At 41.4% G+C, this 72,089-nt stretch overlaps 1 protein-coding gene and 1 pseudogene across 1 annotated transcript; both read left to right on the top strand.

Moving 5' to 3' along the window:
- Window positions 1-21,773: 21,773 nt before the first annotated feature.
- LOC126254161 (5S ribosomal RNA) lies at window positions 21,774-21,891 on the top strand (annotated as a pseudogene).
- A 1,800-nt stretch (window positions 21,892-23,691) lies between these two features.
- On the top strand, window positions 23,692-67,710 carry LOC126253103 (uncharacterized). The gene is made up of 4 exons (XM_049954209.1): window positions 23,692-23,765; window positions 34,396-34,584; window positions 46,379-46,465; window positions 67,230-67,710. Exons 2-4 carry the CDS (start codon window positions 34,525-34,527, stop codon window positions 67,431-67,433), a joined length of 351 nt encoding a protein of 116 aa, XP_049810166.1. The 5' UTR covers window positions 23,692-23,765; window positions 34,396-34,524; the 3' UTR covers window positions 67,434-67,710.
- The last annotated feature ends 4,379 nt before the right edge of the window (window positions 67,711-72,089 follow it).

Genomic DNA, 72,089 nt, shown 5'->3' with positions numbered 1-72,089 from the left:
CAGAAAAGGAAGGAGAAGAGGAAGAAGAAAAACAAAAGGTTCCTCACTAGCTATAAACTATACCAGAAAAACTATCACAATGTATGGATCACAGGACAAAACAGTGGTATTTTATTTGAATAGTTGTATTTTGTTATCAATTTTCCTGCTGTTGTTTTGTTTCTGTACCTTTCTGAAGGTTCCATGATAGTTGTTGTTATTGCGATAAATATTAGTTCTGTTTTAATGTGTTATGAGGGTTAACTCAACATTTGGTGAAACAAACATTTGCTCATTATAACGTACTTACAGTGATTTATGGGAAGAGGGCCCATAAATATTTATTATGAATGCTATTTTTGGGTTATCGCCTTGTCGGCCGCACTTCCAAATGCGCTCCGCCAATTACGCTGCGGCGTTTCCTACAGCCGCCACCGCGGCACGAGGGCGCTACCAAGAACGATTTCGCCACTGCCAACGAGATGCAGGCATACCTTCTCCAGAGCTCCAGCGGAGGATCTACTTAAGTCTGAACATTCATGCAATGAGCCCATTTCGTGTGTTTGCCAACTGAATGATGTTTACAGACTTTCATAGTGGCGAAGGCTTCTGATCCACTGAATAGTCGTTGCATTGAAGACTGCCCTATTTTAAGATCTGTAATATCTGTACATGTTTCAACATTCAGAGCTGCTGTTAGCAACTGATGCTGCAATTGTAGCAACACGCACCACTGAAAAGATAAATGAAATAAGTATTAGTGTCAGTGGTGTCTAGAAACAGCTGAAATCGCTAAAACTGAACAAAGTTCCAAGGCCCAACAGCATACCTATCAGATTAAATGTAGAATAAATTAATATTTGAATTCTCTATTGATGAACAGCATCTGTTCCTCACTCCTGTCTCCACTAACGAGCCGCACAGCGTGGAAGGAAGTTATATAATTTTTCATATTCAAAACATAGGTTAAAATATCTACTGTTATGAAAAGATTTACTTAATAGTACACACATCCTATTGGAATATACCGCGTGTTCAAAAAGTCAGTATTTATTTGAAATCGTAATAACCCACGGAATAATGTAGATAGAGAGGTAAAAATTGACGCACATCCTTGGATTGACATGGGGTTTTATTAGAACCAAACAAAAACAAAAACAAAGTATTGCTAGACGCGTGAAAGATCTCTTGCGCGCGTCGTTTGGTGATGATCGTGTGCTCAACTGCCACTTTCGTCATGCTTGGCCTCCCAGGTCCCAAGACCTCAGCCCGTGCGATTATTGGCTTTGGGGTTACCTGAAGTCGCAAGTGTATCGTGATCGACCGACATCTCTAGGGATGCCGAAAGACAACATCCGACGCCAATGCCTCACCATAACTCCGGACATGCTTTACAGTGCTGTTCACAACATTATTCCTCGACTACAGCTATTGTTGAGGAATGTTGGTGGACATATTGAGCATTTACTGTAAGGAACATCATCTTCGCTTTGTCTTACGTTGTTATGCTAATTATTGCTATTCTGATCAGATTAAGCGCCATCTGTAGCACAGTTTTTGAACGTTTCTTTTTTTTTGGTTCTAATAAAACCGCATGACATTGCAAGCATGTGTGTCAATTTGTATCTCTCTATGTACATTATTCCGTGATTTATTCAGTTTTCAAATTTATACTGACTTTTTGATCACCCGGTACTTGTTTATTCTAACCTTTTCGTGATTCAAGTATATTAAAAGTAGGTATTTTAACTGCCGTATCTTGAATAACCCTTTTGTCCTAGGAGCCTTTCTTCCATGAAATATTTCAACTTTACATAAGGCACAAGCTGATGACCTGAGCACACTGGATTATTAAACACTCGTCATATAATTACTTAGTGTTTTAAAATCACCAACTGAGCCATGCGGGCTCATATCATTATTCTGCGTAATATGCTCTTTGGCTGTTGCCCAGTAACAGCTTCATGTATGGCCCCCGAGAGTGTGTGCGCGAACACTTCCGAGCCTTTGCCAGGCCTACGGCGCTCCGAGAGAGGACTCTCTGTCTCGTAGTCAAGAAGGAAGGTTCCAGCTGGCAACAGCGGCATGGAGTCCGTTCCAAGTGGACAGGCTGAGTGGGCACCTCTATAGCAATGCGTGGCCGAGTGCCTGACGCCGGCGCGTTGCATATCTGAGCACGCTGACAGGATGCGAAGTGGACGGCTGTACATCGGGCGAAGGAACTGTCGGGTCGTGGGGCATGACCAAGGAAGAGTGGTGTACCAGTTACCACTTAGAAGAGCCCCTGTTCAACCATAAAGAACTGAACATGGTGATCACATTTCAGAGCGTTTCCTGTTGGTGTGTAGTTGTGCCACGGTGCCAACTTCTTTGACCAATGATGTCATAGGTTGCTCATAGGTATTAACATCTTTACTTTCCAGCCATAGATAATAAATCGGTTGTCTGCTGCGGATAAGCGCCATAATTGAATACACATGCTATAAATGTCGTTATTTCCCACTCGCTAGTACTATTTTTCTATTCTTCAGTTGACCTATGTAGCTCAACTGAACAATGGGATACGAATTTCAGTGCTGTTGGTTTCCTTGTCGTCGCTAGCACGACTATAACTTTGAGTCGATACTATTAGCACCAAGGCAAAAACATTATATCCAATACTGAAAGTACGAGATGCCAATTTTGTGGGTGTCTTCTTCTTGCGCCTTCGCGTAGTTCAAGTTAGGGACAATGAAACGTACTATGTCGATTTCCTCGTTTTCGTTAGCAGTATATATATATGTATATACTATCTACGTAAGAACAGACTATTAGTAGTAGCGGAGGCGAAAAAAATAACACATTGACCTATATAGTTCAACTGAAAACAGGATATTAATGCTAACGAAAAAGAAGAAATCGACGTACGTGAAATCTGTATCCCGTACTGCATTTAACCTATACATCTCGACTGAAGTTCGAGGTACAGCTCATATATAAGTGACGTGAGGTATTCTGTGCTACCGCTACTTTTATCTCTTTTTTTGCCCTTTATTTTCCACAGAAGGACTAGGACATAAACAAGTGATATCCTTAACATTAAGGTCGAAATATTATTCGCCTTCATATTTTTTCTCTCCTGTATTGTTTCTGAACACTCCTCTCAGCTGTTACATCTGTGTAATAAATGATCTCTGGCAAATTCTGACGTCATTCGTCAAAGCCGACGGTTTGTATCCCGTTCTTCAGTAGACCCGACTTTGATGTACAGTCCACTCTCCGTTAGTGCTGTTTGCCAGAACTTCACTCCCTGTTAGTCATCAGTTGGTTTCTTACTTGGTGTTTGATACAAGCGTCGGCAAACTTGGAAAGAGTTGATTATTTATTGTGTGGTGTTAAACTCCTTCCTCTCGTTAATTTGTTCTTGTTATCGTAAATTGTGCATTTATTTGTCTGAGCCCCAACATCTACGCAGAGAATAGATCTGAGTGGTTAGCGATGTGAACTTTGATCGGTGAATGCATCTAGTTTGAAGATTTTTATTATGTGAATATTGAAACTAGTCTAGTTAATGCTGTAACTCTTACTTAATTCTATTCGATTAGTCCTCCGTTATCAGCAGATTTTCTTGCAAGTTTCAGCTTTGTCGTATAATGCTTGTACCTGGTTTTTGGTTTATTATTCAAGAGATAGTAGCTATTGGCATTAGAGACAAGAACTATTGTTTTAAGTAATTCTTTTTTGTCGGGATTAAATTATTTATTAGTATTGTGAAAGGTTATTTTTAAAATATTTTTGGGCACGGAGAACGAAATGTGTATTACTGTGAAATTTTGAAGAGCCACCCGCTTTTTGAACCTGTCACTATGCGTTTGTTAAATTTACATATTTTAGAAGTACTGCTGACTGTGCTGTTTCGTCAGTGTTCTGTACAACGGCGCGTCCATTGCTGTGAACTGATTACGGGTTTGAATTCTGCCCAGATTCGGTTGATTGTAAAACGAAGCTACTTGGACAGCTGCTGGTATTTATAATCACACTGTAAACTTTTGGGCAATCATTTATTTCTTCATACTTAATGAGCACAGTGCTAGTTTATTTTAAGAAATCTTTTACCGTACAAATTCTGTTATTTGACAGCCTAGCCCTACCATTCCCCAAGCATCCTAGTCACAGGCAGTTTCACTAACAAGTGAAGCAGACACTTTAAACATCAAAGTACTTTTCTTTAAAAGGATCTCTGTGCCTCAGTGTCCAATTAATTCAAAGCTAGCAGTCGACAAAGCTCCAATGCTAAGAATTACATTATAGTCTACAACTTAATTACAGTACCAAATCAGCAGGTCAAAAGCCGACGAACAAAGTTAAAGACAGTCTGGGAAACTTCTTTCAGAAGCTAGTGCGAGAATTGTTTACATTCGCGCAGTTCTCAACAGACCTTACCACAAGATTTAGACAGGTATAATGAACAATTACGTTTTAGCGCTCGAAAAAAGAAAAGAAACGACATTACCACACATTCTACATCATCTTAAAACGACTGCGTATCACATCAGTTTTCCAGTAATTTGGCTGACTACACTGCCCTATGGCCCAGTGCCACATATTTAAACCGAGTACAAACTAATATATAGGGAACCACACCTGAGGAGCTCACTCGTAACCGGTTTTGTTAAATAAAATCTACCAGTGTGACAACCTTTACCCTCAAAAGACATCATAATAAAAAAACTTCGACCAGCTCCACCAGTTCAAAACAAAGTGAAGTTTGCGACATAATCCCACACAGGCGTGCGATATTTACAGACTAAATTTAATCGCAGCAGCACATAATCGTCATTTTCCTCTTTGTACTGTTAAATTAAAGGTGCACATAAATTTTACATTTTGTACCATGACAAGTGGCACCTGATTAAAAACAATAAACACAAAAATAATTCTTGTCGACGCGTAAACGAAGAGGTAGCCAATTTCGCACGAGCGTGATCAAGATTTACCCATGCCAGTTCTCTCACTTTGGTGCTATTAAACTCAGTCAAAATGTAATTCAGCAGAAGCAAGCTCACCATTAACTTCGGTTACATGAGGATGATGACTGTCGCAACGACCTAACATTAGGTAGACCTAGGTGACTTACTTTCACGCAAGATCAGAAACTGGATGTAACGCGTGTAACTGTTCCAGACCAGCAGTGTAAACTCCTCGAAAGAATCTAAGAAGTTATATGTGGCTACTAGTCGCATAGCCAGCTCCAGACTGAAAAAGCTGCCGCCTTTCTAGTTGGCAACTGTCACTGTGTGTACTTTCCGCTATCAGGAGATTCCGCATCCAGTGTACTTCCAAAGCCTGTTTCTCACTCAGCGCTTGTGTGTCACCTTAAAACCGGTGCGTGGGAACTCGCTCCCTCTCGCGACGTGCTGAAGAAACTTCAGGCACCCCAGGTCAAGGTGTTAGCGCTAGCTTACAGTATATCGACACAAGATGTATCACTCTCCCCCCTTACATGGGAAACATCCGTGGGCAGCTGAATTTCTTTAATTCATAAAACAAACAGCTTGCGCTTCGTCAGAACCTGATTTCAGCTGACTCAAAAGTAAGCTGCTTTTCTTATGCCTTTTCAGGTTTTGCAGCAAGAGCAGTCTGACTCGGGACAAACACTTAATAGCTTTAGACAGCACGAATAATCGAGGCAATATTTTCCCCTTGGTCCCCTGTGTCCCTTTAATTTGGCCCTGGAAATTAAAATAAAAAACCCTCACTTCACTGAAGGGGCTCGTCTCCCTAGACTGTACCTACGAGCCTCCCTCCAATGTACAAGAAAGATGTTATTTTTTCACCGCCTCCCACTCGGCCCTGATTTCTTCAGGATCAATACTTTCAAATCATTCACTGATCACAAATTACTCAAAAGCATATTAAGGGAGAATGCTATTGGCAAGCGTTAACTTACGTGCCTAATGGCAGGCTGTATTAAAGGCAAGACTACGCCAGTTCACGGAACCATCCCAACGTTTCTGCGAATAAGAGTAGTAAATTGTTTAGATAAATTTCAAATTTCTGTTAATAAGTTTCGCAAAAGACAGCAGAGAGTAATACGTGGTAGTCGAAATGAGAAATTCCATTATTAAAACTTTTTTTTTAATTCACGTGGTGTCAGAACCTGATTTCAGCTGACTCAAAAGTAAGCTGCTTTTCTTATGCCTTTTCAGGTTTTGCAGCAAGAGCAGTCTGACTCGGGACAAACACTTAATAGCTTTAGACAGCACGAATAATCGAGGCAATATTTTCCCCTTGGTCCCCTGTGTCCCTTTAATTTGGCCCTGGAAATTAAAATAAAAAACCCTCACTTCACTGAAGGGGCTCGTCGCATACGATGGTCTTAGGAGAGTCTAGACTGGCAAATATAACAGTTAACCGTTGAATGCTAGCAACTATCGTCATTTCTTAACCAGGCACCAACCTCACAAACCTCAAAACCGCGGCAACCCCCACTAAAATGAAGTTTTTATCAATTTTGGTATGGAAGAGGGGAGTCCTAAATAATCAGTAAAAGATTATTAATAGATATGTTCGCCAGTGGACTGAAAAAAACTCATTTTTGTGTTAGTGTTAGGCTTAGCGTTCTTACATTCTTCGCAGTGACCTAATTTTTTAATATCTAAATACATGTTTTTCAGGCCAGGTGTTATTTAATCTTCACCTGGGTTTTCTAATGTCCCGCACAATGGACGATGAAAATAACTAAAAACAGCCTGAATTGCGCAATTCTTCTGGTCTTACTGGGCCTAATAGGCAACCGACTCATTGTCTGTTATCAGCTTTTAATCTAAATTTATTATGCTCCAGGTAAAGGACGGCCGTTGTGGCCGAACGTTTCTAGGTGCTTCAGTCTGGAACCGCGCGACCGCTACGGTCGCAGGTTCGAATCCTGCCTCAGGCATGGATATGTGTGATGTCCTTAGGTTAGTTAGGTTTAAGTAGTTCTAAGTTCTAGGGGACTGATGACCTCAGATGTTAAGTCCCATAGTGCTCAGAGCCATTTGAACCAGGTAAAACTTTAGACGTTTCTAGGCCGAAGCTTCCAGCTCATGAACAGAATAATCGGTAGCTGACAAGGCTCTTAACATACGTGAAAGGCCTCCGCACTTCATCATTTTCCTGAAACAATATAGTGGTAACATCAGAACTCGAATCATCTGTCTCTACAACAAACGGTAAGTTGGAATTTGGAATACCCAGTGCAGAGCTCATGTAGCGACCCATCACCTTGCTAGCACTCGGAAATTAGCCTACTTAATCGATCGACTGCTAATGGATAAGTAATTTGGAACACAATGCCATGTATAATCTCCAACACATCAGCTTCTTTCTATAATCTGTTAACCACAGTAACCGCAAAATTTTGTTTAGTATTTTCAATAGATAAGCTCTGAATACTTTTATTAATGACGATAGGTGAAATCGGTAGTTTACTAAATTCTTTCCACATACCTACGTCCTCATTTGGCCCCTCAACCGTATTTGAATTTTTTCAAGAGCAGTAGTAATTGCTTCGGCCTCTGCCAGCCAATAGAGAAGTGAAATTCGTTGTTGGAATAACAGAACTTTTTCTTGCAATGCGTGAATATCCCACAAAACTTGGGATCTATATTAACCAGGCGCACATCTCGGATCCTTTAGAAACGTGACCTATGAGAGTAGAGGAAAAATTTGTGGGCGAATTGGATAGGTGTAGGCTAACAACATCACATTTTCCTGCATATCAAAAAGCAATGTCCTGTAAGCAAAAATGGTGGCACTTGCCTCCTAAACTGTCTTCCTGGTGAAGTTTGACGGACGATTTAATGCAGCCCACAACCTCTGACAAAGTTTTGAAAAACAGGAATCGTAATTTCTTAAACATATTTTGAAACGCTTTTCATGGGAACTGTAGATCTTTTTTACAGAATTTCTTACATTTTTCACTGATGCCAAGTAGGTTTGTGAATCTTTCCAGTGTGCTAATGCAATTCGTTTTTTGTTCATTAGTTCGCAGTTCTTTTTTATGGTTCCGTACCTTAATCGGTAAAAACAAATGCCTTATAGCGTCACTTTGATCCCCTTCCATCTGTCTGTCTGTCCGACTTTTCAAAACCACTTTTCTTAGGATCAGATGGACGTATCAAGTTCAAATTTGTCCCCATATTAAGGTCTACTTTCCCTTGACGATCTGATGGTTATAAGTCAATACAGTCAAAAGATAGGCCAATTATGCCACATATTTTGACAGTCGCAAACTCACTCAACAAAACCTACAGACCACTACACGTTGACCTATAATCATAAAATATGTCAAGAAACAAGATTTCACACTACAAACAAAGGAAATAGATCCGAAAATTGTTAATTTACAATTGCATCACACGAAGAAATTTTGTTCCTTTTTTTACCTGTCTGTCTGTCCGTCTGTTAAGCCCTATTTTTTCTCAGGAACGGATGAATGTATCAAATTGAAATTTGTGTCACATATTAAGGTTCATGGATCCTTGACGAAGTAAAAAAAGTTAAACTTCTAAGTCATTTCAGCCAGAAGATACTGCCATTTATGTCACATACTTTGATACTCGCAGACTCACTCATTAAAATCTTATGGGTGCTTCCCCCTGACGTAGAATCATAAAAGTTGGCAAGAAGAAAGATTCAACGGTACATTAAAGGAAACAAATCAGAAAAGTTTTAATTTGTAATTACGTTAACAGAAAAAATATTTGTTTTGTCATTTGTTATCCGACTTTGAACGCGAAATTAAAACATTCTGGAAAGCCTTGGTGTCCTGGGACCGACATACTGTCAGTATCAGTGTCGATAAAACGCAAAAATCATCGAGGTCCTCGATTTCCGGAATGGATGGGCTGCCTATGTACACAGTTACGTTTGTACGGAACCCTCAGTGAGCAAGTCTTGCTCGCATCTATTCATTGATCTCATAGTTTTTCAAGTAGTTATACTACAGAATTTGTATTGCAGTCTCGGTGTGTCTGTAGAAATGTTGCCGATAGCAGCTCTGCTGGTTACCATACTTCTTGTGATAAATTGTAGGAGGCTGAGTCTGGTTATATGAAATGACAAGGGGCTTGAGTGTAGCTGTATAATAGATATGCCTTGAACGTTTAAATTAAAATTTCCACTTAATATAATGGCACCCGTACGTCATTCTGTTTAGAAGGTAAGACTTTAATAATACGTGGAAGTGAGTCATAAATACCTCAAAATCACCAGCTGGAGTCCAGTGTATCTTGACTCTTACTATGAAGTTCTACAGCACAAGCTTCAAAAATCTAATCACTGCATAAACAGAGTATCTACTTTGCACTACTTCTTAGTATTAATGGGAACTCTGACCTCCACTTAACTTCTCAGAGTAGTTCATGGTCCTTCAGTAACTATTAGTTATAACGTAAAGCTGTTACTCAAAATGAGCATAGTGAAAGGAAACAAATGTGCACAACTACCTTCAACAGCTAGAGAAACGAGTGGCAGATATACTGCCGCACACCACTGCTTACCCGCCAGGCGGCCAGATTGCGCGAACGAATCTCATTCGATCCATCGGACTGCCAGGGATTTCCACGTGATCAGAGATCAGAAACCGATCACTGTGATTTGGCCACACACGTTGCTGGGTCACCCATGCAACAGATCGCCGCGATCTTTGGAGTTAATGAAGTTGCATTTTTCATGCGTTGCATTTAACAGTTAAAGAATGCCATTGTTTTATTAAAAATAATTGCATGAAATTTCCTTCCTGGTAGCAAAGCTGCTGCAGGTGTTTTGGCGGATAGCATTGATAAAAGTGATTAAAATCTCAACGAAAACTCTCCACTGTGTTGTCTTCTGCGGTGGCGCAAACAACCTTATTTCAGTTGTCGTGTATGTCGAATGTTACCCCGTATTTTTTCTTGTATTTAACAACAGAAGATGCCAAGTTCCAATTACAATCAATTTCACATTGAGGAACTCACCAGAAGCGATAAATCCATAAGTTGGAAGTTCTTTGCACGAATATTTAACCCCATACCCTCAATATCTAAATTAAGATTACCTTTCTTTATTTTCATAGCGTTTTCTTTCCTGTTGCGCCATCTGATCCAGAATTCATGGTCATTTCCAATGCTTGTGCCTTCTACACCACCTGCTTGTTCATATACTGGTTATTACATTCTCTGCTTCCATTTTATCTCAGTTTCATTCTTCTATCACTTGAGATGTGGTGCACCTTAGTTTTCGGAAGTCCAATTTTGATTTTGCGGTCCGTGAATCGCTGGTCCCTCGATTTTCATCGTATTCCCTACGCTGATAACCGTTACTACCAAGTTAGAAACTATTATTACTACGATTCCAATGAAAATTATTGTTGTTCTTCAGATTTTAGTTATCATTTCAGTGCGCATTTCAGTTTACAGTCCCTTGCCGTTACGAAATTTCTGTACCTTATTTCCTAGCACCTGCTCCAGTTTCTCTGTAAAATGTAAAATAATTGTTCATCAGGTCTGTTGGACAATGTACAAGATCCCATTGTAAATAATCTGGCACTTGCCTTTTGAGCATTATAGTCTCAATCCACACACCCAACAGACGATTTATGTGATTGTTTCCCTGGTTGTTTCAGGCCACAGTTTCTATACTTTGGTCCGTTTAAAAACCGTTTAGAGATTCATTTTGAAGCCATGTTTGCTTCGACCCTCCCCAAAACTTACATAGGAAATATCTCTGACACGTCTAGCAGAAACCCATCCCTGCAAGCAGTGAGATAATTACCTATGTGGTATTTCCCGCCATTTGCGAAACTCGTCACACTTGAAAACCCAAGCCACGATATTCCAACTATGGTAGCGGCGTGACCAACTGCTGAGGAATTTAACTCAGCGAGCAAATCTTTAATTAGCTGTTCGTTATGCGCAGCTTCATCACTGATTCCTGTCTCTGTATTCTTTTTGCTCTTTGCATCCTATCATTCGAATTTTTTTCCGATAAACCGCTGACTACCTTGTTCTTACCTCTTCGAGCATAGTTTGCTTTTACTCACAACCCCTTACAATATTATTCACCTTATCCTGTACCTCATAGATTTTCTCCCTCTAATATTTCTCTACCTGTATCGACTCAGCCGCTAACATGGCCAACTGGTTATGAAAGCTTCCCAATTTCTATATTTTAATTTGTCAATTCGCCCTACATTATTCTATCGGTTTCAGATTTTACTTTCCCCGTCTGAGCTTTACGTTCCCACTATCTGATTTTAATTCTCTAATATTAGATTTTACATCTTCATTATCAATATTAACTACAGATATTACAATTACAGCATTAAGTTCTGTGCATTCAGTATTACATTTTAATTTTCAAGCATATTAGATTTTAATTTTCCAAAATTTCCTGATGAATTTGAAATAGCTTCCAATTTAAATGCCATCTGATCTCCTGTAATATTTCTACGTTCCGATGTAAGACTATTTGGCCCGATAACATTATCTGAACCACGTAGACTCAATGATTAATCATGCCAGTCTCTATCTCTGGCGGAAAATCTACAAATGTGCATATATTTACACGTTCGGCGTGTGAACATAGCAATCATGTTGGCTGTCTACACACTGTTGCTGGCATTGATGCTGAAGTCGCCGCTGCTGCTGCTGACGTAGTGTTCTCCACTGCTGCTGGCGATTCCAAGGTCAGCGACATCAAAGTCTCAGTTGCTGTATGATGTGCGATTCTGACTAAAGGTTTGTTCGCTGCATGTCGCAGGGTCTGCGTGTAGAGCGTAACATAGAGTCGAGCAGCTAAATTTGCTGAAATAAACTGGTTCCAATAGCGAGCTGCAACTTTTAAAAAATAGAAGCTGGCCCCAACAAGTCCCTTCCTGCTGTTGGCCAGCGCACGGTCTGGGGTGGCCGCAGCCAGGCACCCTTGTGTGTCTGCAAACTACCCCCATCTGATATCTCGGCAAGGGGACGTTACCGCACACGCTCTTCAGAAACAGATTTTAGCTCGATTCCTTGTGATGTCATCATCTGTAACAATAACGGTATCCTGAAAATATTTAGCATTAGTGGTAATAAAAAAATATAAGTCGCTACGCATGAACATTTTGCACTCACGTTCTGAAAGAAGAAAATCTATACACTTAATTCAGGCTAATGCGCCCAATTTCGCCGGCCGTGGTGGCCAAGCGGCTAAAGGCGCTACAGTCTGGAACCGCGTGACCGCTACGGTCGCAGGTTCGAATCCTGCCTCGGGCATGGATGTGTGTGATGTTCTTAGGTTAGTTAGGTTTAAGTAGTTCTAAGTTCTAGGGGACTGATGACCTTAGAAGTTAAGTCCCATAGTGCTCAGAGCCATTTGAACCATTTGAATGCGCCCAATTTCGTTCCTGCATACACTGATGGGAAAAAATCGCAACACTAAGAAGGAGTTGAGTGACGTAAACCAAATTTGATATTCGTTTTCCTACCACTGAAATATGATGTCTATTCAAATTTCGTGCCAGTTGCTTGTGGCCGTAGTGGGACCCTTATGAGGACGCAAATCCGGTTTGCTTTAAATACACGGTGGAATGGTGGTTAGCGCTAGTTACCATTGAGACTGAACGTAGCGAGTTGATGTTAGTCAAGAATGCTTTTACGGCGGGGAAAGACGCCATTATCCACACCTCAATGAGTTTGAACAAGATCCTGTAATAGGGCTACGAGAAGCTGGATGTTCCTTCTGCGATATTTCAAAAGACGTGACAGAAATATGGCCACTGTATATTTTTATTTATTTATTTTTTATTTATTGATTTATTTAACCTGGCAAGATTAGGGCCATCAGGCCCTCTCTTACATCTAACCAGGCATTCTACTTATTTTACATTCATATGTTTTAGTAGGCATGTTAAACTACATCTAGTACAAAAAGTGAAATAAACAATTTGAAAGGTACACCTGGAAAAATACATACATATAGAGTTTATATTCTTAGATCACAAGTACTGTTATAATTAGACATTATTGAACAGACAGATTTGAGATAGGAGTGCTGGCAGCAGGGAGTATGAGGGAGACTCATGGTGAAGGGAGGAGAAGAATAGAGAGACATGATGAAACATAATTAAGGAAATATAAAGGAAAAGAATATTGCGTGGCTAATAGAGATAGATGAAGAGGAAGGCATCTCAGGAGCATCATAGGAGACGCTAGCTTTGCTATTTGACAGATGAGGGGATTGTCCTTGTGCATTAATTTTGTGGAGAACTTTATAAGGATGATAGTAGGAAATGCTTCAACTTCTTCTTAAAAGCAGCAGGAGATTGAATTTTGCGCAAGGTAAGGGGCAGTTTGTTCCAGAGGCGGACAGCGGCAACTGGGAAGGAGTTTGCAAAAGTTTTTGTTTTGTGAGTGGGCACAGTTAGGATACCAAATAAGAGTGACCTCGTGTTTCGATTATGATGACATGACAGGTTTTTAATCTCTGAAGCAAGGTACTGGGGTGTTTGCGCCTCGAGGAGTCGGTGGAGTAGACATAGAGTGTGGTAGTCGCGCAATTTGTCCGGCCGCAGCCACCCTAGCTGGGAGTATGAAGCACTAACATGATCGTATCGGCGAATGTTGCAGGTGTAACGCACACAGGCATTCATGGTTAGCTCTAGCCGTCTTTTGTTTTCACTGCTCATGCCTTGTTGAATCACATCACAATAGTGGAGGTTCGGTAGAACGAGTGCTTGCACGAGCTGGCGTTTCAAGTCCTGTGGAAATATGTTCCGAAACTTTTTGAGAGCATAGAGACAAGCAGACGTCTTTCGGCACACTGCGACTGTATTCTCCGCCCAGTTGAGATGCTCATCCAAAGTTACACCCAAGTTCTTCACTGTTTTCTGATATGGTATTGGAGTACCGTCGAGCAGAATAGGAGGTAGCCGTTCGCGGAAATCTGAACTTATTAATTTCTGATGGGCTATTAAGATTACTTGCGTCTTTTTTGCATTTAGTTTAAGCCCCAGGTTTTTCGCCCATGTCACTACTGAAGACAGATCATCATTCATCTGAGCGATTGCAGTGTTTACATCTTCAGGTCTGACGCTTAGGTAGAGCTGGAGGTCGTCGGCATAGAAATGATATTTACAGGAGGACAGAACCGATGAAATATCGTTGACATATAAAGAAAACAAAAGTGGTCCTAAGACTGATCCTTGTGGCACTCCCGAGGAAACATGTTTCCAGGAAGATTTTTCATTTACGCAGACAACACATTGCTGTCTGTCTTTTAAGTAGCTTTCAAACCATCTCATTGCACTTTCAGAGAAATTAAGCTGTTGCATTTTTCTGAGCATTATGTCAAAGTTAACAGTGTCAAAAGCTTTGCTGAAATCCAGTAGCGTCAATATTGTTGCCTTTCGATTGTCGATGGCATATTTCAGGTCATCAGTTACTTTAATTAGAGCAGTGTTTGTGCTGTGATGTTTACGGAAACCGGATTGAAATTTGTCATATAGGCTGAATTCATGCAAGTGTTCAGTGATTTGGTCATGAACAATATATTCAAGTGCTTTGGAAACAGCAGGCAGTATGCTAATTGGTCGGTAATCACTAGGCAGTTGCGGGTTTTCGATCTTAGGGATGGGTCGAATTAGGCTTCTTTTCCATGCAGTGGGATATATTCCGTTCACGAGGGAAAAATTAAATATGTCAGTTAAGACAGGCACTAAGATATCGGCAACATTCTTAATCATGGTTATACCGATACTGTCGTTGCCTATTGCATCAGAAGAGATTCTCATTATTGCTTTTCTTGCCGTATTTGTTGTTACATGTTTTAGATGGAAGGTATCGTTGTTAGTTATCCTGTTTAGGGATTCTTGTGGACGGTAATTATCAGCTGTGCTGGTATTCAGAGGTGCAGAGAAGAATTCATTTAATTCGTTAGCTGACACATGAAAAGTGGTTTCCGATTTTGCCTTTCCGACCCCCAAGCTACGGAGATTCTTCCATAAAGTCGTGGGCGTCAGATCGCTGCATACAAGGGAGCGTGCGTGCCTGATTTTAGCATTGCGAATGCATTGTTTCACTCTGTTCCGTAGCTTTCTATATTCTTCGAAACGCTCGGGTTTCGGATCTGCCTTGAAACGCCTGTGGGCAGCATCCCTATTAGTCATCATTTGACGTAATTCAGCTGTCAGCCATGGAGCAGGAGATTTTCTTACACGGATTGTGCGCACAGGTGCATGTTTGTCATAGAGGGCAGTGAGTTTATCACCAAGTTCATTAATTTTGCCGTCGATTGTGGGTTTTCTGATTATTTGATGCCATGAGATTTCTGAGCAATCGGCTGTTAGAGCGTCAAGGTCAATACGTTTCATGTAACGCGATTTGATCCTTGGGGGCTGCACAGAGTAGGCCAGGAATATTACATCATGTGCTGAGAGGCCAGGGGCCGATGTTTGACCAACATCTCTTACTTTGTCAGTCTGTTTCGTTGCGATTACGTCTATAAGAGTATGACTGTGCGCCGTATGGTGTGTAGGTTGTAATGGAAGAATGTTCATGCTATTGCAACTAAACAGTCTTCTTAGGTTTATTGCAGAGGGAGTGTCTCTTAGCAGGTCTATGTTCAAGTCACCCATTACGATGACATGTTCGTATTGACACTGAAGTGAATGTGATTCCGACTGGAAGGAACTCATTGAGCTTATTTTTGGCGGCTTGTACACGACGCCAGTCAAGAATTTCCGACTTTGTATATTTATTTCAATGAACATGAATTCAGCCTCTTTTTCTTCAGCAGGATTTGACGTACATAAGACTTTCGCTTTGAGATCTGTTCCTATATACTGTATATGACTGCTGGCAGCGGTGGTCACGAGAACGTACGGTCGCAAGAAGACACGGATCCCGACGGCCACGTGGTACTGCCGAGAGGGAAGACCATCGTGTTCAGCTTATGGCTCTGGCGCACCATACAGCAACTGCAGCCGATATTTGAGAAGCAGTGGCACCACAGTGACACGACGTTACAAATCTGTTACTTAAAAGACAGCCGGAACCAGACGCCCGTAAGCGTACATTCGACCGGACTCAAAATCGGTATTTGTGATTTCAGTGGTGTCAAGCGAGAGCTAAATCGAGGGCAGAGCGGAGGTCTGTTGTCTTTTCTGATGAAAGCTGGTTGTTCCTCCGTCCAGTGAAGGCCTTGTCTTGGTTATAAAGAGGACAACTGACAGCCCCCAACTAACTTGTCAGCGTGCTAGGCACACTGGACGTTCACCTGGAGCCATGGTCTGGGGTGCGACTTCGTATGACAGCAGGAGCACTCTCCTAGTTATCTCATGCACACTAATGGCAAATTTGTGCGTCGTCCTTGCATTCAACATTCTGGCGGCTACACCGGCTGTTAATGTGCCTACATTTCGCATTTGCATGACTAATCTTGCCCTTGCATTGACCTGTGATCTTGCAAAGTAAATCACCTACATAAGTTACCAACACAAATGTATTCTGCTAATATCATTACTCTATTTAAATTGGTTTTCATGTTGCGATTGTTGTTTTCTGTCAGTGTATTTTGCTTTTGATATCTGAATGACGTACTTTACATTTCAGTATACCGACTTGATGGTATATAGGTTTCAAATCTACTCCCTGCTGCTGCGTTGATAGCATCCAGATAGTAACTGAATACTTCTCACACTGTTGATGAATGATTTCCTTCACTTGGTTGACTGTAGCTGTTTTTATAGTTTTAAGGAAGTCGAAGTACAAGCTCCTATTGGGGATGGATGGGGAACGAAAACAGCCGTGTCCTTTCAGAGGAACCATCTGAACATTTGCCTTAACTGTGGAAACAACGGGAAACCTAAATCGGTGTGCCCGGACTCATTCGGTCTTACGGTTTAGCAGTGTGCGTATCATGCATTTTTGACCGAGGTGTCGCATTAAGAGATTTATCCGGGCAGCACACTGCCTTGCATAATTACAGTTTCTCAGACTCCGTGAGCACTCTTGCTATGGTAATTTACATAAGCGCGCTAGTGGGGGTGGGAGAATGTAATTTGAAACTTTGAAACGAAGCTAACGAATAAAATTATTATCTTTTGGATACTGGCTCTTTAATTCCTTTCTTTCTTTCTGTGGGCCTTTGTCCCGCTCCAACACGATATCGGCCGTGTTGTTACGGATTTGGCAGTGTTAGTTGCAGAGGGTGGCCAGATGCTCTTTCTGCCGCCACCCCGAACCTCCCAACACGTAAGTAGTGTACCTTAGTAGCATGCGTCTAGTGTAGCCATGGAATACTGCGAATGTCTTCAAATGCCTGTGAGTCGTGTAACTGGGGCGGAACGTGAGGACCAGCCTGGTATTCACCTAGTGGGATGTGGGAAACCGCCTAAAAACACATGCAGGCTGGCCGGCATACGCGCCATCGCCGTTAATCCGCCCAGCGGATTCGATCTGGGGCTGGCGCACATACCCGAGTTCAGGCAGCAGCGCATTAGGGCTCTCGGCTATCTTGGTAGGTGAACTGACTCTTTAATGATAAAGCATTATTCACTCCACTCTGTTAGTGGTCGAAGAGGTCCTGGAATTTTAGTCAAAACTTACTTTTTCATATTGCAGTGTATAGTGCACTTTCAAATGCGTGTATTAAAATTTAGGAACACAGCCTGCGACTGCCTTAGAGAAAGAAGCGGCGACACTATCTACAGCGCCCGCACATAATTTTGCATAACAGAGTTCGGGCGGAATGGCGCATTCTGTTGCTGATGTTTTCTATCGATGGAACTAGGAAGTGCTGCACTACCCACAACATTCTCCGGAATTGTGCTCTTGTGACTTTAACTTGATTTCTAAACTGTAGGAAGCATTTAACGGCATTCGCTTCAGAAATCTTACAGAGATTCGTGTGACATTAGACCGCTCCACTCGAAGTATCAACTCACTTGGCGCTGCGAAGCGTATACTACGACCTCCATATCGCTGACAACGTATTATTCGCACTGATCCCGACTACTTTGAAGGACACTAAAAGTTTGAAACATGTATCTATTTTCTATAAGTTCTAAACAAATAGTTTCCACAATTAAATTTCCAACCTTCGTGTAATAATCATCCGAATTATTTTCTAGAGTTCATCCTGAATGGAAGTGTGAAGTCGATTCGGCCCTTAACCAGCGTCAGTCTGTTGTCCCTGATTGTAACCCAGTATGTATTTCCATTCGTACCCAGTGAAACAGCCACAGTTTCTCTCATTTACATTCTGGGTGCATCCAAGCGTCTGCAATTTTCACGCTCCTGAGAACTCCTGCGTACCTCAAATGCCTGTGCCATTGTCTCAGGAACTGTTATGAAAGCTACGTAGTGCAATGACCTTCTCAATGGATGAGGTAATAAAGATTACAGAAATGCTACAAGGCTTTCTCCGAGGACCAATAAAGTGGAATATTATGGGTGAAGACGGTATAAAAGCTTGAATAGCATATCATAATTACTTAGGTTGTTTCATAATGGTTCTTGTAAACTTGAATAAGAAACTGGATAAACATGCACATTACTTGCTCTCACATGTAGTAGCCTTGCAGAAGGGCCGCGCCGTTTGAGGCGACATGTCAGGGATTGTGTGGCTTCTCACGCCAGAGGTTCGAGTGGTGCGTGTGTTGTTCTTAGCATAAGTTAGTTTAAGTAGTGTGTAAGTCTAGGGACCGATGACCTCAGCAGTTTGGTCCCTTAGGAATTCTCACACATCACATGTAGTATTAAGCTTTACGTGCAGCCGTCTCCCTACAGCAGGTAGCTACGCATGCTGAAACTGAACACCATCAAAATTTCGAAGATTTTTTAGAGCTTTTCATTATAAGGGAAGTGTGGTCTAACACGGATACTTGAAGAGTAGCTTCGTTTCGCCACCTTGCACCGCAAATATTGCGGAAATGGGGAAATGGAAAGTGTGTTGAAGTGTGGTTTTCGTAAAATGGATGGTAGTCAGGAACTCGTATTGTTAGCCAATTAACAGATTGTAATAACACTTGGAAAATATTTTTTATGAGCAAACATAAACTGCTTACATGCATCAATGTCTATTGACATCAACGAACTAAAAATTAGGTAAATTAGAATGTCAGTGGTGTTGGTTGCAGCATTCTAGTGCGAGTCGCTTACGAGATTTTGAGAAGTACTCACACCGACACTTGTACAATACCTGTGGTAGCACACACTAAAAAACAACACAAATGCATGCGCTAGTGGTGTGGACTCTGACCAGTAACGAGACAACTGACCATCCCAGGTTGTATCCAAAATGAGCACCGGCAGCGGCAGTACACACCTCCAGTCTGGTACAGAACGACTGCTGCACACGTGCTGGATCTTCGGCGGAAATGACCGAGCAGGCTGCAGTAATACGTCGTTGGATGTCATCGGATGTAGGTGGTGTGTCAATACAGAGAGGGCCTTTCAGCTTTCCTCACAAAAGAAGATCTATAGGCGTCAAATCCGGGAAACAAGTCGGACAAGGTACAGTTCCTCTGAGTCCAATCCAACGATTTGGAAACAATTCGTGAAGACATGCTGTAGTACTTCATTCACTACGGTCTGCACAGCCAACATGTTCCTTCTAGTCTACAGAAAAACGTCTTCTAGCATTCTTGGAAGATTGTTAGGAGGCTGCGATCCTCGTTCGCGTTCAGTTTTCTGTTTCTGAGAAACGGGCCTATGTACTGATGAGTCACTATCCCATCGACACGCTTATACAACGACGATTGTCAACGGATCAATAGTGCATGTTTCGGCGGTTTACTTGGCTTCATCACTAAACTAGATACATGACACATCTGTAGTACCCAGTCGTAATTCACACATACAGAAGTTAACATGTTTCCCATAATCGTTTCCACGCACCTCTTGACGGAGAGAGATGTGATAGGGATGCAACCTATGTCGATGGAGAATGCGTGGGACACTTGCCTGAGTCATGGCATTTCCTCGTGCAATTGTGTGGGTGCTAGCGAGGGGAACAACTGCAACAGCAGCAACAACATTAATTTCTCCTGTTCGGTCGTAACCTGTTTTCTTCTGGGACGTTGTCTAGTGTTAGAGTACCACTTTCACGTAACTGGTTGAAGAGACTGATAAATAATTGGCGAGATGGTGAGTATATTGGAATATCTTGTAGCATACTCCGTACAAGAACGGACTGCATTCTTCCTATACTCTCCATACACCACGAGCATGTCCGCCTTTTCTGCATTGGTAAATTCCATCGTTCAGTCATGACCTACTGCTTGGGCTGTTATTCAGTACCTGACTAGCAAGCTGCAATGCACTCAAGAAACACACAAGCACACTAATAGCAAACGTAACAATGCCTTGAATGGCACAAACAAGTGTCATTGTGGAAACTTTTCAAAATACGATACCTCGTAAACGATTCGCACTAGACTCCTGCAACAAATACCACTATGTTTAATTTGTTAGTTTCAACGTTAAAATGTACGTTTGCACAAAAATATACTTAATAAGTATCATTACAATCTGTTGATTGGCTAGTAATAAGAGCCCCTGACAATCTTCGCCCCCAAACTTGCACTGAAAACTGCTCGTTCCTGTCTTGGGTTTCTTTTCTTAGCACCGCTAGTCGTACGTTAACAGTGATACACAGAGAATGGACAGGTTAATTGATCAAGGACTGGCCGATAACCAACTTATTTGTGAGTTCTCTGAATACAGTGGTAGAGAACCTCATAATTTCGCCACTGATTGAGGGCTGTTGGACTAATGTGTTCGTGTTAAACGTTCTGTTGATGACCTATTACAACCCCCTTCACTGTTGTGAATATATTTTCACAGAAATAAAGATAGCTGCGGTAACAAATTGAATACATCATAAATACATATAAGTATTTACTTATATGTATCATTAAGTATTTAAGTATCATTTTGTAATGAGCGACTGGAAACCACGTGGTCCTTGTACCAAATTACTCAGAAAACATCCCTAAACTGAAATTTGGTACAGAGTGCAATGGGTATAAGCGCAGATTCTTCTGTTAGGGACTCATGACTGTGTACTGAACAACATTACATCATTGAAAACAAGAGTAACTCCACCATTGATCGTATAAACTTCAAACCGTTTCTTAATTACTGCATATCGATTTCAATTACAGACTGATCATCTTCAGTGCAAGATGCTCGCTGTATGACAAATCTGTCTGCAGTAAGAAAAAGTGATTTCATATTTACAGATATACGACTAGTGCTGCAGTTTCGTTTATTTGCAATACTTGTTGTGTGGTCGTATTGCACAAACTTCCGAATGGAATCCAACCTCAACATTACATCAGCATTTACGTCACTTGCAGCCTAATACCCATAGTGGTTACAAGTCGTATGTTTTTAGGTTGGTTAGTACCTGGTTGGTTAGTACCTCCACGTACGTGTGGCACAAGCAAGCCATTACTGTCCACTTTCCTTTGGGCAGCAGGCCGGATACTGAAAGTTAGGCACATGGGCGCAAAACGGATTGTCTGCACTACCAGGCATTGTTTTCTTTACGGCCTAGGCACGGCCGTGCAGAAAATATCAGCTCGTAAAGTTTGTGACATGTTTGTGGTAAGACTGTTTCACACAGAGAAAAAACTACCAACACGATGATGTATGTACATATCAAGGTACCACATATAAAAATATCTGCACTTCTGCACTTATACTTGTTAAACCGTGTATGTGGAGGTCGGTTTCACCATGTGTAGCGGGAGGAATAAAATACATGGAGCGAAAGGCTATTTACAACTTGTACAGGTACTAGAAAAGGGCAACGGCCTTGCCACAGTGGATACACCGGTTCCCATGAGATCACCGAAGGTAAGCACTGTCGGGCGTGGTCGGCACTTGGATGGGTGACCCTCCGGGCCGCCATGCGCAGTTGCCATTTTTCTGGGTGCACTCAGCCTCGTGATGCCAATTGAGGAGCTACTCGACCGAATAGTTGTGGCTTCGGTCAAGAATACCATCATTACGACCGGGAGAGCGGTGTGCTGACCACACGCCCCTCCTATCTGCATCCTCAGCTTAGGATGACACGGCAGTCGGATGGTCCCGGTAGGCCACTCGTGGCCTGAAGACGGAGTGAGTTAACAGGTACTATGTTACAAGAATCGAGGGGCGTGAAAGGGAAGCAGTGGTTGAAAAGTGAGATGGGGTTGAAGCCTTTCCCTGATGTTATTCAGTCTCTACACCGAGGAAGCAGTGAAGGGAACCGAAGAGAAATGTGGAGTGGGAATTAAAGTTCAGAGTGAATAAATAAAAACTCTAAAGTTTACCGCCGGCCGGAGTGGCCGAGCGGTTCTAGGCGCTACAGTCTGGAACCGCGTGACCGCTACGGTCGCAGGTTCGAGTCCTGTCTCGGGCATGGATGTGTGTGATATCCTTAGGTTAGTTAGGTTTAAGTAGTTCTAAGTTCTAGGGGACTGATGACCTCAGATGTTAAATCCCACAATGCTCAGAGCCATTTCAACAATTTTTTTGAAGTTTACGGGAAATAATAACTTTTATGTTTACCGATGATATTGTAATTCCATCACCGAAAGCAAAAGACTTGGAAGAGCATTTGAACGGAGTGTGTCTTGAAATAAGGATGTAACATTAGCATCAACAAAAGAAAGACAAGAATAATGGAATGTAGTCAAATTAAATCAGGTGATACTGAGAGAATTAGCATAGGAAACGAGACACTTAAAGTAGTAGAAGGGTTTTACTGTTTGGACAGAAAAATAAAATGTAGACTGACAATGGCAAGAAAAGCATTCTAACGAAGAGAATTTTGTTGACATCGAATATAGATTTAAGTGTTAGTAAATCATTTCTGAAGATATTTTTCTGGAGTGTAGCCATGTATTCATGTATTGAAGGGAAACGTGGACGATAAACAGTTTAGACAGTAAGAGAATAGCAATTTTTGATATGTGGTACTACAGAAGAATGCGGAAAATTACATGGCTCGATCACGTAACTAAGGAGGAGGCATTGAAAACAATTGGGGAGACAAGAAATTTGTGACACAACTTGACTAAAAGAAGGGATTTGTTGATAGGACGCATTCTAAGACAACAAGGGGACACGAAATTATTATTGGATGGAAGTGTGAGGGAGGGGGAGAGGGGCGAGGGGTTAAAAGTCGTAGAGGGGACGAAGAAGTGTATACAGTAGGAAGAATCAGAAGGATGTAGATAGCAGTAGTCATTCAGAGATGAAGAAGCTTACATGGGACAGAGTGGGACGGAAAGCTGCATCAAACAAGTCTTCGGATTGAAGATAACAACAGCAACTTTAGCAGGAGGAAATAAATTAACATCTGCTACAAGAAAAAATGTATACTGAGTGGTAATCAGAGAAAGGGTGGTCTTACGAGCAGCTGTTTGAACTGTATTTTACATTGAATTTTTGTGCAATCATAGCGCTACTCGTTACTGTCACTGTACTTAAATATTCAATCGGACTGTCTCATTCCCGTTCGGTGGTGACAGCTTTAGCCGTGCCTATATAAATCTGTTCCGTGTGTGAGAGGCGATATCACGTTTCATTTCGGTATAAGCGAGACCTGGGGCAAGAAGCACGGTCGTGGGTAGCGGACACTTTCTAGACAGCGAGTGCAACTGGAGGGGAGGAGTCTCGGGCCCAGGCCGCGTTATAAATGTGGCGGACGGTCGCTCGCGACCATTTGAACGCTGCCGGCTGCTACTCAAGTAGGCGCGTCTGCAAGAAGGCTCTGGGACGACGTGCCGTGCTGTGGACACGCGTGTCAAGGTAACAATCAGCAACGCTGCATTCGTCGTCCTTCATTGCTCTCTTACGATTCCCCTATTTTCTTGGACATAAACAGTGCTGTATGTCCAAGCTATTGACTGACAAGGCCGGTTGCGATTGGAATCTCAGTTTAATATTAATAACGATGGCGTGCAGAGATGGTCTTACGTCCTGGTCTTTCGTTATTACGTCTGTGAAGAGTGTCTTTAATGATACAGACTCTACACATTTCTCCTTTCTTTTCCCTAGTCTGGTCCTGAAAATCTGAGTATCAAATACGCTTTTCCTTGTGTGACTTGCATTACTTAACGTTATGTAAACAGAATCTCTTAAATTAGAAGTTGTGCACAGCATTATTATCAGTCTGTTATGTCGATACGGAGGTTACGTTTTAAGAGGATACTATACTGACGTGACTAATGTCCATGGATACCACCTCATATCGTGTCGGAAGTCTTTCTGCCTCGCATAGTGCAGCAACACGACGTGGCGTGGACTCAACAAGTCGTTAGAAGTCCCCTGGAGAAATACTGAGCCACGCTGCCTCTATAGCCGTCAATAACTGCGAAAGTGTTGGGGGCGTAGGTTTTTGTGCACGAATTGATAACTCGATCGTGTCCTATACATGTTCGATGGGTGACCGAATCATTCGCTAGAATTGTCAAGAACGTTCTTCAAACAAATTGGAAACAATTGTGGTCCTATGACATTACGCATTGCCAACCATAAGAATTCCATCCTTGTTTCGGAACATTAAATCCACGTATGGCTACAAATGGTTTCCCAGTAATCGAACACAGCCATTACCACTCAATGATTGGTTCAGTTGGACCAGAGGACCCAGTCCATTCCTGTCCATGGCTTCGTGGGGTCTTCCTTACCCTCTAACCATCAGCTGTTACCAAATGAACTCTGGACTCATCCGAACAGCCTACGGATTTCCAATCATCTACAGTCCAACTGATATGGTCATGAGCCCACGAGAGGCGCTGCAGACTATGTCGTGGTGTCAGCAAAGGCACTCGCGTCGGTCATGTGTTGCCTTAGCCCATTAGCGCCAAATTTCGCCGCACTGTCCTAACGGATTCGTCCGTCGTACGTCCCACATTGATTTCTGAAGTTATTTCGCCTAGTGTTACTTGTCTGTTAGCTCTGACAATCCTACGCAAACACCGCTGCTCTCGGCAGTTCAGCGAAAGCCCTCGAGCACTGGGTTGTCCATGGTGAGAAGTAATATCTGAAATATGATATTCTCACCACACTCTCTACACTGAGGATCTTGGAATATTGAATTCACCAACAATTTCCAGAATGGAATGTCTGATGCGTCTTGCTCCAACTGGCAATCGACATTCACAGTCTCTTAATTCCCGAAGAGTGGCCACAAACACGTAGGACACAGTTTCACATGAATCATCTGAGACAAAAGGCGGCTCCAACAACGCACCGCCCTTTCATACCTTCTGTACACTCGATAATACCGCCACCTGTATATGCGTGTGTCGCTATTCCACGATTTTTATCACCTCAGTGTACAATAGACCTTTGGCTGCGAGATGTGCAACAAGAGAGTCAATGAGTTTCTGAAAGGTACCAGCAGGGACGTGGAGCCATGGTGACTCCAGTGCTGTGGCCATTTGCGCTACGTTTCTAGATTGAGGATCCATACTGTGAACAGCCTTATAGCGATGGTCCCACAGATTCTCGTCTGGTTTTAAACCCGGGGAGTTTGGTGGTCAGAAGACTACAGTAAACTCATCGTGGTGCTCTTCGAACTATGCACCTACACTGAAAATTGTATGACATGTTACATTGTCCTAGTGATAGATGACCTCGTACCGAGGAAAAGCAAAATGTTGCAGGTGTGAAAGTGATCCCGAATGACAGATATATACTTGTGTTGATCCACTCTGCCTTCCAGAATGACGAGATCACCCAAGGAACGCCACAGAAACATTCCGCAGACCACAATGCTCCGTCCTCCGGCCTGGACTCTCCCGATGATTGTTGCAGGGTGTTTGTTTTCAGATATAGCGTAAAACGTGATTCACCTGTAAAGGTGGACGTCCAGTGGCCGTATTGCGATTCAAATTCCAGCCTTGGTCGCCGATGAACAGCAGTCGCCATGGGTGCACGAACCAGACGACTGCTGCAGAGGCCGATACCAACCAACGTTCGCGGAAAGGCCGTTGAAGAGACAGTTAGTAGCCCTTTGGTACATCTGGGTGGTCAGTTGCTTGATAGTTACACGTTTATTTGCTCGTCCACATCTCAGCAGCCGTCGTTCACCCACGCTATCTATGGTCTGTGGTGCTCCACAATTGCATCGGCGCTACGGTGGTTGGTTATTGCACGTTGACGTCGAAGAAAGGCGACGGTCACATTAATGTTCAGTAGAAGGTTACCAATTAATTTGCGGTATCACTCCACGAACGGTCAGTAGGCAATCTCCAAACGTCTTGTTCTTTCCTACAAAGTCATCTTGGTACTGATAGCTCCTTGTGAATTAGTTGTTAGTAACAAAGGAATTGCAGCATTGTTTCAGTAAACACAAGACAAATCAACAATTTGCCCTTGAATAGCACATACTCAATGATTGTACATAATTGTGTGCGTTATCCTGCTGAAAAGACGATGATATGCGGCAAAATTCAGGTTTACGAATTGAAATTGAAAATATTTATCACTGCACACCGTCTTTGTGTAATGTACAGGTTTTTCGCAGTAGTTTCTATTTTTTTGTAATACTGTACGTACGAAGCAGTTGGGCCACTTTGGCTTCGAAGAATAAGAAAAAAAAAATATAGTGAAAGCAAAAACACAGGAATGCAACAACTGGAAACATTTAGTAATTTCAACATATAAAAATAATTTTGCCAGGCCATCAGATGTAGTATTCATTATGTATTTTTTGTTACCTAGTTCCACTTCCTGAGGGCAAGGCTGGGCGGTGTGGCCAAGCGGTTCTAGGCGCTTCAGTCTGGAACCGCACGACCGCTACGGTCGCAGGTTCGAATCCTGCCTCAGGCATGGATGTGTGTAATGTCCTTAGTCAGTTAAGTTTAAGTAGTTCTAAGTTCTAGGGGACTGATGACCTCAGATTTTAAGTCCCATAGTGCTCAGAGCCATTTGAACCTGAGCGCAAGGATCTCTAGCTGCTACAATATGCCTTCCACACCATCACTGAACAGCATTATACCTAAGGACTGTCATTGGCTATCAAACGTCTCTTGCGTTATGTCCCCCCGATTTTCTTTTCTTTACTTCACTCAATGACCTTCAAAATTACGCTAGGATAACTTTATGCCCCCGCATATGTCAAAGATACTGCTTCAACTTTTTATTTTAAACATGCTGTGATTAAAAAATGCCATTGGGAAGTATGATAATCTCGTTTTGCAACACTTGGTCAATATCGTGGTTAAGCAGAAGATGAAAAGCCAAAAATGGTTTTTCTTCCACTGAGCTAAACCAAAGTTCCTCTTAATTAAAAATTTGGCTGAAAAATATACATTTTTGTGTCACCATACTGTAAAATGAATGATTCTGTAGAAGCCTTTGCTACTATAATGAATGTCTTTTTATTTTTCGCACACGCACCGTATAACAGGAGAGACCAAAATAAAATTAAAATGGTCATATGGTAGGCAGAATTTCCTTTGAATTATCCAAGGTATATTAAATCTTACCAGTAGCTACTCAGCTCCGAAGTATTCTCTGCTGTTACATATACTTTCTTAACAGCTGCCTCTTTATCTGAAGCAAGAAATTCCTTGGGAATGTCACCTGCCCTACTGCCCTATATTCCTTCCTAGTTCTCTTCAGTATCGGACGTAAGATCGACATTGACTATATGCCATAAATGTGAGCTCATCAACTAAGAAAAGTTAAACATCTAACTTCCACTTACATTTCCTATCAGTTATTTTCTCTTCATTTCGTTGTCTACGTCTACATGCACACTGTAAAACACTGAAGAGAGCCCCAGAGGATGAATAGTTGACATAGTGCCAGGCGTTACGGGTTCTTCCGTTGCAACCGTGTATGGAGCGTGGGAGGAATGACTGTTTGGATGCTTCTCTGAGTGCTGCAATGAATCTAATCTTGTCTCTACAGTCCCTACTAGAAAGAGCTGTAGGAGATTGAGAAATACCTCTTCATTCTCCACTTAATGATCGTTCCTGAAGCATATAAGTGGGCTTTCATGGGCCAAATTAATTTTAGAAGTCTGTCAGTTCAGTTCTTTCAACATTTTCGTGACGCTCTCCCATAAGCCAGATAACCTGAGACCATTCGTGCCGCCATACTTTGCCGCCCTTGTCTCTATACTGTGCGTTCAATGACCCCTGGTAATCATATCGTCAATATTCTCAACTGGCACGTACAAGTGATTTGTGAGCGGTCTCATGTGTAGACCGACTGCATTTTCCCAGTGTCCTGCCAATGTTCCGACGGCTACAACCTGCCTTACTCTATGGACTGAGCCTATGTGGCAATTTCATCCATATCAAAACAAATCGCCACGCTCAGCTGTATTTATGAGCTGCTGGTCCCGGTTGTAACTCATTGATGTTCGTCCTTGAACCTGTCTTATTAAGTTTTGTCGTAGTCGTGTTTTGTTCAGAAGGTGATTTAGGTGCGTTTTCCAGTTCAGGTGTCGGTCAAAATATACTCCAAGGTATCTGGCTGAGTTGGTCAGTGTGAGTGGCGTGATCCATAGTGTTAGTCGGATGTCGTTGTCGTCTTGTTGTCGTTTTTTTGTCAGATGTCTGTGTTTGAAAAGAACTGTCTGTGTTTTGTTGGAATTAGGCCGAATTCGCCATTTGGTCGGGAAGCTCAGTTCAAGAAGAATTGTTAAGTTTTATCAGTGTTCAGATTCTACTCAGAGAAGAGGTTTCTTTGTCTTTCTTACATCGGAGAATGGGATTTTGTGCTAAGATTTCTGCACACTTAGTGCTGTGACCCAACAGGGGACATGAAAAAAGGGGTGGGAGGGGTTTGGGCCTCGACACACTGGCAGTGCCGTAAAGAGACCCCACTGCTAGTGCGACGTGTACCACGCCCTGACCTTCCTAAGAAAAAAGAAAAAAATGGATTGATGGTAGGTTGATATACTTTTAAAAAAGGTGGTAGAGCACTTGCCCGCGAAAGACAAGGGTCCCGAGTTCGAGTCTCGGTCCGGCAAACAGTTTTAATCTGCCAGGAAGTTTCATATCAGCGCACACTCCGCCGCAGAGTGAAAATCTCATTCAGGCAAGAATGTGGTCGTGCATAAAGCACACTTTGAAAAATTATTGAAATTCATACTGGTTCAGGTATTTCTTAGACATTTTTGCTCCACCATAAGATTATGTGGTCGGCAATTAGTCTTAGCTGACGGCTTAAATCTGTTTTGTGTGAATGTTTAGTTTCTTACATATTTCTATACAGCTAACTTTTGCTCTAGTCTCATCGTGATTTCATCAATTTCTCCAGTGATTTCTTGAGAAGATTGAGGTGAGTCTTTGAAGTCAAAATGCCGGCCAGTGTGGCCGTGCGGTTCTAGGCGCTTCAGTCTGGAACCGCGTGACCGCTACGGTCGCAGGTTCGAATCCTGCCTCGGGCATGGATGTGTGTGATGTCCTTAGGTTAGTTAGGTTTAAGTAGTTCTAAGTTCTAGGGGACTGATGACCTCAGATGTTAAGTCCCATAGTGCTCAGAGCCATTTGAACCATTTTTTTTTTTTTGAAGTCAAAATTTCTAGACGGTGAAAGATTTTCTCATCTTGGAGCCTCCTGTACTGAAAGCACATGCTATTTAATAAACATCACAAATCATTTTCACCGCGTGAACTGCGTTCTTTCGTTGTTATGAACGAATTTCAAAATGCAGCGAGTTTCTTGTGTTCTATGTCCAAGATTCGAAGTAAGATTTTAGGGTTTTTATAATGCGGCCAGTGGGTAATAAAAGGTGGCCGACCGCTGTACTAGCGCAGCGTGAACGTGGAGTAACCTAATATTGGAAACAACGGCGGTGCGGAAATACCGGGTGATCAAAAAGTCAGTATAAAATTGAAAACTGAATAAATCACGGAATACTGTAGATACGGAGGTACAAATTGACACACATGCTTGGAGTGACATGGGGTTTTATTAGAACCAAAAAAACATAAACGTTCAAAAAATGTCCGACAGATGGCGCATCATCTGATCAGAATAGCAATAATTAGCATAACAAAGTAAGACAAAGTAAAGATGATGTTCTTTACAGGAAATGCTCAATATGTCCACCATCATTCCTCAACAGTAGCTGTAGTCGAGGAATAATGTTGTGAACAGTAGTGTAAAGCATGTCCGGAGTTATGGTGAGGCATTGGCGTCGGATGTTGTCTTTCAGCATCCCTAGAGATGTCGGTAGATCACGATACACTTGCGACTTCAGGTAACCCCAAAGCCAATAATCGCATGGACTGAGGTCTGGGGACCTGGGAGGCCAAGCATGACGAAAGTGGCGGCTGAGCACACGATCATCACCAAACGACGCGCGCAAGAGACCCTTCACGCGTCTAGAAATATTGGGTGTTTTTTTTTTTTGGTTGTAATAAAACCGTATGTCATTCTAAGCATGTGTGTCAATTTTTACATCTCTATCTACATTATTCCGTGGTTTATTAAGTTTTCAAATTTATACTGACTCTTTGATCACCCGGTATATTAAGGGCAATCCACTTCCGTACGACTCTTTTTTCTCACAGGAGTTGTAGCATCGCACATGTCTTGACCACTGGGTAAATTTTAAAATGAGTTGCAAGCTCCCCAGTCATGTCAGCCACAAAACACGGAAGCTGCATCGTAGGGTGTACAGGTCGAGACGTAACACGATCTTCCTCAGATACCTTCTCTCGTTGTGGAATGACGTTGTAGCTCAACATAAAAATTCTTAACGTTCTGACGTCCAAGCTGTAGATTTATTTCACTGCGACTGCTACTTCATAGTATGTTCTGGTTTTTCCTGAAATGTATCTACGGGTACGGTCAAAATCATCCATGCAACAGACACGAAGAGCACAATATGTTTTTCAGGAACTACACTCCTCAGAAGATTTTTAGGAACATGACTTTGGGCGTCTGCCATTTTCCATTGAGCAATAGTTAAGGTCTGGATATGTTATCTTTTCCTTTCACAAATTAAGAACACTGCAAACCATCATTACATCCCCGATTGCTTAAAAAAAAAAAAACAAAAAAACAAAAAAAAAAACAAAAAAAACCTCAAATGTCCCACATTTGTCGAATAAAAGTGGAAATAATCATTCATTCCTTCATCTTGGGTACTTTTCATTGGACTTAGAGAGCTTCAATAACGTTTACACCCTCCGTGAGCGTTTATCACAGCCTGACATCTATGTGGCGTGCTCCGTACACGTCTATGAAGGTCCGCCTTCTGTATCCATTCCAATTCTTCAGCGAGAACCCATGAGAGTTCTTGGACAATTTGTGATGGAGCAGGAGGACCACGGAAATGTCTTTCAAGCATGTCCCACTTATGAACGATGGTGTTGATCTCGGGACTCACTACCGGCCATTGCATCACTCCAACTTCCAGGCGTCGCAAGACATCCCTGCTGACGCGCGCCACATTGGTTCTGGCTTTAGAAGGAATCCAAGGCCACAATCGTATGCAGCAGCCGCCACATGATCCTACAGGATGCGTTCGATGTACTGCCTGATGGTAATAGGGCCATAGGCACCAACAAGATCCGTATGCCCGTCAGCACTGAAGACCCCCCACAACATCACATAACCTTGGAAATGATTTCCTAGACAACATTTGATAGGTACCCCTCACCACGGGTCTCCGCTCACAATCACGGTGATCAGGGGATTTATGGACTCGTCTTTGATAAACACGTTAAGCCAGTGACGAAGTTGACAGTTGCTGAAGGCGACCTGCAAGATATTGTCATACCAAGCGAGGAACTCGAACATGACAGTTGGGTCACTAGATGTTTTCTCGTAACCTGCACGGACACAGCGGCTCCAGGGATCGTCTTGCAGTGCTCTGGCAGCGTCCATACAACGTCACAGCGCAGAGGTGGCCAGACGTCGGTCTTCACGCAGGGTTGCAACGCGTCAGTGACTTTATCCAACTTTCCCTGTGTACTGACTTGTCTCCCTGTAGCGTCTCCACAATCTATGGATAACACATGGAGAGGCATTGGCATCTGCAGCAACACGACCGCAAATCCATCCTTTTCGGATTAAACAGACTGCACTTGGATTTTGCACTGCTTTACGATGTCGCATTGCACGTGCTTGGTAGAATACAACGTCTACACATGAACTACCGTCTCTGTACCTCACTTGAAAATACTGGTTCACCGGTACTCACTTCCTACTTAGGGATCACTTGATACTAGAATGCATAACATATCCAATAGATGTCGAATGGTCTTAATTGTTCAAAATGGTTTAAATGGCTGTAAGCTCTTTGGGACTTAACAGCTGAGGTCATCACTCTCCTAGAATTAGAACTACTTAAACCTAACTAACCTAAGGACATCACACACATCCATGCCCGAGGCAGGATTCGAACCTGCGACCGTAGCAGCAGCGCGGTTCCGGACTGAAGCGCCTTGAACCGCTCGGCCACATCGGCCGGCTTTAAATTGTTGCCTACACCGAAAATGAAGGTAAAAGCTATGGAGTAAGACCACTGGTATCGCCTATATCAAAACAGATTTAACATACCGGACGTTGATACACGTTTCCCTTAATTATTTTTAACAGTGTGTATTTTCGTTATTAGTTTTTGTTATGCACTGTTGAGCCAAAACGTTAAGACCACCTGAACAGCGTGTTGGTCCACCTCTGGAACACAATAAAAAAGTGATTCTCCGTGACATGGATTCAACCCCTTGAGAGGTTTCCGAAGGTAACTGAAACCATGCATCCCCGAGCAAGTCACGCAGTTCTCGTAAATTACGGGCCGGATGTTCGAAAGCGCGGAGCTGGTGCCCAATAGCGACCCAGTTGTGTTTCATTGGGTTCAGGTCAGGCGACTTTGGTGACGAAGATATTAACGCGAATTTACTACCATGATTCTCAAACTTTATGTAACACGATACTGGCCGACTGATACGGACAGTTATCCTACTGTATTTGTGCCATCGCTGTCGGGGAAGACACAATGCGTGTAACGACGCTGCCCACCCATGTGTAACGACCAAGTCGTCTGTTTCCCATTGGGAGTTTTTCGTTGCACTCCTGAGCAACATCAGTAAGTGGTGGAACGTCGTCTTGCTAAGATTGTGGCGTACTATGGATGAGACCAAGCCAGCCCTGGTATAAATTGTTCCACTCTTCAATGGCGATTCTACATAAGTTTCCACCCATGTTCCACCAGGTTCATGTTCAGAAAACAGACAGGCCGCTCCGTTCTAATGATGCTAGCATGCTGAAGGAACATATTCACCAGATCAGCATGATGAGCACGCAGTTTAGTATCCAGCAACATGAAATTTTCGTCAAAAAGTATGCGATGCGGTCGGAATATTGGTCGCAGAATCAAGTCTATGTACAATAGAACAGTGAGATTGCACTAAAAAGTCGCGGCAGGGGTTGAATGGACCCATGTAATAGCACTCCAGAAAGCCACTCCACAAACGCCTCATTGCACATGTGATGAATAGTATTGGAGGCGTTCGATAGTACCTACGTCTCCTATCAGTTCGATGCGATACATGACGCCCTATATCCTGTTCGAACGCCTTATTCAATTCTGGAGCACAGAACCCTCGGTTCCTTTAAATCAAAAGTCTTAGCATTCTGTGGACCGGTAGATCGGTAACGGCATGTGCGGTGTAAGTCCTCAACACCATCAGCTGATTGGAAACGATTCCATGTACGCACACATCACTTCCACTCCAGTGCACACGTCGAGCAACTTCGATGTTTGATAAGCCTTCTGCGCATAACGTGATGAAGCGAACCAGACCACTAGTCTCTTCTCCATCCTGGGGTAATGGATGTTCATTGTACTGTTTCACAAATGTTTCTAATAGCTCCATACTGGTTCTTTATTTTCAACTGAAATGCTGAAATCCATTCCAATGCGAAGATCTGCCTGTAGGCAGTGCTAAGAGTAAATGTACGTACCTTCCAAACATTAGAGGTGACCTCTCGATTGTTATAGGAACAGTCACAACAGCAAAACTTTTGTTGATGTATGTATGTTGCTACTGAGAATTTTTGTAATATCTACAGCGAACATGAACATGGATATTGTGTACCCGAGGAAATATTGGAAGCGAAGTGTTCATGTCCCAAAATATTGGTGCCACTATCCTTCTTTGATGTCATATATGTATTACGTCATTGTGTTGACTAACGCTTATTCTCAGTGTAAGGTGTATTTGCTAACAGTAGCTTTCTTTAAACCCATTTAACAAATGAAACCTGTTGAATTGTTACACGTCACATGTACATTAGATGAAACAGCGGTATCAACTACTGCTAGAAACAGTTTCTTTAATTTTTATTGAAGTAATGCTAATAGCAGGACTGCAGGATGCATTAATAACAGCTGTAGTTGTTCGTAAAGTATACTATTACCTCACGAGGTTGGATTTATTTGTTTATCTCATTTGCAGACTCCAAATTCAGCCCATAAACAACGCTTAAAGAATTCATCATTGTGGGAGGTGTCTTACCATTGGTGTGAGGAAAGAGTTCTGTTCCAGTTTGGTTGGGCTAAACCACTGGAGAAGCGTTTAGTCGCTATGAAGCACGTAACGTCACTGCTGTTGCTAGCGCTGTTGCTGCCTGCCCTGCACAGTGTGGTGAGTTTGTTGTGTGTAATATGCAGAGATACCCTATGAAGAAAAATATTATATGCTACAACAAGAATTTTACTATAACGTACTGTTTAGCACAGTTTTTCCGTTAGACTGCATATAATTTCTCGTTGTAATTAGCATACTTAAGCAGACTATTTTCTAAATTAATTTAGTGATCTGCTCTGCAGTTATCTGTGATAAGTCTCTTAAAAGCAATTAAATATTAACGACATACTTTCAATCCAACGAATGGAGTGCGACAGACCAATTAATAGAAAGTTTGATGCATTTCATTCCGAGCTATTGGAGTTAAACTTGTGAAAATCAGATTCCAGGTCTTTGTTAACTTCATAAATTATTCACATAACAGCTAATGCACGCTATATCGGTTAAAACGTTATAGTTCATCTAATGTTTACTGTTCTGTGGACATACTGTGGAATCATAGTGCCCACTTTATCATTATTATTATTATTATTACTGTTGTTTTTATTTGCGCATTTGTTCCAGCGAAGTTCTGTGTCAGTGACACAAGCTCATGGTACGTATTGTTAAATGTATACATTTATTTTAGAAGAAATATCAGAACGTATTTGTATCAAAAAATTAATAATAATAATAATAATAAACATTCAGCATGAACATTCATTTCCAAAGCACAGTAGTGAGGAAATATCCGATCAGGGCCTATCAGAATGTACCTCCAGAAATGATGCGAGGACACAAAGGAAAAGCCAGATCAAAATGGCTGGATCATGTTAATAAGCCAGCCTCACCTTTATTTGGATATTATTTGTAGTTTTGAATTGAACTCAATGGGACACATGTGGATAAGTGTACCGAAAGTCCCTACATTTGTACAGACTTTTCTACTATCATATTTATTTCAGTTAATTTGTGTCATAGGCTCGGGAGTCATTGTTAAATAGAGCAAACAAATTAGACTAATAAAATTCACAAGGCTTCCGGTTCATGATAACACAAATAACCGCCATAAGTGTGCAGAACAGCATTTTGCCTATCCTCTAAATCAGCTGTCCTCGAAACCAGACAAGGAATTCTTTATTTCTTTCAATTAAAAACCATATGCTTGCCTTATGTGCTCATTTGGAGACTTTTTTATTGTTTACGTGAATCTCTATAATTAGAATTCGATCAGCTGCTGTAGAGAGCAGTCCCTCTCGTACACGGTCCGTCAGCTCAGTACTGCAGCCAGTGGTCCTAGTAACAGTCAAATTCACAGCGAACAGCAACTGATGCTGCAAACAGTGGCGGCGCTGTTACGTAGACACAGAATGGACACGCGAGGCGTGGTGTTGCCATGTCTGGCCATCCGCAGTAGGCGCTTCTGTCTGACCGCTGCCCCTCGGCCGTGCTGTTGAGAACTACAGTAGTTGGTTTAACATGTTGTTGTTGTTGTTGTGGTCTTCAGTCCTGAGAATGGTTTGATGCAGCTATCTGATTTAACATAATGCCTTTGAAATACTATCGGTTCCCGTCAGATCACCGAAGTTAAGCGCTGTCGGGCGTGGCTGGCACTTGGATGGGTTACCATCCCGGCCGCCATGAGCAGTTGCCATTTTTCGGGGTGCACTCAGCCTCGTGATGCCAACTGAGGAGCTACTCGACGGAATAGTAGCGGCTCCGGTCAAAGAAAACCATAATAACGACTGGGGGAGCGGTGTGCTGAGCACACGCCCCTCCTATCCGCATCCTCAGCTGAGGATGACACGGTGATCGGATGGTCCCGATGGACCACTTGTGGCCTGAAGACGGAGTACTTTAAAATACTACTTACCACGAGAAGTGACTAAATTTGATGAACCAAACAGTGGCAGACGATTTGACAAAATTTAACCTAAGTATTGCTGAGAAATAAACAGTGATATCAAGGTTTAGCATCCCGTCTATGACGCACTATTAAATACGGATGAAACGTTCTGATAGGACAAAATGGTGAAGATAATCGGCCAGTTTCTGGTGTTTTTTTTTCTTTTTTTTTCGTCATAGAGGTCATTCTGAGATTCGCCTTAGTCGACGTAAGGAAAGCCGTAAATCTGGATAGTTGGACGGGGAATTAACTCACTCTGCCCCTTGAAATGAATGCTGTGTTTTAACTACTGCACCCTTTGCTCGGCCTGTTTATCAGAACAAGGATTCACCACATTTCTAGAGGAACTCGTATCCAGTTTTGAAAACAGGTCTCTCTTACGTAATTTGGCTAAAATCGAATAAGCCTTAGTTTATTATGGAATAACAGCACATTTCATGAACGAAGCGTGAAATTATTTAGTACTCACATACTATATTTGACATAAATTATCCTGTTTCCATTCGTGACTTAACTTACAATGAAAGTAATAGTGATGTACTGAGACACTTATCTACTGTTGCTACCAGCATGTGAGGACCAATTTTCTGATCGAATTCTGATTATAGAGATTCATGTAAACATTAAAAAGTGTCCAAATGTGCACATAAGACGAGCACATGGTTTTTAATTGAAAGAAATAAAGAATTCCTTGTCTGTCTTCGATGATAGTTGATTTAGAGGATAGGTAAAATACTGTTCTGCACACTTATCATAGCTCTATAAACTACTATTTAAGCATTGTATCTGTACCGCAGTTCAGAATCCGTTATAGACAGTACATCCTTCCCATAACTGGCTGGGTAAGTCATTTCAAAGGTCGGAGGAGGGCTACGCCATACCAACTCCAACAACATCGTTTCCAATAAAGTAGTCTGATGTTCAAAACAATCTATGGATTAATTAATTTATGGGTTAATTAATTTTATGGATTAATTAATTTTATTTTACTTACCTGTAAGAAATTGATTAGACTTTTCGCCATGCTTAAATGTATGTTAAAATTTACTGACCCGTGATCGGTAGATTTATGCTTTAAATTACGGCAACGTACTCGGACGTCTACGCTGAAATCAGACTGGAAGAGTGCATTGCCACTGCCGTTGGTCGTTTTGAACATAACTTGTGTTGGTCAATTGTCTTGTTTCTCGTCAGAATCCACATAACTAGACTAACCGCTTGTGATGTTCTTTAATGTGTGCTACCACTGGTACTGTACAAGTGTCGGTGTGGGAACTTTTCAAAATACGATATCTCGTAAACGACCAGCACTAGAACGCTGCAACAGACCTCACTGACATTCTGATTTACTCTACTTTTAATTTCGTAATGTCAATAGCCATTGTTCGATTTGAAAAAGTGTATATTTGCACAAAAATACACCATCTAAGGATTATTAGAATCTGTTGATTGGCTGATGATATGAGGCCCTGACTGCCAGTTAATCTGTGAAAACCACACATCAACAGCGCTTTCCATTTTCGCAATATATGCGGTGCAAGTTTTACGTTATTCAGGCTGTATATTTTTTATGTGTCTTATTGTTCCAGAAATAACATAAAAATAACTTCAGTCCACCAGTTCTAACAAAGGTTTTTTGACTTTAGTTGTAATGCAAATGGCGGAGTAGCAACCCGCTACTAATCTTTACCACCTGAGAGCTCCTTTGCTCCACTCCCTGCTGGTAAAGATTTAAGTGAAAAAAAAGCGAGCCCTACAGTGCTCCTAGACCTACTCTATAAAGAAAACCTTTTCCAGCCGTTCAGCGCTATAATATACTCAAACACGCGACCTGAAAAACCGTCATGCGCAGGAGTATGGCCGCTCCTAATACAACACAGAGTTTACCGTCAGTATGCGAGGTTCCAGATACTGGATGGGATATTCAGAACAACGAATCGATACCTAAGATTCAGAATCGGTCAACTGCGTGAGATCTTCCAATCCTGTAAGAGAAAGACCAAACTAGGTGGCGAAATGGTTGCATTCTGATAACGCTGACTTGAAGTAAAATTTATTCCATTGTATTCTGCGAGGCTCGTACAGCAAGTGTTATGAATTATTTCAAATCGGTAGGTTTTAAAGTTATTTAATTTCAATAATGCATTTCGCCATTTTGGGACATGGTCGGACTTTCTACAAAAGAAGAAAACAATCCGTTAGCTACACATAGAGAGAAGGGATGGTAGTATCTTGTACGACTATGTGAATAAATAAACTAAAATTAATGTTAAAACTTACGCAGAAGTACCTGGATATAAAACGCATGCGTTATGGAGCCACAGAAGCTTGGAGATAGACCTTAAGGATACCAGCAGACACCGCACAGCATAGCACCGCACCTACTAACGTATAAACGCAGTGTAAGTTGCGCACGGCACAATATGTTCATTTAACGCTCACACAAACATGATGGTCCAATGGTCAAATGACTCTGAGAACTATGGGACTTAACAACTGAGGTCATCAGTCCCCTAGACTTAGAACTACTTAAACCTAACTAACCTATGGACATCACACACATCCATGCCCGAGGCAGGATTCGAACCTGCGACCGTAGCAGCACCAAACGTGACTACGACAGAATAGAAAGCACACACAGCACTAGTGTGGATAGATAACCAAATGGCTGGTAAAATTAGCCGCAAGACGCGCTGTGTAACACAAGTAGCTAACACGTGTTTGTGCGAAGTATAAGAAGTTATAGAAAAACGAAGTATGTATTAACACGCGCATATTTTTTTTTTTTTACATTTTTGTATTTCTTTATTCTTAATATCTGAGGATAAGTCTTTCCTTTTGAAACTCCTGATTCTGGTGCCTGAATTTTGGATTTATTGGTTACTGAATCTATGCGGTGTACGCGCACTTTAAATTTTAGCCAATTTACTGTGCATTACGTCTTTATAACACACTTGATTCACTATCTATCGTGCTACCATAACTTTACCTTTTTCCTTTTCCTTATATATTTGGTTTTCTGTAATTTGTGTAATTTCTAATGTTGTGGCTATACGTATTTTAATCTCTTCGTTTTACCTAGCTTTATGTTCATGTAAGCGTCTTATGACTACTTTTGTGCGTCGTCTGGCTATCTTTTGCGACCCAAGTTCTACGTGCGCTTTCTTGTCTGTCATAGTCATATCTGCGTGAGACCTAAACGGATGTATTGCACCGTGCGAAGCTGATACTGCGTTTATACTTTTGTGAGCGTGCTCCTATGCTGTGCTGCTACGGCGATGTCTGCTAATTTGCCTAAAGCCAAACTCTAATTCCTTATGACTCTACGACGGACGGGTTTTTTACCTTGTTACCTTCGCGTAAGTTTTAAAGTACCTTTTAGCTTATTTATTCGCGGTAGCGTCACAGGATGGGACAACACCCCTCCGGTATTTGTCCTTAATGGTTTTATTGTTTTGTAGACAATCTGATAATGCCCCAAAAGGACGAAACGCTTTGCAATCCAGACTGTTTTCCAACGTGAAACTGATTTTAACCCCTCACCAGCCTATTCTTACAGAATTTTCTCTTAATTTTGTAATATAACTTCAAACGAATTCCGGAATACCTTTCCCAACATGGTCTTCCTCAGCCGAGATAATACTTCATCTATAACGTCTCTGTAGCCTACGATATTTCTTTATTTGCGGGGCACACTACTTAGTAACCCAAAATGAAGCAACTACTGTTCGCACACAAAAGTGGGTTGGTCACTCATTACCTGGCATCTAATACTGCTGTTAGTGCAATTGTGGAACCAGGAAGTATCGGCACGGGTGCAGAGATGCGAACAAGTGGCGAGTCATACCGCCCAGTAACAAAGCGCTAGCGTTACGCAATAGGTGGCTGGAGAAAGTTGTCTGTGGACCACGTGGGTAGTTGGGGAGCGGCCAACCGCATAGGTCACTGGCCCGTCTCAGGTACCAGTGGGACGCTCCATTGCAGTCCAGAAAGCTATCCCTGCTGTACCGTATCAGGACCAAGCAAACGTCAGATTAGAGCAGTGTGTTGTTACGGACAAAGATTTCAAAACTGTTTATAAAATCGGTTTGAAGAAACATCCAGCGTTACGTGTGGACTGATAAAATAGTTTTACGAGCTATTTACCGTGGTTTATATTTACATCCACACGCAAATAAGTTTTCGTTGTATATAGCTTAGGGTATTACGGGCATCCCCTTTTTGCTCCATGCACGAATGATGTGGACGAAGGGGCTCAGGCGTTCAGATTGACAAACAATACTCACTTTTCTGTCTAACGAGGCTTTTGTGAACTACCTCCTTCGTAGATCGTTGCATTTCCTTAATTATATTCCAACAACTTCGGCATGTGGTTTTACCAAAAATAGTTTTTTGTGGGTTCTATACTTTAGCTAGCCTCGGACGGTTTCATACTTCAGGTTCCTACGGTATCCGGTGATTTATCTCCAATAGTGTAATCAAATAATAATGGATCTTTCCAACTTCTAGTTCCTGTGAGGAGAGTGATTATTACGCAGTTATTAATGTCTGTCATGGGCCAACGACCCATCGACTTTTCCCAATTTATGAGAAAGCTTCGCTGCACCTGACCCCCGCAGTAAACTGCTTCCAGAAGGAGAGAGGGCTCTTTCACACTTTATAAAATCATACAGTTGTTCGAACAGGTCCAGTTGTGGTTTTAGTTGGTTTTCTATTCTGCAATCACTTATCACAGTACCTGCTATGTCAACGACCATTGAAAGGAAGTACAATTGTATGAGCTTCCGCAGTGTAAACAATCCCGGAGGACCAAATTCTACGTTTCGGCATTTTCTTTGTTATCCTGTATTGTGAGCGTGCTACTTTGTAGGCTGCTGGATCTACTTAGTGAAATTTCATAAAATCCCATTTCTTTTTCGATTTTTCAACTTGGCGTAGTCTGCATTTCGGTCAGTACACGTGACCCATCGTTTCTCCATATGAACTGATACCATTCTTGAAGTGCCCTTGTTTGAGGTCATAGACAGGCTTTTCACTGAATTCCATAATTTTTCGATGAATTTTTGTCTAGACGCGAACAGAGCTGAACATTGGAGAACCTGCTGGATAGGCTCGACATTCCAGAAAGCGGTATTTCAGTGGTATTCACGAGTTACTCTTTTAACCCTCACAAATTAATTATTTAGAAGAATGTGTCCCTCATGCCAGAGCAGCAGACCTCAGCAGTTAGCGAGTCTACGTCAGTTGCAAATTCTAATAGAAAGAAGATGGTTCTGTTGCTAAGTACTTCTCGTGGCAGAGGCGATTGTCAGCAGTTGCAGGAAGTGTTGGGGGTGTTATTATCAGGTCATTAGCATTGTGAAGCCTTGTGTAGGATTGGCTCTGGTGACTTTTAACATAGAGGAGTTATACAGGAGGGGGGAGGGCGGTTGTTTGGGGCAGCAGACCAGACAGGGAGGTCATCGGTCTCATCGGATTAGGGAAGGACGTGGAAGGAAGTCGGCCGTGCCCTTTCAAAGGAACCATCCCGGCATTTGCCTGGAGTGATTTAGGGAAATCACGGAAAACCTAAATGAGGATGGCCGGACGCGGGATTGAACCGTCGTCCTCCCGAATGTGAGTTCAGTGTGCTACCCACTGCACCACCTCGCTCGGTCACAGTTATACAGGAATTTTACGAATAAGGCTCAGGTAGTGTTTGTAGGCGAGATGTGAATAGTCTTGATAGGGACGGGGAGTATAATATAGATGGTGACTTGAAAAAAAGTAGCTACTCAAACTGGTGGTACAAATGTGCATTTCGTGCAACGTTTCTTCGTCGTGATCGGCCTCAATACGGCTGTCAGGAGTATTAATGTGAGGCTTCAGAAGGCACTGATAACAGAGGGCATGGCTCACATTGCAGTGGTGTCACCTTTTACGCCTGCTAAAATTCACTCTCTTTATTGACGAAACCACTTTCGACAAGGGTTGAGTATTCATGTAAAGAGGGAATTAGCATATTTCATCAAAATATACAAGGTATGAGAGATTTAGTGAATGCTTATAGATGTTGACTCTGACATTATTGGTATTTCAGAGCACTTCTTAAATAAGGTGACAATTCAGGGGCTTCCTTTACCAGGATACAGGTTATCTGGTTGTTTCTCTATATGTGGTCGAGGGGATTGGCCATGTACGTAGAAAGCGGTATTCCATTTGAGTCCATTGATGTTTCAGATGTTGCATGGTACAGGTATTTGAATGCTGTGCAGATGTGCTTGATTTTAGCGGAATTTCTGTGTCGTTATTTATAGATCCCCTGTCTTATTTCAGGACATTTCTGTTCATGCTAGAGAGGGATCTTGGTACAATTTATAGGAAGTGCAAAATTTTGTTGTACGTGATGACTCCAATATCAATTGTGTAAGAGAGTGTGTCAGAAAGAGGATGCTGGTAGGTCTCCTTAATTCCTATCATGTGATGCAAATTGTACTATTTCCAACGAGAGTGCAGGGGAACAGTAGCACAAGCATAGACAAGATTTTGGTTTCATTCTTCATTACTAGAGGGGCATTCTGTTAACAAAACGATGAATGGGCTTTCAGACCACGACACACAGATTTTAACACAAGAAGTTTCTTTACTTAATCACATGTTAAATTTAATTATAAACTGAATATAAAAGCTTTTCCAATCGCAACAGAGATCTTTTTAAACTCATTAAGGAACAACAGTGGCACGGTATTTATAGTGCTGATAACCTAGAAGATAAATATTATGCTTTCCACAACGCCACCTGGTGTAGCCGTGCGGTCTAGGGCGTCTTGTCACGGTTCGCGTGGCTCCCCCCGTCGGAGGTTCGAGTCCTCCCTCGGGTGTGGATGTGTGTGTTGTCCTTAGCGTTAGTTAGTTTAAGTAGTGCGTAAGCCTAGGGACCGATGACCTCAGCAGTTTGGTCCCATAGCCCTTACCACAATTTTCAATTTCCCTTCCTCAACACATTTATCATTCTCTTTGAAAGTTGCATTCCAATATAACGTTCCAAACAGGGATTGGCACTAACATGCAGCCTGAATGGCTGGGGGGTTAAGAATATCATGTAGGACAAAGTGGGAATTACGTCAAAACGTTAGAAGCATTCACAATCGAGCTGCAGTAACTCATTACAAACAGTAAGGTGGTTAAAAATGTTATTAGCAACGCAAAAGGAATGTGGTGCGCAAATAGAATAACTAATTTTCAGGATAAAATTAAAACCATATCGTCGGTCATGAAGAAACTGTTTCTTCAGCAGCACCAGGTTGAGGAAATAAAGTTAATGCGTTGTAGCAATGTTTCAGTTACTGTTAAATCGGACGTAGGTACAATATTGAACAATCAATTTCTCAATATAGCAGCTGAACTAAATAGAAGCGTGGTTCCTGCAGGGAATCCTACGACTGTCTTAGAAAATAGCTTTCCGAGATCGGTATCTGAAATACTCCTCCACGAAAGTGACAAGCGGAAGATTGTGTCAATAATTAAATCACTAAAGACTCTGGACTCTCGTGAGTATGACGAGGTATCTAACAGAATACTAAGGTACTGCTTTGCATTTTAGCCCAGTACTTAGCCATATTTGTAACTTTCTTTCCCTTCAGAATGATTAGTTTCCTGACAGATTAAAGTACTCAGTAGTGAAGCCAATTCAAACAAAGGAGAAAGGAATAATGCAAACAATTTTAAACCCATTTTTATACCATCAGTGTTAGCTACAATTACTGAAAAGACTCTATATACAGGGGTAATTGAGCGTTTCGGTTTGCATAATTTGCTGTCAAATGTGCAGTTTGGTTTAAGATGTAGTTTAACAACTCAGAATATTGTATTCTCTTTTCTCTGTGAGTCACTGGACGGATTAAATAAAAGGTTGCAATCTCTAGGTGTCTTCATTGATTTGAGTAAAGACGATGGACCATTATGGAATAATAGCAGTAGCTCACAACTGGTTCACCTCTTACTTTAAGAGTAGACATGAGACGGTTGTTTTCTGCAGTACTGAGAATGGGTACAACGCGCAGTCCCAGTGGGGCACAGTAACGTAAAGGATGCCCCAGAGGACGGTGCTGGGACCGTAACTGTTTCTTATTTATATGAATGATATAGCTTGTGGTATTACAGGTGATCCTCAAATATTTTTGTTTACTGATGACACCAGCTTGGTAGTTCAGCATATTGTGTGCAATACTGACACAGTATCAAATACTACAGTACAAGACATAAGTTCATGACTTGCAGAAAATAAATTGATGCTACATCACAGTAAGACTCAGTTTTTACAGTTTCTGTCACACAGTTCCACAAAAACTGATATTTTTATTACAAAAAATTGGCATATGATCAGTGAGATTGTACAGTTCAAATTCCTAGCCGTTCAGATAGATAGTAAGCTGTAGTGGAAAGCCCATGTTCAGGAACTTATTGAAAAACTAAATGCTACTTTATTTACCATTAGAACAGTGTTAGAAATAAGTGAGAGTTCAGCACGAAAAGTAGTCTACTTTGCATGGTATTATATTTCACGGTAATCTTCTGATTCAAAAAGAGTATTTTTGGCTCAGAAAAGGGCGGTTCGATCATTATTGGTGCAGTTCTCGAATCTCTTGTAGACTTCTGTTCACTACTCTGGGAATTCTGACATAGGCCTGTTAATACATATTTCTGTAATGTCGTTTATTGCTAACAATATCAGCTTGTTCCCAAGCGTTAGCAACCGTCATTCAGCTAATACTAGGCAGGAAATCCGGTCTGCATTTGGAACGCACCTACTTGACTCTTCTGCGGCATCCATTTTCGATAAGCTACCACAAGAATTCATATGTTTTAGCAGTAATCCACTCGATCTCAAGTCTAAATTAAAGATTTTCCTCTAGGCTCACTCCTTCTACTCCGTCGAGGAACTCCTGGAAAAATTTAGAGAAGACCCTAAAACCTGTGTGTGGTACATTGCTGTTAATGTTTATTTAAACGTGTGGCATGTCATATGCCTATGATTCATACACGATTCATTTTATATGTTATTCCTCTTTAGTCTTACTATTCCGAGAATTAGCTGTTCTATTTGCGTACCACATATCTTTTTGCATTGTTAATAACATTTTAAGTATCTTACAATATTGTTTGTAATGAGTTGCTGATATCATATTCCGTAGGCCAAAATTAAGGAGCAAGTTTGTATATATATACTGGGCACCCTTCCCGGTGGATTGTCATGTTGAACTGGTTGGACTGTCATGATCACCTATGTTATAATAAATAACATGCCACTTGTTGAATAAGAAGCGATCAGCACATCTCAGAAACGTTTCTTTAAGTCCTGACTGAGTATATTAGAGTCATTTCTAGATCAGTTTATTATACTTATAATTATAGCGTCATGACCACTGTTGAGGCTATGTAAAGATCTCACTCAGATCAATACCCGAAGATCAGCAGGGCGAATGATGAAGGGCTTGTACGATTCGGAGGAGAATTTCACTGAAATAGTGAGAACTGTAAACTGAGATATACTGAAAAAAGACGATAAATATATCGCTAAAAGTTACTTAGAAATTTTCGAGAACAATGTTATAGTGAATTCAAGAATATTCGTCAATGGTATATCGCTTCCTTAAGAAGCGTACAGATAAAATTGAGCTGATAATGACGTCACTGGGGTATGTAAGTAGAAATTCACTTCTGTTATGCATTAGTGAAACAAACGAGAAAAAAATCTTAATATGCGGTACACTAAAGAGTACGTTTTACTGTGCAACGTATAAGAATAGAATGCAACTGTTTAACCCTTTAAAATTATGTTTGTTTGTTAACCTATAAAATCTTAACGTAGATAGTGTTGTATAACTAAAAGATATATTTTTTTAAAAATTAGTGAATTAATTAATAATTTCATCTTTTATATTAAAGTGTAGTGGGTTTGTAGTTAAGAGTATTACGTTTGTACAGGATTCACGCGAGGCTCATCACTTGGAGAGGGCGAAGAGGCAGACGCCAAACGGTAACAGAGCACAGCTCATTGACAACATATTTCAGGTAAGACATACTGTGCAACACCCGTTTAGCCTAAATCATCACCAAGTCTAAAGTGAATTATGGCAATATTTTCTAGAACAGCAACCAATCTTTCTTACTCTGCAGTTTTTATCCTCTACAGCTCCCACTAGTACCGTGGAAGTTAGTCCCTTATGTCTCAGATTACGTGCTATCATCCCGTCCCTTCTTCTTGTAAGTGTTTGCCATATGTTCCTTCGCCAGTTCTGTGGAGAAACTCCTCATTACTAATCAGTCCACCTAATTCCCTTCGTTGTTCTGTAGCACTACATCTCAAACTCTTAGATTCCCTTCTGTCTGGGTCTTCCCACTGTCCGCAACACATGACCGTACAATGCTGTGGTCCAAATGTACGTTCTCACAAACTTTTTCCTTAAATTAACGCCTATGTTTGATGCCAGAAGGCTTCAGTTGGGCAGGAATGCCCTCTTTGCCTGTGCTAGTCTGGATTTTATGTCTTGTTTAGTCCGTCAAGGGTTATTTGGCTTTTAAGGTAGCAGAATTCCTTAACTTCGCCTACTTCGTGATCACCAACTTGGATGTTAAGTTTCTCGCTATTCTCTTTTCAGCTACTTTTATTTATTTTTTCTTCTTCCCGTTTACTCTCAATCCATATTCTGTACTCATTGGACCATTCATTACATTCAACAGGTCCTGTAATTTCTCATTTTCGCTGATGAAAGCAGTTTCATCAGCCAATCTTGTCACTGATACTCTTTCACCTCTAATTTTAATCCCACTCTAGATCCTTTCTTTTATTACCGTAATTGGTTCTTTGGTGTATAGATGAAACAGCAGCGAAGAACGGCGTCCCTGTCTTACACCCTTTTTGGTCCGAGCACTTTGTTCTCGGTCATCCTCTCTTGACTCTTGTACAAATTGAATATTACCAGCCTTTCGCTACAGCTTACTTATATTTTGTCAGAATTTTAAAAATCTTGGATCATTTGACATTATCGAACGCAATTTAGTTCCACAAATATAATAAATATATAATGAATTTTCTTCATTCTTCCTTCCATTATCAAGGGTAACGTCAGAACCGCCTCTCTGGTGTCTTTACCTTCCAAAAAATCCAAGTTAATCGTAATCCAACAGATCCTAAATTTGCTTATCTGTTCCTCTTGTCAGCAATTTATGAGCTCTTAAGCTGATTGTGAAATAGTTCTCGCTCTTATCTGTCCTTGGTACCTTCGGAACTGTGTGGATGATATTCCTAAAGTCTGATCGTACGTCGCCAGTCTCATAGATTCTACACATCAACTTTAATAGTCGTTTGGTCCCCACTTGTCCGCCGGCCGAAGTGGCCGTGCGGTTAAAGGCGCTGCAGTCTGGAACCGCAAGACCGCTATGGTCGCAGGTTCGAATCCTGCCTCGGGCATGGATGTTTGTGATGTCCTTAGGTTAATTAGGTTTAAGTAGTTTTAAGTTCTAGGGGACTAATGACCTCAGCAGTTGAGTCCCATAGTGCTCAGAGCCATTTGAACCATTTGGTCCCCACTTGTCCCAATGATTTGAGAAATTGCGATAGAGTATTATCTATCCTTCTGTCTCATTTTATCTTAGCTCTCCCAGAACTCTTTTGAATTCTGACTATAATTGTGGATTCCCTATGTGTTCCATATAGACTCCAATTTCTTCCCCTGTCACGTCAGCACACAAGTCCATTCCGTCATAGACGCCTTTAATGTAGTCTTTTTAGCTACCCTCTCTGTCCTCTGCGTTTAACCGCAGGAATTCTCATTGCACTTTTAATGTTACCGTCCATGCCTTCTATTTCCGAAATCAGTCCTCCCAACAATCATATCTTTTTCGAGTTATTCATCTTTCCAGGAGCCATATCACCTTTGATGCCCGGCACTTCCTATCTATTTCATTACCAATGGATTTTGACTGTTGTATTCCTGTGTTTCCCTTAACATTTTTACACTTCTTTCTTTCGTCGATCAATTGAGTATTTCTTCCGTTACCCAAGATGACTTCGTATCTACCTACCTAATACCTATGCTTATCTGGCCAACATCATTTGCGATTGCCCTTTTTAGAGAACTCCACTGCTCTCCAACCGAACTGCCTACTCTGGTAGCCCTTAACACAGTAGTCACATCCTTAGCGGACTTCAAACACATCTACTTCCTTCCCAACTGCTTTTTCTGGACGGCTGTCTTAAACTTCAGCCTGCTCTTCACCATTACCAAAATTTGATCTGAGTCTATATCTGCTCCTGGATACTCCATACGGTTCATTATACTATTTAGAAAACTGTTTCTAACAATCGGGTACTTAAGCTGGAATCTTCCTGTGTTTTCGGATCTTTTCCAAGTACACCTCCTGCGTTTGTGGCTGCTGAACAAAGTAATCTTTATTATACATCTGAAGTTTATTGCAGAATTCAATAGGTCTTTCTCTTCTCCCTTTCTTGCTACCAAATCGATATTCCTCAGAAAATCTTTCTTCTATTCCTTCCCTACTGCAGCATTCAAGTCAAACATGACTGTTAGATTACCATCTCCCTTTACATACTGAATTACAGGTTCAGTATCCTCATATACACTCCCTGTCTCTCCATCTTCTGCTTCCGACGTCGGAATGTATACCTGAGCTATCACTGTCGCTGTTGATTTGCTGTCGAATCTGATGAGAACAACCCTTTCACTGACATTTTCACAGTAGCTCACTGTCTGTTCTATTCGTATCGAATCCTACTCCCGTTATATCATTTTCTGTTGCTATTCATATTCAACTACATTACTCTGAGCAAATATCCTTATCTTCTTTGAATAAAGTCCTTATCTTCTTTCCGTTTCAGTTAACTGTCCCCCACTATAGACTGAGCCTTAGCATTTCCCTTTTCAGCCTTTTTAACTTTCCTACTACGTTGAAAGTTCTGTTATTCCAAGCTCCGAGTCATACAATATTATCTAGTTGTGGGCAACTTCATTTTTTTCTCATATTTACATTCCCCTTGGCAGTTCCCTCCCGGAGATCCGAGCTGGGGTCTAATCCAGAATCTTTTGCCAATGGAAAGATCATAATGACCCTTTTTCAGTCACAGGCAACATGTGCTGTGGTTACACGTTACGTGTCTTAAACTGTGTGGTTTCCATTGCTGATTCTGCGTTTTGGGGGAACTTTCCCACCACAAGATCAAGAGAATGCACTGAACCTCTGTTCGCTCCTCCGCTCTCTTTGGCAAGGCCCTTGGGTGGTTCCGAATTTGGGACCCAGAACGCCATCGCTTCACCACGGTCATGACACTTGAGAAACTAATAGGTCGCACTATTATAAATATGTCATTCAATATGATGAAAACTGGACCTGAATGCACACTACAACTGAAACTTCCTGGCACAGTTAAACTGTGTGCCGGAGCGGGATTCGAACCAGAAAAAGTTTCATATCAGCGCTCGCTCCGCTGCAGAGTGAAAAATTCGTTCGTAACTACAATTATTCCTCCATGAAAGGAAAATAAAAACAAAGTTTTCAATCAATAAGACTTTAGAAAATTTACTTTGCGCTAAGCCTATTTAATGTTTTGATAACTTTCGACATATTTGTACTTTTCTTGCTAGATATAGTGAAATCACATAATCGAAATATTGTAATCCAGCCTCTCTGTATGCCCCGTTTCCACTACATTGCGTTAGGCAACCATCACAGCACTGTTGAGAAGCAGGTTAACTAGCTGCAGGAGTTGACTTAAGCTTAGCGCTGTAGCGACTTACAGATTATCAACTCAGTGTCAAGTGACAGGAATTTCTGTTCTACGTTTCTACGTACTTAGGTGTGATATTTATTTTAATTAACCCTAAACTTCGTGTTACCCCTCGCTGTCTTCAATCGCGTACTGGACCTTTTTCTGAAAATGATTTATGATTGCATTTAACTCTCTTCTTCCTTCATTGGCAACATTAGAATATCCGTACATACGCTTATTATGACTAGAACAAGTGACGTGAGTAGCCCTTTTGTTCTATTATGTCTCCAAAAGCCGTGTCTGTAAACGTTGTTTCATGTTTATGTGTAGCCAATTCGTTTGTAAGTCGAACTTCTGGCTTAGTCTTTTATGTTCTCCTTCATTTTTTCCTACCTTATGCTAATCTTGTCTACGTAAATGCTACAGTCGACGTACTCTCTAACCTGTATCATATATTAATTTTTTTAATAAAACGATCTTGATTGAGAAAATATTGCTTTCATAACGCGTTTCGCCTTTGTAGAACATTTATCTTGGATTGAGAGACATTCGTAGTCCTATTATGCTATGGTATAGGTATAAGTTCAGGTTAACGAATGTATCTCGAACCACGATAATGTCATGACACCCTACAAAGGCAAAACGCTTCATCAAAGCATAATATCACGATCAAAACGGCTTTTTTCAAAAATAATACTTATAAGTATGGGAGATGTCTATACATGTTGTATTAGATTTTCCTACTTTCATTCCCTCTACTGATGCTTCCAGCATCGAGTTACCATTCGTGGATATCCTCGGCTATACCTTTTAGTATCTCTGCATGTAATGCTTTAAGCGACCACTTAATTTTTAATATTATTTGATACGGCCTAATTAAAGTGCGTCAGCGTTTTCTTCTCCAGTTTATCGACGGTCTACCTTTCGCTTGCATATCAACATTTCATACCAGTAGAAATGGGATCTTCGTGTGTGCCCATCTGCTTCTAGTGTCTTATTTGCTTCTGATTTCATTGTTTCAAAATGAAAATACCGTCACTACACAAACATTCTCTCGTGAATTTAAGCTGTTCTGCTAAAAGATACCCCCTATTTATCTACAGGAACCTCGAGAACTTTTACCTTAGGCTTCATGTACGTATTGTTAATGACGTAAAATGGGATTTACTTAAAAAGAGCGCACTTCCCTGATTACGTAAAGTATCTATTGTACCTATTTACATTTTTTCTGTTTTTCTTATATAATTCGGCCTCACATCACAGAAGTTGTTCCATTACGAGTTCCAACTTATCAACATCATGATGACTTGGTAAAAGTGAAAACTGGTAATGGTAAAACTTGTGACGTGATACTGAAATACACTGCGTGAAAAAAATGAAGCACCCATAAGGCATGGTTGGGTGTCAATTTAACTTCGTTTATACAAACACCATCGGCCACCAGAGTGGATTAGTGTTGTTCGTGTTTGGTATTCTTACCAGGCCTGATAAGCTACATAAGGGGCATGACAGCGCCAGATGTTGAGTGATCACTGACAGGGCCACGAAGATGCCCTATTTGGATGTGAGACAGCGTTATCAGCATCTGATAGAGTTTGCAACGAGTCTCACTATGCGTCTCCATTTCGTCGTCTGGGGAACAGTGCAATATCAAGATTTGTGGGACATTCGGAAGAGACAGTGGCCTGATGTTGGACCGCACTCTAAAGTGAGTGCAGGCTTTCTCGTCAAGATTCGACTCGATATCTGACCACCACAGGGAGGACCGCTGTATTCTGCACCAAGCTCATCTTAACTCCTTCACATTTGCGTCTGCCATCCGACAAGTAATAGACTCCCTGAGTAGTGGTGGCATCATCCCAGGGAGGGCATCACCCCAGTGAGGGAGTCACCCCAGGTGCGGCGTCAGGCCAAAGTAGCGTTACCCAGGATGGCAGCAGTGACGTCAGCTGATGACGCGATTGGTGTCATTCAAGACGGCTGCTTTTCGTGGGAAGATAGGTCAATTGGGCTACTTCTACTAACCTAAGAAAATGGCGAGAAAGAAAGGGCTACCTCCACTAACCTAAGTTACCCCTTCCTAGGAACTGGACACAAGTCTTTATTTAATCAATTAAGGGAAGTCTCACCATCAAGTGAAAAATGGATTCGAATTTCGAATTTTACTTTAAGAGCTTACTCCTGCAGCTGATGGGGTTAGTATGGAGTTGCCCCCCAATAGAGACTGCTCATTCAATTCGAATATAATTTGTTTGAATTTTTATAAATTTGTTTACATTTATAAAAAAATTTAAACGAAGTTGAAGCAGCCAGACCAGGCAGTTACCGTCCCATGCGCAGGCTACTGCCAACACTACAACACGAACGAGTGCATATAGAGAATTCCCATGACCGAGCTGCACAGATTGCCAATGAATGGAATCGCATTGTGCCGAGCAACGACTCGCGATTCTGCACTATCCAGGAAGGCCATTGTTGGTAATAATGCGACGGCATGGGGGATGTCCTATTCTTCCGATGTTAGTCCCAGCATCATCGTGAAGGGAGCCATCGGGTAAGGTTTCACGTTACCACTGACAGTGATTGAGGTAATGCTCAAGGCGCAACTGTACACCACGGTCATCTTGTGCCATCATGTGTTACCCCTTATATGACAATTCTGCACTATCCAGGAAGGCCATTGTTGGTAATAATGCGACGGCATGGGGGATGTCCTATTCTTCCGATGTTAGTCCCAGCATCATCGTGAAGGGAGCCATCGGGTAAGGTTTCACGTTACCACTGACAGTGATTGAGGTAATGCTCAAGGCGCAACTGTACACCACGGTCATCTTGTGCCATCATGTGTTACCCCTTATATGACAATATTGTGATGCCATTTTTCAAGAGAACAATGCTGGTTCACACTTGGCACATGTCTCTGTGAACTGTCTGCGTGATGTTGAAGTATTCCCGTGCCCAGAAAAATCCCCAGTCTTTTGCCGCTGTGTTATTGCCTTCTCGACTCGATGCTCATTGGCCAATGAATGACCGAGCGAGCGAGCTAGCGGCACCGCGAAGACATCTATTGGCAACCACATGGACCAACAATTTACAACTACTTCCTGGCAGATTAAAACTGTGTGCCGCACCGAGACTCGAACTCGGGACCTTTGCCTTTCGCGGGCAAGTGCTCTGGAGAGCTTCTGTGAAGTTTGGAAAGTAGGAGACGAGGTGCTGGTGGAAGTAAAGCTGTGAGGACGGCGCGTGAGTTGTGCTTGGGTAGCTCAGATGGTAGAGCACTTGCCCGCGAAAGGCAAAGGTCCCGAGTTCGAGTCTCGGTCCGGCACACAGTTTTAATCTGCCAGGAAGTTTCATATCAGCGCACACTCCGCTGCAGAGTGAAAATCTCATTCTGGGAACTTACAACCAGCGCAAAGGTAAACTTACACTTTTACACAGTCCAGTCACATTTATGTGACCACCGCGTGTGTTCGAAGTCAGTGTGCAATAACCACACACAGACGGCAGGTGACACCACCAGTAGTAGACGGTACAGAAAGCTTGTCGAGAGGGGGGGTGGGGGGGGGGGATAACAGTGCAGTCGCTGTCACAATGCGGAAGCGGAAGCGGAGCGATTCATCAGACGATCAAAAGGGCGTCATCATTGACTTTGGGGTTAAGGGTAAAGGCATTTCAGAAAGGCTATGTCTATAAACTGTTCGCGTGTCGCTGTGGTTAAAATATACCGTGCATGGAAAGATGGTGCTATCCAAACCCGATGCCGACGCACCTGTTGTGCACCACGGACAATAGATGACAGGGCTGAAAAACATCAGAGAGGACGTGTGCTGCTGAATAAACGTGCAACTGTCCAGCAACTGACAGCCAAATTGAACGAAGGTGCTACCAACAATGTTTCCTCAATGACCTTTCAGCGAACGTTGCCTAGTTCATGCACACATGCTGACTCTTGTATATCGGCGATGAAGGCTGGAATTTGCATGTCAGTACCGCAATTTGACGTTCACTTAATGGCGACAAGTGGCCATTTCATATGAATGACATCTTATGCTTCATGGGACAGATGAGCGTTGGCGTGTACGGCATGAAACGTCTGGAAGCAAACACCCTGCAACAAACTTACAGTTTTTTTTTTCCCTCGGTGTGATGCTACATGCCAGCAGAATAAGGCAAAGTGTCCCACAAAAAATGGTTCAGATGGCTCTGAGCACTATGGGACTTAACATCTGAGACAGGATTCGAACCTGCGAGCGTAGCAGGCGCGCGGTTCCGGACTGAAGCACCTAGAACCGCTCGGCCACTGCGGCCGGCAAAGTGTCCCACAGCTCGCAGTGTAAGCGTGTGTTGTTCAGAGAGCACAAAGATGAGTTTAACCTACTCACCTGGCCACTAAACTCCCCTGATTTAAAGATAATCGGGAATCTGTGGGACCATTTCGACCGGGCTGCCCGCGCCACTGACCCTCAGCCGAGAAACCTAGTGCAACTGGCTACGGCACTGAAGTCGGCAGGACCCTACTTCCCTACCGATGCCTTTCAGAACCTCATTGTCTCTCCTCCTTCACGTCTCAAGCTGCAAAAAGTAGTTATTCAGGTTTTTGTCAGATCTTCACATTAATCGTGAGTGGACAATGTAGTTACGATGCGTAAAATTAAAATTCACCTCGAATTTCGATTAACATAGGCTTGTGAGATCGGAAGAATAATTTTTTACACCATTTTTATGAAAACAGTCCACAATCTTATCGTATTTCAGCCCGCTATTCACCTGCGCTCTCAACATATTTATCAAATAATCAGTTAAGTCACTGCGGCCGACATTCCCGCGCATTATAATTTTCCACTTAATTAATGCTTATTGCTCTCATTCTTACCCAAGGCTGATGCTTACGCTGGTGCGATACAATGAGAGGAACGCTTACAAGGACTTCCCGGCTTCGAGAGAAGGTAACTCCACTTCCAGCAGCTACGTACGCTACATTCAATGTTTTATCGAATCTTGAAAGTCAGTGTCATATTCAGGATGTGCATGGTATTCATTTTGTTATACTTCAACGAATTACTGTCGTAAAACTTCTCATCTATTACAGTTCCTGGGCCATTTGATCGTAGGGCCATCTAACTCGTTGTGGTCATCGCGGTACGGGGAACGATGGTTTAATAGGAAATACGAGGAATCAGTTATTCAAGCTACATTTCATTTCACTGTCACAACACTTGGAGTTCTCATGTTTACGGACGATCGTGGCCATTATACCCAGTAAATCTTCGGATATGACATGCATGTCCATGAGCGCTTTGCTCCTCGGAGTTTTCCGTAATTTTCATTAGACGTCATTTCCGTAGCTCTGACGAATCCGTCTGCAGAACAACATCCAGGAGACCATTTTCCTATGTGTAATTGCTGTGTGAAGAAAAGTCCGTATTGTTACTGCAGCATGGTCATTAGCGCGCGTTAGGTTACCATTCCTCTTACGTAAAATCTTTTGGGTGCAGTCACTGTCACGTTCGTAGAAGCTCTTGTTATTACATAAAGTAGTAGAAGTATGTCTCTCTCAAACTGTGCCCTATACCTCCTTTCTTTTGTGTGTACACGTCGTATATTACAAGAAGGACATTGTTAAACTACATTACTTAAAAATAAACGTTTCCTAGAGAAGACAGAAGATCGGCAGATGAAGAAATATCAGCATCTGGAATGAATTCATCATATAAAAAGTGAACCAGAACTCCTTCATCAAACTTTCAGAGGTCATAGTACGGACCAAAACAAGTATAACAGGCCAGTAAACATAGGGTCGAAACTACATACCCTAACAGCTACGAGAACTTCTTTATCGATACTGTGAAACAAATCTCTTCAGCCGCAAGCTTCTTGCTTTCCAAATTCTGGAGGTGGCAGTATGGACCACAACAATAAAAAATGTTATGCTTATCCATTACGGATATTTTAGAATCGTGACTGTATATTGAATATAAATAAGTTATACACAACTGTAACCAGTCACTTTTTTGAATAATAATGCTTTATTCCATAAACCGGTTCTCAAAACTTTTCAGGTTCATCTTCAGATGGTTTCGGGAGGATCCGGGAAGTTACATCATTACTGGTAGTAGCATAATGCTGGGTGCTGGTTTGTGACAGTATAGGCGGCTTTTTTCGGATATGTCTGCGTCCATTTTGATGTCCAGAACACTTTCACACGAACTATATTAGTTTACACTTTACCAGCATCCAGCATGAGCTTTACAACTGTTGCTTGTAACAAAGATCTGAAGATGAACCTGAAAAGGTTTGAAAACCTGTTTATAGAATAAAGCATTATTATTCAAAAAAGTGACTGGTTGCAGTTGTGTATAACTTATTTACAAGAAAAAATGTTCAGTAAACATGGGCTCTGAAACGTGCACCTTAAGACCTGCGAGCACTTCTTCAGTAGGAGAGATGTGTTTCACGGTAGCCAAGATTAGCAAACGCTCGAATCTCTTAAGGTATCAATTTCAGAGGCCATGTTTACGAGACATTTTTCTCTTGTTGTGAACCATATTACCACCTTTGAAAGCTCGTCTGTGGAGTTCTGGTTCACCCTGTATAAGCAACTATCTGTTTAGCAACCAGGGCCGTAATTTGTTTCACATGACGTGAAGTGAAAGTATTCTTCCAGTACTGATCTGTGTTCGAACGTCGAGCGCGTTGTTGTATATACAAGAAGAAAGGCTTGCGTTATGTAGGCCTACATGAATGTTACACGGGCTACGCAAGGAAAGGAAATGCATAGTCTTGTAGGAGAAAATATCATCTGCGGATAGTATACAGAGTGAACGAAACAAAACCGGCCTGAAGTATTCAGTTACTGCATTTTATGACAATCCAAACAACCAAGAGAGCGTTAGAAAACTATGCTAACGAGCCAAATAACAAGAAAAAGAATCTAGTTTCTCTCAATATGAAGAATCTGTAAATTAATATTCTTGTTGAAAGGCGATCGGTATCATCCAAGAAACTCATCTTCTGAGTGTCAGTTTAGTACCGACGACATTAGAGAATTAACTTCACATCTTAAATTGGTAACTTCCTATAATTACTTTTAATAATAACGTGTACAACCAACTTGACGGAAAATTGACGGAATGCCTATGGGCAGTTGTCTCCCTGGTCAGTCACTGACATTTCTGTGAACAGTTTAGAATCCAAATGCTTTCTACAGTGTTCCGATTTCTGCAAGAAAATTATATTTCATTGTCGCTATCTTGACGACATATTAATTCTATTTTATGGCTCTTTGGAAAGTATATATTTAGTGAAAGATGAATTTAAAACTTTGCATTCTAAAATATCTTTCACTTACAAAGTAATGGGTCCTATTTGGACGTAATACTGGGTGATTATAATTAAAACTCAACTTTCAAAACGCTGTAGAAATAATACCACTGGTCAGAATGACGTCGAATTGCCACGGAATATTTTGGGAGAAGGGGGAAAACATATAGCAGAAGAAAAAAAATAGTGTAACAATTGATCAATAGATGGCGCTCTAGGTATCAGAAACCGTAAATAAAAACACCTGTCATGCGATCCACTTATGTTGGTATAAACATGCAGGGAACTCGGCTTTTTCTCCTTTCGCCCCCGCGACGTTCGTCATGACTGTCTCAATGCAGGATCATGCTCTGCTTGTAAAGCTGTATTACAAGAATGATCACTGTGCACACGTTGCTCTGCAGAAGTTCCGGGCACTGAAGGGTTTGAAAGAAGGCGTTGGTCCAATGACTGCTGTGGGCCTGGAGTAAATGATTCGGAAATGTGAAAAGAAGGGTTCTTTTAGTGTGCAACCTGGTAGAGGGAGGAAACGAATTGATTCGACGTCAGTGGAAGCAGTGGCCACAGCAATGCAGGAGGAGGCAAGTGGTGGTGTGCAAACGTGTATTCCACGGAGAATTGCCCGAACATTGAACATACCCGTGAGCACGGTGCGTAAAATTCTAAGAAACTTCCTTCTTTGCTACCCATTCAAAATTATCATGTTCACGAATTGCTTCATGTTGACCTGCCAGCAAGAGACACCATTGCTTTTGCTTTAGAATTTCTTGCTCGCATGGAAGTGCACAATGATTGGCCATGGAAGATTTTGTGTACAGACGAAGCCCACTTCCATCTGACATGATATGTCAACACACAGAATAGTCGAATATGGGTAACGGAAAACCCAGACGCGAACCAAACAGTACCACTTCATCCTAAAAATGTCACTGTGTGGTGCAAGTTTACGGCATCATTTATCATGGGGCCATATTTTTCGAAGAGACAGGTGCTTCCGGTCCTGTTACCCGTACCGTCGCTGGTAAGTGCTATGAGTGTCTTTTGTGCAACCATGTCTTTCCAGCTCACCAACAGCGTGGGTGTGTGGATGGGATCATTTGTATGCAAGAGGGCGTACCTCCGCACATTGCAAACCCAGTTAAGCAGCTGCTGAAGCATTTCGGAAATACTGGAATTATGAGCCGTCATTTCCCTACATCCTGGCCGTCCCGATCACCTGATTTTAATCTGTGTGACTTCTGGCTGTGGGGCTATCTGAAAGATATTGTCTTCAGTGTTCCAATTGAAAACATAGCTGCATTGAAGGTACGCATTGCACAACACATTCTGAACGTAACCACGGAAACACTTCGATCAGTTGTGGAACATTTCAACTTGTTGCAGAAAACGTTGGGCAGCATATTGAACATGTTTTGCGCCAGTCACACAGAAATGCATAATCCGATTTGATTTTGGTTCATGCTTTTACGACTTTTTGGCCTCAGGACAATAAAAAACCGATGTTATGATGCTTTTATTGCGGTTTTTGGCCTGAGGACAATTAAAAAGGATACTTCCCGTCCGATGTGATATGACGTTGCCGTGGTGGATGGGGTTACGTAAGTAACAGTATCACACCTGCACAGCCATGCATAATGAGTAGTACAGTTGTTTAACGTTAAACGTACACCTTTGGCATTGTTGTATGATTCAATTGTCATTTGTAGTCAACTACTAATAAATTATGATGCTTACAGAGCCATCTATTGCTGCATTTCGTAACTATTTATTTTTCTTCTGCCATACGTTTTCCCCCTTCTCCGACAATGTTGTTGTTGTGGTCTTCAGTCCCGAGACTGTTTTGATGCAGCTCTCCATGCTACTCTATCCTGTGCAAGCTTCTTCATCTCCCAGTACCTACTGCAACCTACATCCTTCTGAATCTGCTTAGTGTATTCATCTCTTCGTCTCCCTCTATGATTTTTACCCTCCACGCAGCCCTCCAATACTAAATTTGTGATCCCTTGATGCCTTAGCATATGTCCTACCAACCGATCCCTTCTTCTAGTCAAGTTGTGCCACAAACTTCTCTTCTCCCCAATCCTATTCAATACCTCCTCATTAGTTATTTGATCTACCCACCTATTCTTCAGCATTCTTCTGTAGCACCACATTTCGAAAGCTTCTATTCTCTTCTTGTCCAAACTGGTTATCGTCCATATTTCACTTCCATACATGGCTACACTCCATACAAATACTTTCAGAAACGACTTCCTGACACTTAAATCTATACTCGATGTTAACAAATTTCTCTTCTTTAGAAACGATTTCCTTGCCATTGCCAGTCTACATTTTATATCCTCTCTACTTCGACCATCATCAGTTATTTTACTCCCTAAATAGCAAAACTCCTTTACTACTTTAAGTGTCTCATTTCCTAATCTAATCCCCTCAGCATCACTCGATTTAATTTGACTACATTCCATTATCCTCGTTTTGCTTTTGTTGATTTCATCTTATATCCTCCTTTCAAGACACTGTCCATTCCGTTCAACTGCTCTTCCAAGTCCTTTGCTGTCTCTGACAGAATTACAATGTCATCGGCGAACCTCAAAGTTTTTACTTCTTCTCCATGAATTTTAATACCTACTCCGAATTTTTCTTTTGTTTCCTTTACTGCTTGCTCAATATACAGATTGAATAACATCGGGGAGAGGCTACAACCCTGTCTCACCCCTTTCCCAAGCACTGCTTCCCTTTCATGCCCCTCGACTCTTATAACTGCCATCTGGTTTCTGTACAAATTGTAAATAGCCTTTCGCTCCCTGTATTTTACCCCTGCCACCTTCAGAATTTGAAAGAGAGTATTCCAGTTAACGTTGTCAAAAGCTTTCTCTAAGTCTACAAATGCTAGAAACGTAGGTTTGCCTTTTCTTAATCTTTCTTCTAAGATAAGTCGTAAGGTTAGTATTGCCTCACGTGTTCCAACATTTCTACGGAATCCCAACTGATCTTCCCCGAGGTCCGCTTCTACCAGTTTTTCCATTCGTCTGTAAAGAATTCACATTAGTATTTTGCAGCTGTGACTATTAAACTGATAGTTCGGTAATTTTCACATCTGTCAACACCTGCTTTCTATGGGATTGGAATTATTATATTCCTCTTGAAGTTGTGGGTATTTCGCCTGTCTCATACATCTTGCTCACCAGATGGTAGAGTTTTGTCATGACTGGTTCTCCCAAGGCCATCAGTAGTTCTAATGGAATGTTGTCTACTCCCGGGGTCTTGTTTCGACTCAGGTCTTTCAGTGCTCTGTCAAACTCTTCACGCTGTATCTTATCTCCCATTTCATCTTCATCTACATGCTCTTCCATTTCCATAATATTGTCCTCAAGTACATCGCCCTTGTATAAACCCTCTATATACTCCTTCCACCTTTCTGCCTTCCCATCTTTGCTTAGAACTGGGTTGCCATCTGAGCTCTTGATATTCATACAAGTGGTTCTCTTCTCTCCAAAGGTCTCTTTAATTTTCCTGTAGGCAGTATCCATCTTACCCCTAGTGAGATATGCCTCTACGTCCTTACATTTGTCTTCTAGCCATCCCTGCTTAGCCATTTTGCACTTCCTGTCGATCTCATTTTTGAGACGTTTGTATTCCTTTTTGCCTGCTTCATTTACTGCATTTTTATATTTTCTCCTTTCATCAATTAAATTCAATATTTCTTCTGTTACCCAAGGATTTCTATCAGCCCTCGTCTTTTCACCTACTTGATCCTCTGCTGCCTTCACTACGTCATCCCTCAGAGCTACCCATTCTTCTTCTACTGTATTTCTTTCCCCCATTCCTGTCAATTGTTCCCTTATGCTCTTCCTGAAACTCTCTACAACCTCTGGTTTTTTCAGTTTATCCAGGTCCCATCTCCTTAAATTCCCACCTTTTTGCAGTTTCTTCAGTTTCAATCTGCAGTTCATAACCAATAGATTGTGGTCAGAATCCACATCTGCCCCTGGAAATGTCTTACAATTTAAAACCTGGTTCCTAAATCCCTGTCTTACCATTATATATTCTATCTGATTCCTTTTAGTATCTCCAGGATTCTTCCATGTATACAACCTTCTTTTATGATTCTTGAACCAAGTGTTAGCTATGATTAAGTTATGCTCTGTGCAAAATTCTACAAGGCGGCTTCCGACAATATTCCGTTGCAATTTGACGTCATTATGACCAGCGGCGTTATTTCTACAGCGGTTTGAAAGTTTAACTTTAATTATAATCACCATATACATCAGTTCGGCAATAATAAAACTCATCTTGACATCTTTCGCAAGCTAAATACGAGCGACTTAGAAACCCATGCGTCTTCATACCATCTGATCAACTTAATCGAGTTCGATAGAGAGCCTACGCGAAATTCCTTTAACGCCGTCCGCTATTGAACGTGAACTAGCTAATATAGCGCTTGTTGCTGGTAGTAAAACTGCCAATAAGTTGTACAAACGAAAAGTGGAGAAAACTAGTAGTTTAACGGAGGCTAATTTTGTAATTCGAAAAGCTAATCTTGTTGTCGTACCGTTCTTGGGTAATGTTTCAAATCAGCTCGCTAGGCCTGTTTAAGAGCTATAATGTTAAATTAGTTTGCACCACTTATAACAATATCTAGTATTACTTTATACATAATGAGCAGGCGTGTAAGGACAAATTCTCTCATACCGTCGTTTTTAAACTAACATGTGCTCAATGTGTTTTGTCTTACATTGGGCAGACTGCCATGAAATTCCAGAATACAACATATCTTTATTGTCCGGTGTATAAAAAGATTCGTTCCATAGTTTTTACACAGTTTGTTCTATAACTAACGGAAACACCGCATCGAATTAGTAGATTAATGCTTATCACTAGCGTACGTATAGTTACAACCTAGTCGCTATCGCAAAAGTGTTTACTGTGTACAACGTCGAAATGTAACAAATCATTGGTAATAAGTGAAAGGTTCTCTGTAATTAGTCCTAATTTTGTACCCCAAAATTGTTTGAATGAATTTAGGTTGCAGAATAAAAACGCTCACTACCTCCAAAATAGAAAATTTTAAATTTGGTAAAATACTGTAATGACTATGACTTTGAACTCGCGAAAATAGTGGACAGGAATAATCAAGCGGCAACTGAACAAAATGCATTCCACCGAGCTTAGATGTAGAAAACACGTGTAACATGAACACTAAAGACTTTTATTTGGGATGCGATGTTGCCAATTAAAATATGAAAAACCAATAATATGCAACAACTAACAACATTTCGTTGATACTGCACTGTATTACATAAGTCAAGGCAATGTTGTCTGTCTGGATGTTTGCATAATCGTGACCAAATTTAATTAATGTACTTTACTGATTAATTTCTTTCATGGCCAGAACTATTTGTCAATACTACTGTTACCTAAATATACATATAATAGCATGTACAGAACACAACATAAAATTACTTTGAAGTAAAGAGACCGAGCATATTTTTCTCATAGAAATATGAATTGGGCTTAAATCACTTTTAGTTTTAAATGATTATCTACAATAGTAGTGCAACATTATATGAACAACTATAGTTATAATGCTTTTTATTACAGCAGTTAATTGGCAGAAATCAACAGTAAATTTAACTGAATCTATTTACTTTTAACTGTTTCTTTGTTCGTAATAATCTCGGAAGTTATGGTAGAAGGACATAATCGCCCTTCTTACGGTTAACGACGTTTGTCAATAAAGTTTCATTCGCAAGGTTTATTCTTTGACTAAGCAGACTCTAATGCTCCAAAAATGTTACTCTTACGCTGACTTGCCTATTAGACAGCTATAAAAATACTGGCTTGATCTTACTTTCAGATGGATGATGATGGTGATTATGATGATGTTTGGTTTGTGGGGCGCTCAACTGCGCGGTTATCAGTGCCCGTACAAATTACTAACCCTTGCTCAGTCCAGTCTCGCCACTGTCATGAATAATGATGAAATGATGAGGACAACACAAACATCCAGTCTTTTAGAGGCAGGTGAAAATCCCTGACCCCGCCGTGAACCGAACCCGGGACCCCGTGCTCGGGAAGCGAGAAAGCGACCGCGAGACGACGAGCTGCGGACTATTTTGCGGTGGGTTGCTTTTGGCGGGATGTAACACTTATTATGGAATCCATTACTAACAATAGGCTCTTCTTGATTAGCGAGCAGTTTGAATAAATTTGGGCCACACAGTATCCTTTATTAAGTTTAAAATCCTCTTGCGACCATTTACTGTGTCCATACACGTACTCGCTCACTTATATTTTGACTTGCCTGATATTATAACACCATTTCCAGTAGAATATCGATTTGGAATTTGCGCGTCAACACACGCGTCTGTATCACACCACAGATGCTTCGCAACTCAACTTTGCTCTCATTTATACGACTGTGTAACTTGAAATATATTCTTTGTGTTTCGTAGATATAAATTTTCATGAGATTGGCAGCGTGTTTAGTACAATGATTTCTTTCAGCATACATTACAGTTTCATAAACACTAATTACAGCCAAAATTCACAAATGTACATAAGTACAAAGACCGGTTTTAAACTCATGAAATATAGTAGATGATAAATACTTGATGAACTGGGTTGCAGCATATGCTCACTAAAAGAAATGCAGTTAAAATAATTCCTCGTCCGCTGAGCAGTCAAAGGCTAGCGGACAGGTAGAACCTGTATCGGAATCGCCCATCGTGCACTCAAGATAAAAAAATTGACTTTGCTTGAGGGAAGAACATTGTAAAACGCTCTAATGCAGCTGAAGAGATAAGTCTTAATGACCAGCTATTCACTAAGAATCAGACATTTTATGATTCAGTGATGACAATTTTTCAAACACTATAACTGAGAGCCGGCCGGTGTGGCCGAGCGGTTCTAGGTGCTTCAGTCTAGAACCGCGCAACAGCTATGGTCGCAGGTTCGAATCCTGCCTCTGGCATGGATGTGTGTGATGTCCTTAGGTTAGTTACGTTTACGTAGTTCTAAGTTCTAGGTGACTGATGACCTCCGATGTTAAGTCCCATTGTGCTCAGAGCCATTTGAACCATTTTATAGCTGATAACTGGCATAACTCTTCTTTTCAACGCGTCAATTCCTGGCTATGCCTTATATTTAACACTTGGCTTATCAAAATATTTATATAATTTATATCTTTTTTGTATAGAAATGGTAACTTCTATACATTTCTTATGTACATCTCGTCTTTGCTATTGATGCAAACAGATGGCACCATGTGTCCTTCTTTAACTGCTTTTATATACGTTTTACTTGTGTCATGTATTGTATATCCAGTTTTCATTTTCATTGCCTTTACTTACCACTATATGTTTTACCTTATTCTTACTTATTGTACTGGTAAACACATAAGCGCTGACTGGCGGAATTTCCGTCCTCTGCATCAGCAGCTTTCGGCATATTTGCCTTACTTAGAGTGCGCATATGTTGTTAGGCACTCAAGACTACCACAATTTTTGTTCCAATATGTATGTTTCAAGATTATAGGCGTGGCCCTATTTTAGCATTACTGCATGCCTTCGTCGAAAGTAAGGACCATCGTTATTTGTACAGTTCCTCTACGAATTTAGTTTTTCGTTCCTAGTTTTGGACATTTTTGAAAATTTGAACTATAATTCTTGCGTTCTAGTTGCATACCAATATTTTGGCTATTTATGACTAATGCTTTACACTCAGTTCGTAACGTAAATCTCACTTTTTTCTGGTTTCTTTGTACAGCATTTTAAATTCTCTATTTCTCTTTCTCCACGTGGAAATTCTCGAGATGCCTCAAAAAGGTGAAATGGTTAATCAGTTTCTGCTGTCATTTGGAACGTATACTCTTTTTCTTACTAGAAATATATCACTAAGGTTGCTGCACCATAGTCATGAAGTGGAAAGATTTATATTCTCTGATCGACATGTTGAAATCTCATAATTGGAAACATGTGGTCATGGGTTGCCTGAAGACGGACGCGCCAGCACTCATAAACAGTAAAACTGATGCACTCTAGAATGGATTTAAAGCAGCATGGAATGACGCACTCGTACCTGTCATCCAAGCTCTGTTCAATTCGGTGACTAAACACTGATCGATCCATTGTAGTTGCCACTGGTTGCAGCTTTGTGCGCTAAATTTGCTACTCAGTGTACCTCCAAGTCGGTTACAAATTTGTGTATTCTTCCTTCTGTACTAAAGAAGCACAGTAAGAGGAACATCGCTATTTGCTCACCTTCCTGGTGTTACAGTTTAAATGGCCAGCAGTGTAATTCTCTTACCTTCAACTGATTGAATTCACTTACATTCAGTTACTTTTATTGACGTTCACTTGTCTCAGACACTGTCCATTCCATTCTAAACCTGTCTCACACCCAATTCAACAAATACCTTCCTTTCGTCTCTGACGAATCTTACAACTGTTGTATCGTTCCTGTAAAAGCGGTAGGTCACTTTCCAATCGCCGCGCGGGATTAGCTGAGCGGTCTAAGGCGCTGCTGTCATGGACTGTGCGGCTAGTCCCGGCGGAGGTTCGAGTCCTCCCTCGGGCATGGGTGTGTGTGTTTGTCCTTAGGATAATTTACGTTAAGTAGTGTGTAAGCTTAGAGACTGATGTCCTTAGCAGTTAAGTCCCATAAGATTTAACAAACATTCGAACTTTCCAATCCCTGTACTTTATCCATGTAACTTTTTTGAATTCGAAGAATGTATTCCAGTCATCACTGTCAGACACTATTAAAGTTTATAAATACTATTAATGTAGGCAACTAATGTAAGTTTGCCTTCTTTTCTCAATGTACCTTTTACGGTTTGGTCATACTGTCAGTATTGGATCGCATGTTCCTATAGTTTTCTAGGATCAAACCTGATCTTCCACGACGTTGGCTTCTATTTGTCTTTCCATTCTTCTGTAAAACATTCGTTTTCAGTTTTTGGATTCACGACTTATTAAACGGATGCAAAAAAAAAAATTATACACCCTTTTAGAGGCTTCAAATTCACTCAAGATTTATTACTGTAGCAGAGTATATGGAATTCATGAAATAATTACATTTACAGCCGGCCGGAGTGGCCGAGCGGTTCTCGGCGCTTCATTCTGGAACCGCGCGACCACTACGGTCGCAGGTTCGAATCCTGCCTCGGGCATGGATGTGTGTGATGTCCTTAGGTTAGTTAGGTTTAATTAATTCTAAGTTCTAGGCGACTGATGACCTCAGAAGTTAAGTCGCATAGTACTCAGAGCCATTTTTTGTTGTGTATGTTAGTTAAACAGATTGTAAACACATGGAACCTTCTGCGTTCCTTTGACAAAAATGTTTTCAAAATAAATTTTTTCACGAAAACAATAACCTTAAACTATTTGTGTACTTTTCGTTGTTAGTAGTGAATGAAATCTTGAAAATGATGCCTCAGTCATTGATTTTGATTAAGTGATACAGAAGATATGGCGTACCAACAAAAAAAAAACGCTGTTCAGAAGTAAGGCATATGATTCATAATGTTGCTACTCTTTTCTTGAAAGTTTACTTTAATTTTTCTGTTCACAGTAGCTATCCTACAGTCTGCATGTTTTACTCCAACCATATTTCTTTTTTCATTTTAGAAGATGAGCAGTTAACATTTTTCGCTTATTTGAACATTTTTGTTCACTGAGCTGCCACATGACTGCACCGTGATCAGAGCGACGTGTCGTGTTGCAGATCCCGATCCAGACGCTGACGGCGGTCAACAACCTGGTGCGCAACACGCAGCCGCTTATACAGCGCAGGCGCTCCAGCCGCGGGCAACGACAGGCTCTGGGGCAGCGACCCAGCACGCCGCCGCAGTTCTCCCCGGACGCCACCAGGGGCGCTAGGGTCGCGCAGCTCTACACGGCCGCGGACGGCTCCAGCTTCAAAATATGAGCGGGGGAGCATCGTCCTTCCTGCAACATCAGCACTCCTCCGTGATCATTATGTCATTAATACATCTCGTCTATGACTGTCAAAAGTGTTTCTGAAGATATGATGAAGCTCATTATTCGTTTGTTCACGTAGAGTCTGTATGTGCGAGTCTGTGTACGTAACATTATTGCAATATGTACTGGATCGTCTCATTGTGCTGCGCGAGCACCTACGTTAACTTCAAACTTTACTTATGCGAAATTTCCGCTCGCTTAATTAAAATTTCTGAATCTTTCAATCTTGACTATCTATAACTCTTACGACATTCATTTTCACTTTCTTTCACCAGTCTGTTGTTATCACATTATTGCATTGTTGCTTTCATTACTCTGGATAATGTGGACTTCAACTGTAAATTATTTTGTTTTTGTGCACACACACTGTTTCCACACTTTTTGTCTCCTCATCTATGTTTTAGGTTATTTGCAATCAGTTAGGAAGCCTTTTTCTGGCTTCATCCTCAGCCACAGATAGAGAAAAGACCAGCAAGTACATCTTCTTGCAGCACCACGTCTGTGGAATAATGACCTGGTGTCATTTTCGAATATTTAACTTACTATGTTGTTTATTTCACAGCTGTGATATAGCAAAAAACTGATGTATGTCATCTCCGTAACTGCGCCTAAGTACCTGAGAATGAGCCAAAAAAGACTTCGATATCTACTGCAGATAAATTATGCAGTAAACACAGCTGGGTAGCAAATTAATAAGAAAATATTCTAAGAACTCCAAAACCAAAGATTATTCCCTTGGTGACAACATGTACTAACCTGTTCTTTCTGTTTTCCTTAATTGATATTTAACTAAGGCCTTCTTTAATATTTTTCTGGTAATGTTTAGTCTTGTTGAATTTTACATCTGCTATTGTTCTTTCTCCACCTTTCATTTTTCACTTTCGGAAGATTTTGGTTTTGTGGCAGATAATCGTAAGATAAACTATAGAACTATTCACCCTTATTTTCGAAATTATTCACATGTTTATCACATCACTTCATCATTCTATTTATACGCACTCATACTTCATAATAGTATGATAATAAATAAAAACTATGTATAATGTTGTCTCTTATATTTGTGTATATCACCTTCAACTCCCACTATATGTCTTACTAGGATGCGTTAAGGACAGTGACTGAGGACGGTTTCTGGACAATATTCGACAAGTGAGAGACACCTGTACGTCCACAGGAGGGATGCTAGTCTCCTAAAACCTGTATGGCAAGTATTTTAGTGCCACTTACAGAAGTAAATATTTACTACATCAGACGTGACACAAAACACTGATGTGCATGTAATAATTCTTATGGTATAGCATCCACGCCTTATCAGACAGGATATCAGTTTACAATATTTATTTGCATTGATCACGTTATTGCGCTGAAGATGCACAGAAGTTATATTTTCCGTACCAATCACGTTATTTGTTGTTCTTAATAATACATACTCAAGAATAGGTTCTACTAAGAAATTTGTGGGTGGAGTAGGAGAAGTTGGCAACCAGTAATTCCTTTAGCATTCACTTGAATTGACTTTATAACAGCTTAACTCTTTACAGCTGTTGTCAAGTTACTGAAAATGTATGTTCCCCAATAATGGAAACCTTTCGGGACCAAAGTAATTGACGCTAAATATTTATGAACATTACGCTTATTTCTTGTTTCGATTCAATGAATTGAGTTGTTGATTTGAAAAATAAATGTGAGGTCCAAACAAAGAATTCTCTATGAACCATTTATTAATGTCCAGGGAAAGGGCATCAAATATTTATTGCATTGGTTGTACCATTTGCTAGCAAGACGATCTCGCGTATCTGTTAATATTACACATGAAAGGTCATTAACGTGCTTAAGAAAAAGAAAGGGCCCTGAAATAGAACCTCGTGGGACAACACCCGTAGTTTCCAGTTTTGTGGTAGCTTATTACAGGACTCTTTCCATTGTCTCCCTTTGTTTAGAGAGATGCAATGTGTGCAAAAACCTTCATGAATTTTGAGTCACATATGATGCTAAATGTCTAAATGTAAATTAACCATTACTTGTTGTTGAGGTGAGTAATATAGTATATACTTTTTTTTTTTACTTTATCATGAACAAGGATGGATTTGTGTATAAATTAGCTTTGGTTCAGAGAAAACGAAGTGAGAACCACACTGTTGAGTCGATAGGAATAATTATTGCTGCTTACGTCGTCTTACATAAATGAGGCTGTAAACAATGTCAGAATAGCACACTATTTAGAATGGAAGGAATTAACGTCTTGAATACTCGGAGACCGAAATTCCCCTGCAATCGTCCGTCTTGCTTCAAATGACGTTTTGAACGATCAAGCCATATAGTATGAAAAATATTTTTTATCTCAACCTCTTCCGCCTTACAGGATGAAAACGCACTTAAACTTGTAGCTACTGTTATATGGTCGAATCCCACAATGTGCACATTTTTGTAGCAACTTAATCCGTCAAATTAATGTTACTTGCACCAGATAACATTATTTTAATAACTACATTTTGTTTATACGTTACTGGCTGCTGCTTTATTTAGACATCATCACACTTGTGATTATTTGGTTCCTCCCGGCGTATTTGTTGATCGAAGAGTCCACCTGTGTACTGCCGTTTCATAGTATCCAATGGGCACAATATTTCGACGATCAGACACGTCACCACCGTCAGGTGCTCTGACGAATTAGATCCTGAGGGCGGGAGGCCGCATTATATCCTCACCCCACACGGGCCGTTCCCTCCGCGGTCCGCGCCCGCGGGCGCGCGTCAGCAGTCTCGAGGACGCAGGGTCGGCGTCTGTAGTAGCGTCGGTGTAGCTGCTACGTCCGCGCAGATCGCCATATCGTTTTAGTTGCTGAGTGTCTTTTTGATATACTCAGTACTGATTCCCATGACTTGCTAGGATTATAGCCGCAGTCTCGGTTGATAAGTTCGTCCCTGGTGCGAATTTCGATGGCCTCTCTGAGAACGCTGTCCCAGTATTTAGAAGTCTGGGCCTATATCTTGGTACACTCGTAATCCATCTGGTGTTTTTCGGACAAACAGTGCTCTACAACCGCCGACTTCTTAGGATACTTCAGTCGTGTGTACCTTTGATGTTCTCCGCACCGATCTTCGATGGTGCGCACGGTCTGTCCAATATAAGTCTTACCACACTGACAGGGAATCTGATATACGCCGGCCTTCCGCAAGCTGAGATCATCTTTCACAGCTATCAATAACGCTGGCGTTTTATTGGGCGGGCAGAAGACAGTTTTAACTCGATGTTTCTTTAATATGCGTCCGATTTTCTCCGACAGCGCGCCAGTGTAAGAAATAAATGCAGTGGCTACTTCTTCTCCGTGACTTCTTAGGTCTCCAAAGGTTGTACTGTAGTGGTGGCACAGAACGCTTAGCATGCAGTGTTGATGATTCCGCGGTTTGGTTGTAGTTGTACTCCTGTATCTATTTCTGCACATTCGTCTGTTGCCATACTTACGAGCCATCACCATCACGTTTACTGAAATAAACTGTTGCGAGGAACAAGCAACAAGATACTAAACGGTTTGTTTGTTGAGAACTTGCAGCCTCTCCAAAGCACCTTAGGAATCAGTTCTCAGGAAATCTATTACAGGTGTGCCCAAACTGTTGGCTCATGTGAGGCTGAATGTGCTTGTGGACTGTGAAGGCAAGGCTACTCTTGCAAGCTGCGTCTCCCTTATCTGGTTAGGGATGATACTTGAACATGCAATGAATGGTCAGTGTATCGGTTCGATCTACCCGGCAACATTAGTAAAAGATATTACATAGATCACCTTTCTAGATAGCCTTCGTTCGTCTAGTATTTTTAATTTTTGATTATGATCTCTGAACCGCAATGCTTAGTCGAAGAACGTTGGGTTTATCTACGATGGATGAAGGTAATAAATTTCTTGCACCTGAAGATGCGATTGTAAGCCCTCAAACCGGCAGTGTGATCAAGTAAAACAGCTTTTAGTAGCTGTTCAGTGGTGTTTTTATTCATCAAGGTATCTATTATAGTTTTTATGAGTTTTTTACTTTTTATATTTACGTTCAGTTTTTAGTCACATACCTGAACAGAGCCATGGTCTGAAACAGTGTTTTGTTCCTCTACCAGACAAAACCACAGGTTACCCTAAAGTCGTAACGCAACATGCACGTGTCATATTAATACAAATAAATCCACGTGATGATGAAGCTTCAAATCTTTGGAACGTGATGTGGAAATAAGTTAAACAGAGACTGGTAACAATAACTCTTTGTCTCATTCGATAATCCCTTCTGGATGCTGCTTCACAATATGTAGGGGCTACCACTACAGAGAGATAAAGTCGAAGATATGATTATGAAGTGGAAACGCAGAAGTAGCTGCAATTCTAGATATTTGTTAAGAATTATGATGCATAAAAGAATTCTTTTTTTTTTGAGGAGTATAATAAATTAGTTCTAATATGTGGAAATTCAGCACTGTATGAAATTGTCAGCTATAGTAACCGGTTCAGAGAGGGGCAGTAAAGGAGACAGCATCACTGGTGCTGCCACTGGGAACTTGGTGGTGATAAAGGTAAGAAAGAGAACTACCTATCAGTCTTGGGAAGAACAGGTGACTGGCAAGG

This window comes from Schistocerca nitens, chromosome 4 (genome assembly GCF_023898315.1).
Source record: "Schistocerca nitens isolate TAMUIC-IGC-003100 chromosome 4, iqSchNite1.1, whole genome shotgun sequence".
Lineage (NCBI taxonomy): Eukaryota > Metazoa > Arthropoda > Insecta > Orthoptera > Acrididae > Schistocerca > Schistocerca nitens.
Note: the sequence above shows the minus strand (reverse complement) of the source record. Positions and strands in the feature narration are given on the sequence as shown.

What these genes read in the sequence shown, in the direction of transcription:
- LOC126253103 (XM_049954209.1), top strand. Translation starts at nt 34,525, where the DNA reads ATGAAGCACGTAACGTCACTGCTGTTGCTAGCGCTGTTGCTGCCTGCC. An exon ending in TGCCTGCCCTGCACAGTGTG is followed by an intron (nt 34,585 to 46,378) that starts GTGAGTTTGTTG and finishes ACGTTTGTACAG; the next exon opens with GATTCACGCGAGGCTCATCA. An exon ending in TCATTGACAACATATTTCAG is followed by an intron (nt 46,466 to 67,229) that starts GTAAGACATACT and finishes GTCGTGTTGCAG; the next exon opens with ATCCCGATCCAGACGCTGAC.